General features: G+C 41.5%; 1 protein-coding gene across 1 annotated transcript; it reads right to left on the bottom strand.

The window, feature by feature from the left end:
• Positions 1 to 25,564: 25,564 nt before the first annotated feature.
• Positions 25,565 to 52,254, bottom strand: ERI1 (exoribonuclease 1). The gene is made up of 7 exons (XM_055135781.1): positions 51,985 to 52,254; positions 45,022 to 45,200; positions 40,703 to 40,913; positions 36,694 to 36,777; positions 34,737 to 34,846; positions 34,219 to 34,333; positions 25,565 to 26,597 (listed from the first exon to the last, which is right to left on the bottom strand). The coding sequence occupies exons 1-7, from the start codon at positions 52,090 to 52,092 to the stop codon at positions 26,355 to 26,357; spliced, it is 1,050 nt and encodes a 349-aa protein (XP_054991756.1). The 5' UTR covers positions 52,093 to 52,254; the 3' UTR covers positions 25,565 to 26,354.
• Between the last annotated feature and the right edge of the window lie 19,835 nt (positions 52,255 to 72,089).

Raw genomic sequence — 72,089 nt, 5'->3', positions numbered from 1 at the left:
CATGCAGTGCCGGGGATGGCTTGAACAACTGCTAGGCATGAGCCTTACCCCTGGTACCATGTCTTCACTCAAGATATTTGGCTTTTGCTCTCTCCACTTACTCTGGAGATAACAATTTATCTCTTGTTTGAAGGAATCCTGCTAAGGCATCTAAGTCAGACTTGCCCTGCTGGTGTACCTGTGACTGCAGCATGCATGCACCCACGTACAGTCCATGAGACATCCGTATTGCCAGATATGAATTCATTCTATAAATGAATGATTAGCCTGATGAGGAAATGCTACAAAGAGCTGGTGAGAGACTCCAAGATCCCTCTCTTTTTCTTCTTTTAAACCACACCCACCAATGCTTACTTCTGGCTCTTCATTCAGAAATCACTCTTAGAGGGATCTGGGGAGGCTGTATGTGGTGCTGGTGAACCAACCTGGGTCGACTGCATGTAAGGAAAGCATCCTATCCACTGTACTACTGCCCCCTCCTTATCCCTGCTGCTCCTTTTCTAGGATGCATTACAGACACCTTATAAATCTGGGTAAGAATGTGAAGAGCACCAGTCTGGAACAGAATGGGTCATGGTCTTGCCCTTTTCTGTCTCAGAACTAGAACCCATTTCTAGTTTCTCTAGTCCAAGCAGTGGGCTTGCTGCATTCAGGGCTACTCTACTGCTAGGGAGTTTAAGTACAGAGTTAGAGGTAATTGACTGAGCTCAGCAATCTCCCAAAGGCACCGCTGGGAACTGCCGATCCTGGGCTGCACAAATATCTGGATTTTAGTGCATGTGGTAGTGGCAAGGAAGCCTGAATGTTTTTCCTGCTAGAAGCTTAAGTGCCTTGTGCAGAAAGACCTCAGGCTTAGTTGATTAGTCCTTTTGGAAAGAGCAACTTGCTCTAACCCCTTCTGAAAACATCTGGGGTCTCTGTTTTTTGGATGGACCCAACTGATCCAAAATCCCGGCACAGTCCAGAGACCCCCTAATAGCTTCAGATTGAATTGGATAGGAATTGGCATGTCTGAAGTTGACTCTGTCTCAGAAATCTTGGGTATCCCTGAACAGACGTTATTTCCCTTGAATGAGAGCCATTAGGCTCTGCTTTTCTGCTGTGTGTGTGTGTGTGTGTGTGTGTGTGTGTGTGTGTGTTCCATCGTCTCTCAGTACTTCCAATTTGTGCAGTGGCTCACTCCTTCCTTCTTTCATCCAGCTTGTCCCAAGTTCATAACTTAAGAAAATACTTAATAGCCACAGTGTTCTCTCTTTCTGTCCCTAGAATCCAGATATTTCCTGCCACCTAGTGTATGAGGTGAAACTGTTGTTAGACTTCTCACCATTGGCCTCTTCCAGAGTCATGGACATAAACTTCTGCCGGTGAGACTTATCAAGGGGGGCATTGGGGGAGTGGGGGTATGGTTATGACAAGGATCAAAGTGCACCTTGTGGAAGCAAAGACAGGAGCATGGCTGGGCTGCAGGGAGGCACTGGGAAATTCCCCAGGTCTACAGGCCCCTCTGCTAGGGCTCGTCTCTGATGCTTTGGGAGTCCTACTTTATTCTCTGCTAACTTGCTTCACATATCAGCAGCTATGTCACTCTCATTGAGTCACACTCCTCAGTCCCTCATATGTGCTCAGGATGAAGTGCATCTTTCAGCATCAACTCTCTGGCCAGCTGGCAATCATCTCCCATTGGTCATGACTGCTCTCAGCTCATGCTCCCTGATTGATCGAGCTGATGATCAGAGTCACGTGGGAGAGGTTTTCTGGCCTGGGACTCTGCATCAATTCTGCAAGTGATTCTAATGATAAATTAGATTTGAGAGTCACTGCAGCACAGGACCCTGGTATCCATTAATCTTGCTACTAAGTCTAACAAGAGACTGCCTTTTAAGCTGTCTCCTATTGTGGAGGCTATTACTGGAGGGCTAGAGAGTGCAATTCATTTCAGTGCAAACAGAAGTGAGTGCCATGGGGAAATCCCTGCCCTCCGGGGTACTTTGTTGTAGAACCAGTCCAGTGGAAATCTGAGAAGCCAGCTCAGAAGTGGAGCTAATGCCACTATTCTTCAAGGTTTCTTGGTCTGAACTTTAAGACAGGATTTCAAAAACAGTTCTTAAAAGGTAAGATCTGGCACAGCGTTAGCCAAGTAGATGGTATAACTATTTTTGATCAACATGAGAATCAAGAACAAATTTAAAGGGCCCAAGGTAAGTATAGGTGATAAGACCTTGCACGAGGTCAACCATGGGTCAATCCCTGGTACACATATGACCCCCTAAGTATTGCTAGGTATGGCTCTTGGATATCACTGGGTGTGAATGCCCCCCCACCAACATACACACACACACACACACACACACACACTAATTAAAAGAAAACAACAACAAAATTAAAGGAGCTGAGGAGTAAGCTCAAAGGACCAGACTGCATGGTTTGCCTGTATGAACTCTGAGTTTGATCCCTAGAACACAATTCCAAGCACTGAGCAGGTGAAGCCCCTGATCACTACTAGGTATAGCCCCAAATCAAAACAAAAAAGAAACAGGAAAAAAAATTAAAATGTAGGTCTTCATACTGAGGAAAATAAAGCTCCATTGGAAATACCATCCTAGAGACTCAGGCTGTGCCTTATGTTTATGATGAAATATTACCATTTCTTTCTAAGGTCCGTCAGTCTGTTCTTCAAGACTTGACTTGAAAGCTGGAGAGGTAAGACAGTACAGGGTTTAACGCACTCCCCTTGCACGCAACCTCTCCTGTTCTTCTCCAGCACCACATATGGTCCCCTCAACAATAGCAGGAGCACAGAACCAGGGGTAATCCCTGCAGACTGCGATATATGGCCCCAAACCAAAACCAAAATAAAACTTGTTTGCACTGAAAGGAGGCCATTGTTGAGTCCCTAGTGCATTCATCTTCATTTCCGGTCCTACAAGAGCCTCTGCGTAACTTGACCATGTCCTGGATTGTGACTATTTTACTCCTACATCATCTTCACTTGAATGATTGTGAGCAGTTCATCAACTGGATCTACTCTTATGGGGATTCATGTTAACTGTCTACTGACTTGATGGTAGGGTGAGTCTGCTAACCTGTCCCCCAACCCCCCTTCCTCCCCTTTATTACCCTTTATCCCCGCAGCCAAAGTCACTCTGCTTTGATTAATAATCTCAGAGTCACTCCAGTTTCCAGGGTCACTCATCACCCATCATGGAAAAATCTGAGGAGCTTTAGAATTGAACTCCCCATTCAGTATTAGCACCATTTAGCACCATGATGAATTCTGAAGCTGTTTCATTTGTGTTTTATGCTGTGAGACTCCAACTCTATGTCATAATTCACTGGGGATCATTCACGTATTACCTCATTTAACTCCCACAACAAATGCAAAAGAAAGCTTTATAGGGTGCAATGGAGTTAGGGAAGTTAAGGAATCAGCCCATGCCACACCATCAGCAAGTGTCAGAACAAGAGACCCAGTCCTGACTCCAAAGTCTTCTGCTCTTCTACATCAGGCTGCATGTCAGTGCCTCTCAAAATCTCCTTTATGTAGTTAGTGCCCTTCCCCAGGGCAGGCCTTTCTCAATTAGAATGAACAATAAATGTTCGTCCAATTCAAATAACATAAATCAGATGGCATGTCTCTGGTATGAATGTAAAGCATATATGATCTCTTATCCATGAACAAATACAAAAAAGATTTTCTCCAAGTATTTGTCTACTTGAAAGCAGCCAAAAGAACATGTGCCAGACCCTTGCTGCCTCTCATCAACTCAGCATGACTGGGGAAAAGATTTCTCCATGACTGCCCCACCCCCTGCCTGCCCCCAAATCCCCCCCCACTCCCTCTGTTTCCATAAAAGTCACTCCTGACCTGGGCCAGGATGTGGCTCAACACAAGAACATGCCTCGCAAGTGGTCTGCCCTCGGTTGGATTCTTGCTGTTCCTGAACTCGAAGGAAGCCTTCCTCATCCCACTCTGTTGCAGGTTCACATGCTTGGGATATGTGCAAGGAATGTGGTAGGCCAGCCATGGCCCAGAGCTTGTGCAGCTGAGTCCCAAGTGACAAGAGCAGTTAGGGGAGGGCACAGTCTACCTAGACTTCCCAAATGCTTCTACGTATCTTACAGCTAAGGCCAAAAGACACTTTTCACTTGTTCTAAAACAGAGATGGAGTGGTGAAGGGAGTGGCAGAGTGGCTGCAGAGGCAGTTATTAGGGTCAGAGGATACTTTTCACTTGTTTGAGAGATCTGAGGGACTGGAGAGATAGTATAGGGATTAGAGCATTTGCTTTCCATGTGCCCAACCCTGGTACAGCCCCCGGCAGACCTGAGAGTTGATGATCTTCAAGCACTGTCAAGTTTGGCCCTAAAGCTACCCCCTAGACCCCCACCCCAATACCACTATCTGTGGCCCTGTAGGACCCTGAGCATTGCTAGGTGGCCAGACCTGCTGCTCTCTGGTATAGCAATAGATCTTTGGCCTTAGGATTGACAGTCTGGTTTGCTGAGCACTTCTAGAAACAGCCCCCAGACTATAAACCCTCCTTGGGAGCCTCCCACCCCCAATTTTTAAAACTAAACAAAGTTTTTAAATAATTTTTTTCTGTTTTTTTGGGGTCATACCCAGTCGTATTCAGGGCATACTCCTGGCTCTGTGCTCCTCGTAGGCTCAGGGAATCATATGGGATGCTGGGGATGGAACCTGGGTTAGCCACATGCAAGGCAAGTGCCCTACCCACTCATTTTGGCCCCCTAAAATTTATTCTTAAATGTATGACAGGTTCCAAAACATATTATTCTAGCTGCTTTTGGCAACAATGGTTAAGCAGGGAATCCAGATGTTTAACCAGGATTAGAATTAAGGCTCCCCATTGGCTTGGGCACTGGGACAACTTACTGTTATGCCAGAATTCTTAATTCCAGGTGTTCAGGGGGGTCATTCCCTGTGGCCTTGAAGAGACTTCTTCTGCTACTGTTTCTGTTCTGGCTTCACTGCCTTGTTTTCCTGATCTATCTCCTTGGCTGGCTTCTGGGGCTGCTGCTTGCTATCTCTGAGGGTGGATGTGACCCCTGTCACCCCTGACCAGGTCCTGTCACTGGAAGCAGAGACTGATTTCTTGTATTTGGTCATACCTGGTGGTGCTCAGGTGGGTTCTTCCTGGCTGTGCTCAGGAGTAACCACTTGGGAGTACTTGGGAGACCATAGGTGAAGCTAGAATTTGAACCAGGGTTAGTAGAATGCAAAGCAAGTGATTTATCTCCTGTATAATGGACTGTTTCTCTGGCCCCTACATGAAGGAATTTTTAAAGATACAACAGTCACAGGGTATATCAGAAATGGTTTGGCCCAATTAGAAGTATGGGGAATAGCAAGAAAATTTAAAAGGTACATCAGAATTAGGCACTTCCCACCCTTTCCCCACCTAAACATGGTTCAAAGGCTAGAAAGCTGTGAGGCTGCTGACAGACCCCATGGATTGCAAGAGGAAATGAAACTAGTCAGCCAGGAAGCAGTGGCTAGACCTTTGCTCTCTAATGAACATCAAACTAGTCCTGGGTCTTGCAGACACAACATGTGTCCTGCGCAAACTGGAGCCCTTCCACTGGGGAGCAGTAGAGGGAATTCAAAAAGGCTCTGAAAGCACCTCCTGAGGGCTTTCAGCTTCATCAGCCAACTTCTCCCAGGTAAGGGTTTTCTCACCAAGGTTCCTCGGAGAGCAGAGCCACCGCAAGCTTGGAATGGGGTGAACAGGAGGCTCCCTTACAGGACATTTAGCCTTCCAAAGATTGAGCATGTGCTGTGAGCAGGTGACAGGTATGGGCTGGAGTGAGCACCTTGGCAGAAATATTTTCTGAATTTACTACTTCTGAGGTAGGCTTGCATGCGTAAGTACATGCATGCATGGTGTGTGTACAGGGTATGGGTCCCTGGCAACAAGTTTCAGAAAGTTATCAAACCCAGATAGGATCTAAAGAAAAGAAGTTAGTTTGCCTCAGTCCAAAGGCCCCACAGCATGAAGGTTGGACCCCCTTTGAAGATGCAGGACTTGAAGCCTGTTAAGACTTGGACACTGTAAGCCCCGTGACAGAAAGCTGGGTCTCCCAGAAGAGAAGCTTCTGTAATAACACTCAAAGTCCTTCCCTTATTTACACCAAGAAGTCCAGGACAACGCAACTTGGGAGAAAAGTCCCCGCAGCCTTTTCTCTCTGGAGAAGCTCTTGATGGGGCTTCCTTTTCTCTCTCACCATACCCAGTGGTGCTCAGGGCTAATTTCTGGCAGGGCTCAGAGAAATATATGGGGTACCAGGAATTGAACAAGGGTCAGCCTCATGTAAAGCAACAGCCTTACCTGCTAAAATATCTCTATGACCCCTCTCTCTCCTCTTAAAACAATTTTTGTTTTGAAGGCCATACGCTGCAATATAAAGGGGTTACTCCTGGCTCTGCATTCATAAATCTTTCCTGGTGGTGCTCAGGGCCCACAAAGGATGCCAGGGATCAAACCCAGATGAGCAGCGTACAAGGCAAGCATCTTAGCCACTGTACAATCTCTTCAGTCCCTCTGTCCTCTTTTAATAAAACTTCTTCACTCTTTATCTCCTCCTGAATTCTTTCTGTGAGAGGATGCAATAAGCCTGGAAGAATGTTTGAAACCAAACTGAAATTTGACTATTTTTTTTAAAGCACCTTCCTCCTCTCCTCCCTCAACACTAATTGGCAGGACACACGGAAGTTGCTTGTGTAAGGAATGTGGTACTTAATGTGAGTTTTATGACTATGGGTTTATACACTAGCTTTTACCTGTCTTTCCTGCTTTTCCTGAATCATCAGTAAGTGATTGTTTGGCGTTCCCACATTTTTCTCCCTAGACACACAGAATGAACAAAAGCCATGGCTCCCCACAGTGTTCTTTACACAATTTCAGCAAGTCTGCAGAAGTGCGATGTAATCGCTTAAACACTCAGCAGAGCTGGTGACCGGGTTCAGCTGTCTGCACTGAGAACTGTTTCCTAACATTTGCCGAGTGTGTCTGCACTTTCATCGGCTCGGGACTGAGCAAGCACTAGACTGAGGGGGTGAGAATGCTAACGCAGGTGTTCCTGACATTATCAGATAAAGGCAGTTCAAAAGGCCTGGTGTTGGCTGCTTGCTGGATAAGCTTTTTGACAGTAATGAGGCAGGGGCAGGTTGATGTGTTTTGCACTTTCCCACAAACCATTAACCCCATTTTCTCAGGGCTCACTGAGGAAACCTTAACTAAGGATTTGAATCAGCTATGAAAAAGAGCACCATGCTACTGAGGGCCGCATTTTACCAACATAGAGCAATAAGGCGAGGAAGCCGCAACTCTCTGGGTCCAGAGGTCCTGGTTCACACTTTAGATGAGGTCCCTGAGCAAAGACAATTTTATTACTAATTTGTTTTTTGCTTTTGGGGGGAAGGGGGATGATATCTGGTGGTGCATGTGGGGCTGGGGAGACAGAAGTCAGGGTTCCTGCATATAAAGTAAGTGACAGGGGTACTAGTGAAAGGGATATTCCTCCACATTCTCACCTTTCATCCAAACATTCAAACTGAGTAATCTGAAGACAATGGCCACTGTTTTCTTCTACTCTACAAACCAAAGGCTCACCACCCACCTACAAAGGTGGGTGCCTTGAGGTATATTTTGGATTTGGAGGTGGGATTTTTGGGGGGGGTCGGGGCACACCCTGGTGGCCCCCAGGGCTTACTCCTGGCTCTGTGCTTAGGAATCACTCCGGGCAGACTCAGGGAACCATACAGGATGCTAGGGATAGAACTCAGGTCAAGCATCCTGCCCGCTTATACTATCACTGGTATGAACGTCTACAGGAAAACATATGTTCGTCCTTGGGGCATCCCAACTTGACTTACCCTATGTTGACTTTGTGTTTAGAAAGATTCAGAGATGAGGTATTTAGAGAATTGTTAAGAAGCTCGAAGTCAGATATGTGGGAAAGTAAGGTGCAGCAGAAGTAATGATGATCTTTATTGAACAAATCTGTCACTTGTATCTCTAGGTTTCTGCCAAGGAAAGAAATGGATCATTCCTCATGGATCACCCACCAGTAAAGCAGTCAAGTATCTGTTTTGTTTTACTGCTACAGTTTACCTGTTTTGTAGTACTGCTAGTTTTCCCATAAGGGATCTTTTACATTCTTAAAAATGGTCATCCTTAGCACAATCACTAGAAAGAAAGTACTTTACTTTCTAGTGATCGGTGCAACAAAAATTAAGCTAGTAATTATACTTAAATTCTAATTGGGGATTTTTTTGGACACCAAGATTTTCATGGTGTGTTGAACAAAATCAACACACAAAACTTTTCACGATCACACTGTGGAATATTTACCAAAGACAGTGAAATTAGTTATTTCAACAGTCATTCCTCAATTTCTGTAATCAGGAGTATTTTCTCCCACCTATTAAAGAAAAATAGACTAAATTCTAATTTTGATACATCATTTAATTTTTAGTCACCTGTAACACTTTATACAAATCTGATCTTACTAAAATTGATGTCTTTATATTGCTTCCTAATCCTCTCAAAAGCCAAATGCTCTAGTGCAATATATGCACATATCGTTACTGGCAAAGGATCTTACCCATTAGCAACCCACTAGCTTACTAAATAACATATAATCTTAGCCACAGATAACTTGTTATAAAATAGATTGGCATGAAAAATTGCATGCATGTTGATCTATCTTGATTTTAAAATTATGTTCAATCTATGTGGAGAGGGGCCTTGAACATGGTTGTGGCTGGGTTCCGGAGCTCTTCGGCTGCCAAGGGCTCTGTGTGGGGTGGGGAGGAAAACTCGAAACTCAACCCACCCCCTCTGAGGGGCCCTGGTGAAGACAGCCAGGCGCAGGGGCAAGAGATGAGTCTCACACGTGAAGGAACCGGCAGAGGAACCCAGGTGTGCGGAACCCGGGCTGAGATCTCCAAGGCTACTCAGATCGGGACTGGGCCTCTTCCGCCCAGATCCCCCATTTTCCAGTAGCTAGGCAGTCACACCCAGAAAATGCCCCCAGCACCAAGTAATCCCATTAACGGCCAACATCCAGAGACCATAAAACCAAGCTCCTGGAAGAGAGCAATGCAGTCTCCTGCACCAGTACCTGGCTGTCTTCACTGGGGCCCCTAAGAGGGGGTGGGTTGAGTTTCCATCCCCACCCCGAGCAGAGCCCTGGCAGCCAAAGACCTCCAGAAGGAATCCAGCCACAGCCATGCTCAAGACCCCTCTCCACACATTCAGACAAGCCTAACACAATGAAGGAACCAGCAGAGGAACCCAGGTGTGCGGGACCCGGGGCTGAGATCTCCAAGCCTGCTTGGATCAGGACTGGGCCTCTTCTGCCCAGATTGCCGGTTTTCCAGTAGCTAGGCAGTCACACCCAGAAACTGCCCCCCGCCCCCCCAAGTAATCCCATCAAAGGTCAACATGCAGAGACTATAGAACCAAGCTCCTGGAAGTGACATCTTATAGTCTAGTTCTCCCCGAAGAACCTGGGAAGCTACCTAGAGTTTCCTGCCCGCATGGGAGAGCCTGGCAAGCTCCCTGTGGCATATTCATATGCCAAAAACATTAACAATGATGGGTCTCATTCCCCTGACCCTGAAAGAGCCTCCAATGCAGCACCATTGGGAAGGATGAGCTAAGCGAGGTTTCTAAAATCTCAGGGGTAGGACGAATGGAGACATTACTGAGACCACTCGAGAAAATTGACAATCAACGAGATGATAATAATGTTAAATCTATATTGTTTTACTTGATGGGGGAGGGGTTGGGGACCACACCTGGTGGTTCTCAGGACTTACTAATATATGAGCTCAGGAGAAACCCTGACAATGCTTGGGTGACTCTATGTGGCCCCAAGATTGGGCATGTGCAAGCCTTAATTTCCATACTATCTCTCCAACCCCCATATCATTTTCAACACTAACTGCATGTAGTACAAAAAAAGCATTCTGAAATGTCCTTAGTTATTTTTATAGCATTATTAAAAATTAGATAACACAACATTTAAATTTTTAAATCGTACTTCTGACAGAAAGCAAATGTAATTTGATTTAATGATGAGAGAGCATATGTTCGACTTGATCCTTAGGTGGCACTTATAAATTAAACCTAAGACAACTAAGGCTTACTAAAAATATATTTAATTAATGATAAAAATAATTGTATCACAATATATTTAAAAAGATGTTCTAAAAGCAATAGGTTGGATTTTCCAACTAGATGAAATATACTGGAATTAGGAGCTAGGAGATGCTTCACACCCTTTCCTTAGCTCCCTGGCACCACACGGTCCCACTGGCACATTTGAGCACCACCAAATGTGGCACCAAAACAAAAGAAAAAAAAGAAGAAATCATGCAGTTTGCTGCTACATGGATGAATCTGGAGAGTAACATGCTGAGTGAAGCTGTCAGTAGAAGGACAAATACCGAGTAACCTTTCATGTGTGGGACATAAAGAGGCACAGTATGGGAATAACAAATGGCCAAAGGCAACAGAACCTGAGAACTGGTCTCCAGAACTGAGCTTAGCACAGCAGGGATGTGGGGGTGGGGAGGGACTCTGTGACAAGGATGGTGGAAAGCAGACACTCTGGTGGTGGGCACCCTGTGCATATGAAACCTTACCAGGAACAATATTGTAAATTTCTACCTTTTCTTTTTTATTGAATCACCATGAGATAGTTACAAAGCTTTCATGTTTGAGTTTTAGTCATACGATGATCAAAAACCCATCCCTCCACCAGTGCCCATTTTCCATCACCAATGTCCCCAGTATCTACCCTTATCTTCTCCTCCCCGCCCCCACCTCTATGGTAGATAATCTTCCCCCATACTCTCTTTTGTATTGCTTGTTATGAACAGCGTAAGATGCTCCTGGAATTCTAAAATTTTAGATAATTAGGGTCTGGAGAAAACTCTGCAGCGAGCTGCTTGGTTCTAAGATTCTTCTGTGTCTCAGGATCATGGCCATTGAGGAGTTTAACTAGCAGCCAGAAGCAGCTTGTGGGCGTGACCTCCAGGGTCCTATAGGAGGGAGGAGATGAGTAGGACCATCTCATCCCCTATCCCTTGAGGCCCAGAGTTTGCAGTCACTGAACCTGAGCACCTGCACTTGTCATTGGGTTCTGCAAGTTGGCAGCCGCCATGATTCTTACGGGGCAGGTGGAAGGATGATGCCTCCTCCCATGTGAGGCACCACGGTTAAATCGGACTGGCTTGAAGTCCAGAGACATCTCTGCAGCAAGCTGCTCGGTACTGAGACTCTTTTGTGTGTCTCATAGTGTAAACATATAAAAAGTTCACTTTGAATGTATTTGAAAACATTCTCATAAAAAATAGTTTTTCTTAGAGTAATAAGTATAGCTAACAATAACCATTTGATATATTGGCAAAGCCATTTGGACTTACATCCTCAAGTTTGAAAATGAATAATTAGGTTGCTAACAAAATCTTTAAGTTATTCAACTACCAATCTTCTGTTTTCAAGAACTATAGCAAAATGAACAACAGATTAATCATATTGTCAGCTGAATCATCATAATGTAACACAGGGCTTGAGAGACAACTTAGTGGTAGTAGCAAGTGCCTGATGTGCAAAGACCTGAGTTCATGCCCGGCACTATATGCACCCCAGCACTACAAGTGTGTCCCTATTTTAAAAATTAAGGAAAAAAAAAACAAACCCCAAACTTTGTAAACAAACACAAAAAATCTGACCGTGTGGTATCTGGCATGAAACTGAGTAATTTTTTTTTTTCCCGATCTGAGGGGCACAAATTGATCTCCACTCAGGGATCACTCACAGCAATACTTGGGGAACCATACAGGGTGCAAGGGGTCAAGTCTGGGTTGGTTTGCCATATGTGAGGCCAAGGCATCATGTGTTGCACTATTTCTTGAGTAAAGCTGTTTTTGAAAAAGTGTTTCTGGGGTCAGGGGCAGCTCAGTGGCAGAGTGCCTGCCTTGAGGTTGAGGGCACGTTAATGCCACTGACCCACATGCCCGTGTACAATCACAGATGTGAGTCCTGGATGAAACAAGGGGAGGGAAGACTGAAGAAAAGGTTAGCTACTTCTGCTCATCTCTTTATTTAGAGGGCGCTTTCAGCATTTAGATAGAAATGAAAAGCAGAAGTAGAACTGATGAACCCTCTTTTACCCTAGACAAATTTACCCAAGGATACACAAACTAGTCAGAAATCTTAACTATCAAGAGGACTTCCAGAAATATGACATATCATTTACATCTCTTTAGGAAGCTATATAAAATAATGTTATATTTAGCTCAGCCTTGAGGTGATCATTTATTTTTTAAAATGTAATGTGTACTTTTGGCACAAATATGTATGATGGCAATCAATGTGACTTTCATATGTATTGTAAAATTCTATGGATAATCAATGCCAAGAATACGAAAATTTGACCTAATGGAACTGAACCCGTCCTCCATCCCACCTTACGACCCCACCTTCCCACCATTCAAGTACCTTGGAAGAAGGCCACTGAGAGTGATGGATAGAAAATGATTGTCTTGAGAGCAATTGGGATTTTCTGAGCTTTGTACAAAATATGCCCATTGTACAGTGATTTCTCTTACCTGTACTTTTGTCTTTGTGCAGCAATATAGACTAGAGTAACCTTCTCAATTATTACTGCAATAATACAATGTCACATTCCCATAACTACATTTTGGATACCATATAGGTATTATGGTGGTTTGGTTTGGTTTTTGCTGTCTTACATTAAGGTAGGGCAACAGCGAGTAGGGCATTTGCCTTGCACACGGCCGACCCCGGTTCAATTCCTCCATCCCTCTTGGAGAGTCCGGCAAGCTACCGAGAGTATCCCGCCCGCACAGCAATAACAAGTATCACAATGGAGACATTACTGGTGCCCACTCGAGCAAATCAATGAAGAATGGGACAGTGCTATATTAAGGTAAAAATCTTCTGGGGCATTGCAATGAAAATATAAGTTCAAGACAAACATTTTATATACCTTTATTGTATTTTTAATACAATTTGTGGTACTACATTCCTATGATACTTAGGCTCATTTCATTTCACTCAAGGAATGTTCAATATTTTAAATGTCCGTATTTAGACTATGCTAGAAGTTTATCCCTTGGAGGTATTTAAATGTAGAAAACAGCTTTACATATACAAAAATAAGTTTCTTCTTAAAACTATTTTTTAAAAGATCTATTTGTACTTGTGCAAGACATTTTAAAAATAACTGAAGAGAGGTAAGAAAAGAAAGAACATTTTCAAAACCAAAGACAATAGAAGCAGACCAGCAGTGCACAGACTGAATAATCAGAAAGGAGAACTTAACATTTATTTGCTTTTCCTGACACCTATAGGGAAAACCAAGCATAGCCAGGGATTCAACATTTCTGCTCCTGTGTTAGTCTCCAAAGGTTGATTTATGATGCAGAGTAACAAAGAAAGGAATGGCTGCTATCTAACTCTGCCCAATCAGCAACTTCTTTATCAAAGCCTATTCAAGACACACTCAACCCTATATAATTTCAGGGAAAGGTACTGGCTGAGCTTATTAAATATTCTTTACCACCGCTAATTATTTTTAACTGATCACCCTTTACATGTTAAGTTCAAATATGTAAGAACCTGCCCAGCAAGAATTTGTACCCTGTTGAAGAAACAGTGAGATAAGTGATCTTGTGTAGCAAAACCAGGTGTCTATTGAGCACTACATTCATAATGAATGGTGTTACCAAAGGTTAAGGGAGTCTGGGAAGAAGGCCAGTCTTTAACAAAACGACATAGAATCAGAACCCGTCTGTTTCTCTATAACAGTCTTTCACCTTTTGCGTTAAGTTCCCACGCTGGATGTCAGCACCGCCGCAGGTGGGTGCTTTTTCCCCACGCTCTCCAGTCTCATTGCTTATACACAGAAATAAAATAGATTTTGTAACACAGCAGGTAGGATGTTTGCCTTGCATGCAGCCAACCCGGGTTCAATCCCTCTGTCCCACTCTGAGGGCCCAGCAAGCTACTGAGAGTATCCCACCTGCACGGCAGAGCCTGGCAAGCTACCCATGGCATATTCGATATGCCAAAAACAGTAACAAGTCTCACAATGGAGACATTACTGGTGCCCGCTCGAGCAAATCAATGAACAACAGGACAACAATGCTACAGTGCTACTTACAATCAAGAGAACAAAAGTGATGGGTTAATCTGCTGGGGACAAAAGCAGGGCCGGTGTGGTAAAGTCCAGGGACAAAGGGAAGAGTGATTCACCCAGAGCAGATGGCAGCTATGACTAGAAATGAGATCCTGGAGTCTCTTACATGCCAAAGGAAGCTGTCTTTTATCCTCGAAGAAATGCGAAGGTTTCTGATATCAATAAGCAATACTTTAAGATGCTTGGTTTCCGTCCTTCTTCCCTCCCTCCTTCCCTTTTTCCTTTCTTTCTTTCTGTGACAGGGATGTGACCCAGGTCTCATGCATGTGCTTCACCTGGAGAACATGGCAAAATTTAAAGCAGTTTCCTTCCCCAATGATCCCCATTTCCCAACAAACACACATATTACTACCTTCTGCACTCAACAATATTGCACTTTTTTTTTCCACTCAAAGACTCATCAACTTATTTTCTGGTATCTCCTGTACATTCAATACAGACACTGAACGCGTCCAGTTTTAATCTCATCGGGAAGAATTTCACAGCATGTAGAGAATCTCTTCTTAAAATAGCAAAAGAATAAATGTATAAAGACTCAATATAGGCTGCAGAACCTGGGCCTTCCACTAAACTTCAGCAAGATAACTTCTCAGTACCTGTTTTTTCATTCATAAAATGGAGACGATTATGCTTATTTTGAAAAATCTTTGTTAAAGATTAAACCCATCTTTTCCAAGGGTTTAATATTAGATTTGATTTTTGTTTGTTTTGGGGATACACCCAGCTGTACTCCGGGGTTATTGCTGGTTCTCTGCTTAGGGATCACTTGTGGAAGAGCTCTGGAGACCGTATGTAATGTTGGAGATCAAACCTGAGTCAGACACATGCAAGGCAAGTACCTTTCCCACTCTACTATTTCTCTAAGCCTACATTCAATTCCTATTGTACCTTAACATCCAGCTTTCGAGGCTATCACACTTGATTTCTAAAGGACAGAACACATACACTGCTCTGTATTAAGGAGGTAGAGGTAGGCAAGCATGAAACAGTTATTTTCAACCTGATGGTAAGATGGTCTCTATTGCATCACCTTAATTCTGCTATTGTAACACAAAAGCAGTCAGAAATAATAAACACAGATGAGCATCAGTGCCTTGCTTCAATAAAAAATAGTTTAATTTTACACAATTTTCATGTGATGAAATGTTTTTATTCTTAAAACCATTTAAAATATAAAATCTTTTATGTAAATTCTGTAGGTCACACAAAAATAGGCACTGGGAAAAATTTGGCTCCTGGCTGGTAATTTGCTGGCTCTTATCCTAGATTAATAAACTGAGCTGATTTGACATATATATTGACAAAAGTAAGGGCTCTGGAAACTGCGGAGAATGGGAGATTTGAAATATAGGTTCAGGGAGAGAAAAAAAGAAGAAAATTTCAAGATTTTAAAAAAAAGATTTGGGGGCTGGAGCGATAGCACAGCAGATAGGGTGTTTGCCTTACACTCAGCCGACCAGGGTTCAATTCCCAGCATCCCATATGGTCCCCTGAGCACCGCCAGGAGTAATTCCTGAGTGCAGAGCCAGGAATAACCCTTGTGTATCACCAGGTATGACCCAAAAAGCAAAAAAAAAAAGAAAAAAAAGAAGATGTTATCATTCATTTCACACTGAATTCAACTAGGGAAGCACAGATTTATTATTATACACATTGGAATCAAAGATGTAGAAATTACAGGCACTGCTTTCAAAGAGCTTATATGCCAGTAGCTTAGAAGCTGAAATCACACCTTAAAATACAATACAGTCCATCAAGCCTTTCCAGTGCAAACAGGCACACTTATATAGAAGAAATGAGTTTCTCTGGTGGCCCAGCTTATAGGCTAGGAAAGCACAGAACAAAAACTACAATAATTAAACTTTAAAATGTGTCTATATGGCCCAGAGAGCGGGTAAGGCAACTGCCTTACACATGGCCAACCCGGGTTCAATCCCCAGCACTGCATACGGTTCCTTCAAGAACTACAGGAGGAACTGAAGAAATAGCACAGTGGGTAGGGCACTTAGCTTGCATGCAACTGATCCAGGTTTGATCCCTAGCACCCTATATAGTCTCCTGAGCAAGTCAGATGTAACCCCGAATTAAGAGTCAAGAAGTAGCCATGAAGACCACTGGGTGTGGCCCCCAAACAACAAAACAACAATAAAGAATCATGAGTGATCCCTGAGCAGAGAACAAAGCCAGATGTAGTAAGCCCTGACCTCTGTGAGTGTAGCCCTAGACCTAAATAGTGCCTGTCAAGGACACAGGTTTGGGGTGGGAGGGAACCCAGCTTATTTGGTGGAGGGACACTGACACTGGTGATGGGGCTAGAAATGGAACACTGTGTGCTTGAAACTATTATTTTCAGTTTTTGTAAATTTTGTAAATCATGATAAACCCAAGAATCTCAATCAAAGAACAGAAAAAACAAAGGGATACCTTGATCTCTAATTAACTACCTGCTCTCTCCTCTCTCTTCTAATTTTACTACCAGCTTTTCCTCTCTCTTCCAAATTACTATTTTTCATGAACATTCTTATTCATAACATACCAGAGAAAATAAAACAAGTAAAATGGCCTTATCTTTAAAATCATGGCCAAGTGAACTTTAGACTTCAAAGACACCTTTTAATAGGTATGCCCCTGGTTTTTCATTTCAATGCAGGGAGAAACTTACCTCTTAGAAGGAAGGTTATTAACATCTCTCTGGAGGCAAAAAAAAAAGACAATTCAGAAAAATATTTTTCCACAAAAAAACATTTTGAAGATTTTTATCGAAAACCAACAAATGACATACAGACAAAATACAATGTGCTCCAGTACATAAATTCTCAATATTGTGGATATGAAACAATATGACACACACACAAGTCTATGTCATAACTAGTGAAAGGTAGAAAGGCAAAGAAATTAAACACCTAATGATTAAGAAACATTCATAATAAGTGTAAATTAGCATCAGTAACATCATGTATATATTACAGTATTGCTAATGAAAAGCAATACCAATAACAAAATGTTACTAAAATTTTTGGTTTTCTAGAACACTAAATATCATTTGTGTCTGAAGCATTTTCCTTGCACAACAATTTTAACATTGAATACTTGAAAGACAATAGAACACATTCAAAAGAGAAACAGAAGGAGAGGGAGGGAAAGAGGGGCGGAAGAGGAGAAAGAGAAAGGAAAGGGAGGAAGGGAGGGAGGGAGGGAGGGAAGGAAGGAAGGAAGGAAGGAAGGAAGGAAGGAAGGAAGGAAGGAAGGAAGGAAGGAAGGAAGGAAGGAAGGAAGGAAGGGAGGGAGGGAGGGAGGGAGGGAGGGAGGGAGGGAGGGAGGGAGGGAGGGAGGGAGGGAGGATTGATTTAGAAGGCAGTATCAGAGTGGTGTCAGCTGAGGGTAGGAAAGTCCAATGTTTACTGTCAAAAATAACAAAATAGGCTGGAGAGCTAGGCTAAACCCTAGAACCAAATATGGTCCCCCAGGAGTAAGAGTCCTGAGCACCACCATGTGTGGACCCCACCCCCAAAACAAAACAAAGGTACAGTAACAAAAACAAGTAGAATCCAGAAAAACTCAGGAAAGCTGTTTTCTAGGCAAGTGATGAAAACTCTACAAAGTGCGTGAGCCAGTGGAACTAAGTGCAGGAACCCTAATCTGTGCCATCTCTTTTCCAGTTTGGACAACCTCAAGACCAGAGAGATCCACTCAGAGAAAGTTTACCCTGTGCAGGGGGAGATCAGGAAACCCTCACATGGACCCCAGCAGCCTGGCACTGTGGTGCCAAAGGCTGGACCACAGGATCTCACTTCATGGCTTCTGAGCAATAGAATGCCAGCTCTTTGGAGGAGCTACTCCATTAGTACTTCCTCCCACAGGTGAAAAAAGCGGGACAGGAGCCTTTTCAGCAACCTTTGCGTCCAACCCCACCCCCCTCCCAGGCCCTGCCCTCTACAGGAGCAGCAGAACGAATACTAATGAATCCTACACCGGCTGCTACCCTCACAGCTGCCTGGCTTGAAGAGAGGAAGCAGGAGAGGTTCAGAGAGGCAGATTTGAATGCAGAGGCACCAGGTATACACTCAAAAACAAGGAAAAATGACATGATCCAGGAAGCACAATAATTTTCCAGTAATTAACCTCACTCACTCAAAGAAATGAAACAGCTGTGAGTTAAGGGAGAAATTACTCCAGGTGCAACTTTCGTTTCAAGGATGAGTGCTCAGAAGGCTTAGGGTCCCTCCCTAAGTCACCTAGGCTGAGAGCTCTAAGTCCAGGCTCAAGGATGAGGTGCCACTTGGCCCTGGCAGTGTCAGGGATCACAGGGCCAACATACCAAGTGGTGCTCAGGATCCTTCAGGATCCTCAGGATCATTCTCAATGACACTCAGGGGACCATGGGGATCAAACAAGATCAGCTGCATTCAAGACAGGTGCCTTAACCTCTGACCTCTCTGTATTCAGCCCTCTAGATAATTTTAAGGAGGCACAATGAGAGTCAAGACAATGCAGACAGCCCAGTGAGTTCTGAAATACAATGCATGGATAAGTTCAACAAAGACACAAAATCAGTAAAAGGAACTGAAAAGAAAATGAATGGAATGAAAAAATGCAACATCAGGCTCAATTAATGAAAAGATGTTGAACTGGAAGATGACTCTCCAGCTATCATCCAGAGAATAAAAATTAGAATATAAGTGAGAGAAGAAGGCCAAGGTGAATTATGACACCATCAAGTCAAATAGTATGCACATTATTCAGAGACCCAGAGAAAAAGAAGAAAAGGGAATGGTAGGAGACGCCAGCTAGATCAAAGTCCAGTTTCCACATTCAGTACAGTAGGGGGAACCTCCTTCCTCCTGGTGTGCCCCACACCCTCTTTCCCATGCTCAGTGGTAGAGCCTCAATTCTCAGCACCAACAGCGTGCAGTCTCCAGAGTGCTGCAACCCAACTATGGGTGTGGCCCTAGCGGGCACTGCAACTAAGTGTACGAAAACTGAGCATATGTGTAAACCCTTGCAAGCACACCCCAAAAAATGTGCAAAAACACAACCAAGAGTGCTGTCTCCAGTTATAGCAACAAGAGGCTATTTCCATATTGTTAAGATTAATTTATGAATAATTTTCTTTCCTGTTCTGTCAGTATATTTAACTTTTGGGACGTTTATTTTTTGTTTGTTTTTGCTTCCCTCCTCTCCCATCCCCAAAAGAGGGTGCTATGGCTTTTGGTTGAAGATGTGGTATTTTTCAGGACCTTGGGTTTGCAACTTGCTACCCAGAGTAGGGAGGACCAGCTGGAGTGTGAAATCCTTTTTTGGTTTGAACTGTGGTCCCAGATTCAAACATGATGGTAACCACAGAACAAAAACTGTAAGCAGAGACACTTAGAAGAAAAAGTAATGAAACTGTGAGAATCATCATGGAAAACAGAAGATAATCATCAAAGGAAAAAAGAGAAACTCATGAATAAACCAACATCAAAAATACCTAATAGAAAAGAAAATGGCAGTAAGTCCCATACATGTGTTCTAAAGTCACCAATTAAAAGACAGTATCTATACTGATGAAAAAGCATGATACAGTTATATTATACAAGAAACATGTGGTATTAAGACAAAAGTAGACTCAGAGTGAAAGACTGGGGGGAACAGGAGGGGAACAGTAAGTATCAATGCCAACAGCACAGAGGTAAATGGTGTGAACTGCCATACTTGAAAGAGACGCTGTGATAAATAAGTTGAGAATGGCCCATTTCAGAAAGTCTGGAAACAATCAGTACTGGTGAAGATGTGATGAAAAAGGAGCCCTCATCTCACTGCTGGTGAGCTTGTCTCTGATTAAGCCTCTACAGAAAACAGTATAGAAACATCTAATGAAAGCAGAACTTTTTAATATAAACACAGTGATTCTATTTCTTAGCACCTAATCTGTATTGGATTATATGTGCGTAATGGAAAACTACTCACCTGTCATAAACAATGAAATCTTGAACTCACTTACAACTTGAATGGAACTGATGGGCATAGTGCTAAGAGAGTGAACTGGAAGAACGGATCAGATGGTCTTACTAGTAAGTATAGAGACATAAAACAAGGGAAGACAATGTTCAATGAGGTTCTGCCTACAGAGCCAAGTTTGCCAAGCATCAAGTAGAGGAGTCAGATATGGGAGGGAAAGGGGTTGGCAGATAAAAAGGAACCTGGGATAGTCATTGGGGGAGGATACTGGCACTCTGGTGATGGATCTGGCACAATAATGTATACTTAAGATGTTAATACTATTTTATAGCACATCTTAAATGGTACAAAGGGGCTTGAGCAATAGTAAAGCAAGCCAGGTACTTGCCTTGTAAGCAGCAGACCCAGAGCTCGATCCTATGTACCATATAGCCCCCTGGGTAGGAAAGACTAGCTGGGAGGGAGTGCAGAGCCAGGGGTAAGCATTGAGCAATGCCAGGTTTGTGCCCCCCTCCACCCAATATACAAAAATTAAAATGGTTAAAAAGAATAAGCTGTGATATATGCACTCAATGGAATAACACGCAGATATTATAAAAAATATGAAGTCATGACTTTCTAAATAACAAGGATAGAACCTGGGGGAGGTGCTAATATTAAGCTAAGGAGTCAAGAAGTAAAATTACCGCTTTCACGTGGAATATAAAGAACCAAAGCAAACAAACATGCAAACAAAACTCAAGTAATTTTCAGACTCTCTGAAAATCATGTTAGTTAGTGAACAGAGGAAAAGAGGGCAAGAGGTAGAAAAAATGGGTGGGGGGATCAGTGTGCGTGTGTGCGCGCGCGCGAGTGTGTGTGTGTGTGTGTGTGTGTGTGTGTGTGTGTGTGGTGTGTGTGTGTGTGTGCCACACCAGCAAAGTTCAGGGGTAACTCCTGGCTTTGCACTCAGGAATTATTCCTGGTAGTATTTGGAGAACCATGTGGGATGCCAGGGATCAAATCCAGGATTGCCACATGCAAGGCCAACACCCTACTCACTGTACTCTCTCTCCAGCCCTGAGGGGTTGACGTTATAGTATGCAGCAATAGAACTTTTGCTAATGGGAGTAGTGAGACATTGTACGTAGATGCTGTACTCCCCTTATCTTACAGAACTGGAAACCAATAACCTTGATCTGAAAACGAAAATTAGTTAATAATGGCTGGAAACTTCCCAACACTGGGGAAATATGCTTATGCAGGTACATAAACCCCCAAACCCTCAGAATAAACTCAAAGGGATTTTCATCACAGCATATCATGATGTCAAAAATCAAAGTAAGAGAACTGTGAAAGGAGGCAAGAGGAAAAAAAGACTCATGCCACAAAAGGGAATCCTGATAAGGTCATCAACATACTTCACAAACCTTTGCAGACCAGGAGACAGTGGTAACAGACAAACACATTAAAAGTATTAGTTATAGGCTGAAGTGATAGTACAGCAGAAAGGGTGCTTCCTTTGCACGCAATGACTCAGGTTCAATCCTGGCACATCTGGTTCCCCCAAGCCCCACCAGGAGCGATCCCTGAGTACAAAGTCAGGAGTAATTCCTGAGTACTGCTGAGTGTGTCTCAAAAACAAAACATAGAACAAACAACATATAAATCCACCAGAAGATAAACATATATTTACATTCAGAATGTTCTAATACTTTAATGGTCACTGTCACTGTCATCCCGTTGCTCATCTATTTGCTCCAGTGGGCACCAGTAACGCCTCTATTGTGAGACTTGTTACTGTTTTTGGCATATCAAATACACCAAGGGGAGCTTACCAGGCTCTGCCACGTGAGCGAGGTATTTCAGTAGTTTACCAGGCTCTCTGAGAGGGGCGGAGGAATTGAACCCGGGTCAGCCACGTGCAAGGCAAACACCCTACCTGCTGTGCTATTGCTCCAGCCCAATACAATACTTTAATGGAGGCGTATGAAAATCACCCTGAACTCTAGCACTTCACATTAAAAGACAAAAAGTTTAAAATAAAGTAACAATTTTATTACTGATACAAAATACAAAACAATATAAAGTGTAACATCAGTAAGTTAAGATATGGGGCACAAGTACTTGCATGTAACTTTTTTAATGGAATGAAGTTATAATCAATATGTGTAAGTTGTACTGTGAATGCTGCTTTATGGAACTCACAAAGCAAAATCTGTGAAATAAAAATGAAAGGGAAAAAATTAAAATATAGTGCTATCAAAAATCATCAACTCACAAATAAAAGAAAAAAGGAACTACAAAACAATCAGAAAACAACTAAAATGGAGCTGTAAGTCCTTGGTAAGTGGCTTGTAAATCCCCAAAAGAAAAGACAGAGAGTAGCTAAGTGGCTATAAAAACAAGAGCCAACTATTAACGACCTACGAGAGATACTGCCTTGAGATTCATCTATGCTTTATGGACACTCATTGGCTGAAAGGAGGGAAAAAGATAGTCCATGCAAGCAGAGAAAGAGAAAATATGAAAAAAAGATATACACATTTTCCCCCTTTGTGGGGAGACCTTCCCAGCAGTGAATGTTTGGAGGCAATGCAAAGCCAGGGACCAGCCCCAGGCTTACACATGCAAGACACTACCAATAAAACCTTTACTAAATAAAATGGACTAACATTCACTGTAACAAGAAACATAAGAAAGTAATTACAGAAAGAGTGAGAAGCCAATTCAAGATGGCATGAGAATTCTAGATATATACATACCCAACACTAAAACAAATATATTAAACAATTATTTACCGATCTGGAGACAAGAATGAACAGCAACACAACAATAGTTCTAGGAAACTTCAATAGTACATTTTTAACAAAGAATGGTTCATCCAGACAGAAAATCAAGGATATAATGAACTCAGTAACACTACAGCAAATGACCTAGCAGAAATATATAAACATTCCACTCAACCAGAGCAGAAAACATTTCTCTTAACCACATACAACACTCCCTAAGCAAAGAGCATATGCTGGATCACAAAATAAATCCTAAAAAGTTTAAGACAGAATGCCAAATATTTCTCCCAACTATAATGGTATGAATCCCATCAACAGCCAACATCCAGAGAGACTTAAAAGCAAGCTCTCAGAAGAGAGTGATGCAGAGAGTCTCTTGCCCGCACGCCTGGCTGTCTTCCCCGGGGCCCCTTGGAGGGGATGGGCTCTAGCTTCCCTCCCCACACCGAGCAGAGCTCCCGGCAGCCGAAAACCACCGGAACCTAGCTACAGCCATGCTGGAGGCCCCTCTCCACATGTTCGGACAGGCCTCATGCATGAAGGTACTGGCAGAGGAACCCAGATGTGTGTAATCCCATCAACGGCCAACATCCAGAGAGACTTAAAAGCAAGCTCTCAGAAATGCGCAAAGCGGCCCCTGGATATCTTTAGCCTACTTCTCCCCCTGGGAGAAACTGGCAATCCTCTGAGTTTCCTGCCCTCATAGGACAGACTTGCAAGCTTCCCATGGTGTATTCATATGCAAAATCCAGTAACAAGCTGGATCTCATTCACCTGACCCTGAAGAGCCCCCAGTGCAACATCGTTGGGAGGGCCGAATCAAGATGGACTTCTGAGATCTCAGGGAAAGGATGAAATGAGATGTTACTGAGCCTACCCGAGAAATCGGTGATTAACGGGATATCGTGATCGTGATCATGGTATGAAACTACAATTTACAGCAGAAGCTGGAAAGTTCACAAATATATGGAAGTTGAAACAAACAAATAAAAAACTGTCAGCAAGCAACATGTCTAAGAAATCAAAAGGGGAATAAAAAAATACACTGAAACAAAAATCACACACACATACACACACCCACAAACACACACTTTCAGCCATAAAAAAGGAAAGTCTTTTATGTGCAACAATGTGGATGAACCTGGAGTCCTAAATTATGGAATTTAAATAAATACTGTATGACATCATTCATAGGTTGAATCTTAAGTTTACACACACACACAAAAGACACTTTTATAATAAAAGAACAGAAAGCAGATTGTCAAAAGATGAGGATGTGAGAAATAGGGTGATAGGATGCAGGTCAAAAAAGCAGATTTTAGTTTAAGTTCTGAGGCACTAATATACAGCATGGTAACTAAAGTTAATATACACAACTGTCGACTTGGAAGCATTTTATCACACACACATACATAAGTTGTGTGAAGTGACATATTAATCACCTTAAACTTGGCAATCATTCCCCAGTATGTATATTATCACCTTTACACTTAAATATATACAATAATTTGTGCATTATTAATCAATTTTTTAAATGAATTAAGACAATAAAAGATCACTAGATAATCTAGTTGAATTAGTAAGGTACTGATGAGAGCTTTTAATTTTTAATGTCTCAAAAAGAAATCCAAAATAAGTCTGCTGGTACTCAGGTAATATGCAATGTTACAAGAAATAAGCAGCCACACAGAAAAAAGGAAAAAGAGAGCAATGTAGTAATTTCTTTTCCACTCATATGTCCCAAATGTTGCTTCAGCTCTCAGAGGTAAGTATGGCATTTCAAAGGCATGAGCTTCAATTCAACAACAAAGCAGACAGTTGGAAAATTCACCCAAGGAGTTGCATAAGTTCAGGAGTTTCCAACTGTAGGTCCACAGGTGCAAAAAGGTTGAAAACCACTGGGTTAGTGGGAACCCAGCATCCACATCTCAAGAATTTTTGATGTCTCAACCATTATCCTGGTACAATATCTCAGAAAGGATATGCAGGGAATTCTTTCAAATTTTAGAATTAATTTAAGGCATATTACCTGGTACTATATGGGGTTACAAAAATCTTAGCAAAATTCCATTTCACCCCTTTGAACACTTTACTGTATTAAAGTTTAACATTACTATTCTTGTTTTACTATAATCATATAATCATACCAGGTTGTCTAAGGATTTACCATAACCTAGAGTCTTCTATTATTCTTTATAATGCTCTTATATTTACTGCTCAAGGCAGAAATTCAGCCCTTCAAGTGAAAAAAAAAAAAAACAGAACTATGTAGAGAATTCTCCTATGAGAAAAATGCTTACCTGCCTCCTTTGAATCAAGATAGGGAGACCTTCATATTATTCATCTTATTATACTACATAATGAAAATAGAAGAGCATCATAATTATTATTTAAAAAATAAAATCCCATCAATGGAGTGTTCTAAAGAAAGTGATATAGGGTAGTTCAATTCTGAAATAGGTACCTTTAGCTTCTAAATAAGATATATGTAATCAGTGTATCTGTGATCACAATTTTTGGTTCCAGAAGCAGTTAAAAAATTAGTTTAACATAGTCTGGGCACTATCTAAAATCAGTCTTTAGTAATAAAAACGTAAGATTTGGGAGAAAGCAGTATTTGATTTTATTAACCTAATCCGTTGGATACAAATGTAAAATGAAGTGGTGATCTTTAATTTTAAGTTTACCTCAAAGCATGGTCACTAATAATAAGGAGGTAACCACCCGCTCACCATTGATTTATCTATGTATTACGAAGTGGAAAGTATAGCCTTCTATTTCTTTAAACTGTATTTTCTTCTGATTTTCCACTAATTGTCATCGATAACTGAAGCTGAACCAGGCTTTACATTCTATCACAAGTCTTCCAATTGAAAATGAATGTAGGCAGCTATGTGTGCCAAGTACTTCATAAAAAATTATCATACATAGTTAAATCTCAAACTTAAAAACTCTTAAGATAGTTTTAAAATCCAAAGGCTAGATAAGCCACCCCTCACAATTACTTTTATATTTTAAGAAAAGATGTAAATGTAGAAATAATCAAGCACTATAAAAGTCAATGAGATGATGTTCAAGGGAGAGCTAACAAACCTTTCATTTTAAAACCATAGGAATCTCAGACACCTTGAATTATAAAATTCAGTTCTAAGCAGGAAGTGTTTCTGGGTAACAAACACTGTTTGTATAAAAGTGCTGGTGACAAGAAATTAATTATGCCCTCCCCCTGGAGTCTGCTCCCACACATGTATAGCTACAACTGTAGTTAAGATTGTAGACGTTTAAGGTGCTGAAATCCTGCACTGCTGAACAATTTCCGTAAATATTCCTCTGCTACCTCTTTGGAAAAACTCCAGTTATGGTGAACAATCCAGGAGCAAACACTGCTGTTATTTTCTAGAATGGGGCATTTGTGGAGCTGGAGTGCCCTCTATTGGACACGAGGAGGACACACTCATTAGCTGTCCTGCATGGATTTTCTCGTTGACTCGGAGCTCACAACCATCCTGGAGCATTCGAACTGCTATTCGAGCAATGTTCTTAGAGTCATCGAGGCCACTGTGGGGCCGTCCATCATAATCCATACCCAGTTTTTCAAGCATTATTGTTAACTTTGTTTGACTTCTAGGAACCTGAAAAAATAAACAAACAGCTAAGTAAATCATTCTTTAGTATTGAATATGTCAACAGAAAGTTTAAAAATAAGAAATTAAAAAGTTATAGCAAAAAAACAGGTTAAAGAGCAGACAAATTCTACCAGTCAAATGAAGAAAAACTAAGCAAACTTTAATATTTTCTTTCACAAAATGATTTTAAGCTGGAAAAATACTAAAGGGATTAAGGTACATGTCTTGAACACACAGACCCTGGTTTGATCCCCAGCACCACATATGATCCCCTGAACACCACAAGGAGTGACTAGAGTACAGAGCCAGAAAGAGCCCCTGGGCAATACTAGATGCCATCCCAGGCCAAAAAATTAAAATGATATTGTAAAAGTACATTGTCAAGGGGAGCCAGAATGATATAGTTCAAAAGGGCTGCAAAGCATGCTTTGCTTGCAGGAGCCCCAGGATTGCACATAAGCATCACAAGGTCCTCTAAGCAACACCAGAACCTCAACCACAAACATGTGACCTAATTCCTTTCCCTGACCCCCATCATAAAAACCAACATATAAAAAAAACAGAGTCCTCAAGATACCTAAAAATTTCAACGAACACTTGTGAAATAATATTGACTGGGGTATCTAAGTTGAAGTTCTTTACCTTTTTAACCCAAACTCATTCCTCTGCTTGGTACTTTTTTAAACGCATTATTTAACTTGACTAACTTTTTAGATATAGCAAAAATTATTTAGCCTTTCTTAACTGAAGGTAATAAAGAAGACAATGTTGTGTGGCATTATACAAATACCAAAACTTATACACTCTTTATTTAAACATCCCTTCCACTCCACTATGAAGAATCACTGTTCTATTTTCTGTATATCCATATTAGAAAGATCAGTTAAGCTTTAGTTTATATAGCTGTCCCATGTAAGTCTTTGAGTCACAGCTTCTTTATCTGAAATTTGAAAATATTTATCTATTGGATTGTTGGAAGAATCACAAAACAAATTATACAAAAGTACTACAATAAACATCATAGTGTATCCTAAGCCATAATTATCACAGTGCATTTCACATAGTGAAACATCCACTAAATATCACTTTTGAAAATAACTTTCTCAACACATTCCAAAAACGTAGGTGAAAAATACTATTTCTAGAAGCAGACAACCTACAACACTGAATAATGAAAACAGAAAATCTGAAGAACGCTAGTATGATTTTAATGAAATCATAAGAGATGAATAACCTCCCAACAACAACCAAAAAAAAAAGCTCAGAACTAGATGTTGAGTTTTAATGGTAAATTTTTCCAAATATTTAAATAAGAATTTATAACAATTCAAGCAAAAAAACCTGAAGAAGAGAGACAAAGAGTTCAATGAAGCAGCTTTAAATGAATACCAAGCCCAAACCAAAAACACTGGGCAGGGGAGATAGTACAGAGTTTAAGGTGCTTGCCTTACATGTAAACCTCATTTCAATTTCTAGTGAGACACATGAACCCCTAGAGTGAACTCTGAGTGCAGAACCAGAATAAGCCCTGACATGGTCAGGTATGGCCCATACATCGAAACACAACAGTAACAAAACAATTATAGACTACTATTTCTTAACAAGTATTACTGAAAAAAATCCTCAAGAATGCCAGTCTATTTAAATCATTCGCTTTTGCACTATGACCAAAATGCATTGATTACTAAAAAACTAACTTGATGTTTCTCTTCAGGTCATATCAATCTTTCACCTTTTAATTACTAAGATGCCAGAATGCTGCAAAATATTACAACAATGTTACATACCATATTATTAGAATAAAAAAACCGACATGATTATTTTAACTGATGCAAAGAAGCTCTTTACGAAAGCAAAAACTCTTCATAACAAAAAAACAATTCAAAACTAGGAATAGAATAACTATTACTTTACAAATAATAAAAGACTATGTACGTACAAACCAAAATAACATATGGTGACTATGGTAAACCATGAAAGGAAAGCTTTTCATTCTGTATCAGGAACAAGGTGGATGCTACTTTCACCACTTCTATTACCATCCAACATACTTTTCTGAAGTTTTTAACAAGAGGAAGTAATCAAGAAAAAAGAAAAAGGCATCAGAATTGGGGAAATTTTTTTTTCTTTGCAGTTAACATTATCTCACATGTATAAAAGCTTGAATGAATAAGCTAGCACACAACAGGGACAAATGGAGACGTTACTGGTGCTTGCTCGAGCAAATCAATAAACAATGGGACGACAGTACTACAGTGCAGTATAAAAGCTTAAGCAGTACATGAAAACCCTATTTGAACTAGTACATAAATACAAGTCACACAGTACAAAAAAAAAAAAAAATCAAGACACAAAATTGTGCTTTTCCTTTTCTTTTTTGGTTTTGGGGCCATACCCGGAGGTGTGCAGTGTTTATTTTTGGCTCTAAGCTCAGGGGACCATATATAGAATCAGGATTGAATCTGAGTTGGCCGCATGCAAGCCAAGTGCCCCATCCACTGTACTGATTATCACTCTGGCCCTGTAGTCCTAAACCCTGAACTATCAAAAAAGAGTTAAGAAATTACTCTAATACAAAGAAGTCAAAAATAAAATAGAATTAACAGTCAGAGAGGCAAGAGTTAGACACTAAAGTATTGGGGCAGGGGGTGGGGTACCTGCCACAGAGGCAGGTGTGGGAGGTAGTGGGAGGGAAACTAGGGACATCGGTGGTGGAAATGTACACTGGTGAAGAGATGGGTGTTGGAACATTGCATGCCTGAAACCCAATCATGATCGACTTTGTAACTAAAAAAAAATAAATAAAGATAACTGGAACTTAAAAAAAAAAAGGACAACTCAGTTCACAGCTAATACTGCAATTACTCTTATGTTGTACAAAATACAATCATTGACAAAATCTCTATGAGCTTTTTACAGAAAAACAAAATTACATCCTAAAATTTATACAAAATTTAAAGGAACCTCAAATAACCAAAGCAATTTTGAAAAAAAAAATTTTTTTTTCACTATTCCTGACTTTAAAACTTACAAAACTGAGATAAGATCCGGAGCTGCCGCACTCGAAACGGACCCTCTGCTCCTAAAGACTATGATCCAAGAGGTCTTCTAACCCATTTTGGCACCCAGAGCGGCTTTCTTACAGAAATGCATCTAGACTGTGAACTGTGCTACAGACCCCTGCCGCCCGGGGAGGGATTTTCCCTCTCTACTCTGTTTTTCTGCTCGGAAAATGGCGGTTGCGGCAACACCCACGTGGCGAGAGCCACCTCCTAAGACTCCCAACCCAGAGGTATGAGTTTGCAGTGACGTGGCTTGTAGGAGGGGGGGCGTTACCGGCACGCTCCCCGCCCAGGTAAGATCCGGAGCTGCCTCGCACTGAACAGACCCTCTGCTACTAAAGACTATGATCCGAGAGGTCTTCTAGACTGTGGTATCTAGACTGTGAACTAAGCTAAAATATCAGAAATCCAAAACCGCGAGCTCATAGTCTTTATTCTCAGCAATGAAAAGAAATTATTAAATGATGCCTTTTCAGCAGGCCTGATTGTTGGGGAAAATTCCAAACAATAATAGTGAGTTCTCTATTGAAATATCAAATGTATTCAAAGTATAGAGAAAATAAAGTGAAGATCATTAACTACTTAGGTGAGGGGTGGGTGGGAGGGGGGTATATTTGTGTTCTTGGTGGTGGAACATGGCACTGGTGAAGGGATGGGGGTTTAATCATTATATGACTGAGACTTAAACCTGAAAGCTTTGCATTTTTTTTACAGTGATTCAATAAAATAAAAATTAAAAAAAAACTTACAAAACTACAGTAATCAAGAGGTACAAACAAAAAGATAGACATAAAGACCAATCAAAAGAAAAACAGTGACTTCATAAATGTTTAATGATTTTCAACAATGGGACTGAGAACATTTTAATAGGAATGAATAGTTTTTTAACAAATGTGCTAGGAAAACTGGGTATCTACATGCAAAAATGAATGAAGCTGGATCTCAATCTTCTACTCCATTTAAATGTACTCAAAATGAATGAAAAGTCTAATTTACACCAAGCTAAAAGCACCAAAAACTCAGAAGAAAACACAGTTTATAAAGGTCACGGAGCTGGATTTGTCTGCTGTGACTGCAAAAGCACAAACAACAAAATTAAAACTTCTGTACCAAAGGCCACGTATCAACTGAGAGAAAATAATCTGCAAATCATATATTCGAAAAAAAAGGATTAATATTCAGAATATACCACATTTCACTGTACAATCTATTATGCTAAATTTTGGGCAAAATTTGAGTTGTAACCATTATGTAAAGCTTTTGTTTTATTTCATTTTGACGTGGTTCGGGGGGCTGGAGAGATAGCACAGCGGGTAGGTCTGCCTTGTACACGGCCGCCTCAGGTTCAATTCCTCCGTCCCTCTCGGAGAGCCCGGCAAGCTGAGAGTATCCCTTCCACATGGCAGAGCCCGGCAAGCTACCCGTGGTATATTCGATATGCCATAAACAGTAACAAGGTTCACGATGGAGATGTTACTGGTGCTCGCTCGAACAAATCTATGAGCAACGGGATGACAGTGACAGTGGTTTGGGGGTCACATCCAGGCAATGCTCAAGGCTTACTTGCTCTATGCTAAGGGATCACTTCTGGCCAGCTTAGGGGACCATATGTGGAGTCAGGAACTGAACCCAGGTCAGCCATGTGCAAGACAAGACAACCATACTACCCACTACACTATGGCTCCAGCCCCTATGTAAAGCTTTGGGAGAAAAAAATTGTGCCAGGTGTCAGAGACAGTAAGGCATACTTGTCTTGCTCGTGGAGTAAGCCCTGAACACAGCCAGGTCGGCCCAAACCCTCCCCTTATCCCCCAAATGGTGTTAGTATCACTTAAAAGCAGAGTATAATAATTATGCAGTGGTGACTATTATTCAATAAAATATACTATAGTAAATTTCTAAACCTCAATAACAAAACTGATTAAGAAGGTAAAACCTTTCTCAAAGAAAATACAAATGGACAAGCACATGGAAAGATGATCCAACATCACTAATCCTGAAGAAATACAAATCACAACCACAGGAGATGCCATTTCATCCCTATTAGATTGCCATTGTTTTTATTTTTATTTATTTTCCCTGCATGGCCACTATTATTATCATTTCTTTTCTTTTTTGGGGGGCTTTTGGGCTACACACAGCAGTGTTCAAGGTTTCATTCCTGGCTCTGTGCTCAGAGCTCAGAGCTAACTCCAGGTAATGCTCAGGAGACCATAAGTGGTACTAGAGAGTGAAATAGGGTTGGCTGCATGCCTTACTCCTGTACCATCTCTCTGACCCTCAATGGTCATTATTAACTTTTAAAAATTTAAGTCACTTTTATTGAGGTATCAGGATTTACAATATTGTTAATCATACTTCTAATGCATACTTGGCCACTATTTTTAGAGAGAGAGAAAATAAAACAATAGATGTTGGTAAAGATGCAGAGAATCTGGAACCATTGTGCCCTGCTGATGAGAATGTAACATTTTAACCACCGTGGGAAACAGTATGAAAATACCTCAAAAGCGTAAGCCCAAAATTACTATATGGTCCAGCAATTCTACATACACCTATAGAACTGAAAGCAGAGACTCATCAAGTATTTTGGAACACTATTATAATCAAAAGGTAGAAATAGGGGCTGGAACGATAGTACAGTGGGTAGGGTATTTGCCTTACACAAAGCCAACCCAGGTTTGATTCCCAGTATCCCATATGGTCCCCTGAGCACCGTCTGGAATAATTCCTGAATGCAGAGCCAGGAGTAACCCCTGTGCATCGCCAAGTGTGACCCAAAAAGCAAAAAAAACAAAAAAACAAAACAAAACAAAGGGTAGAAATAACCCATGTCCCTCAACAGATGAACAAAATCTGTTATATACATAATCGAATATTCATGCAGTCCTTAAAGAAAAATTTCTAACAATGGATTACTAATCCTTACAAAGGAAGGAAATTGTTTTAAAACAGGCAAATCAAGTTTAAAACAGGCAAAGCTAATACAGAATAGAGAACACATAACAACAAAACTATAAGGAAAAACAAGAGAGCCAGAGAGATACTAGAGCAAGTAAGACTTTTTTTTTTTTTGTGGGGGGGGAAACGTCACACCTGGTGATTCTCAGGGGTTACTCCTGGCTCTGCAATCAGGAATTACTCCTGGAGGTGCGCAGGGGACCATATGGAATGCTGGGGATTGAACCTAGGCTGGCTGCATGCAAGGCAAACGCCCTATCCACTGTACTATCTCTTGGGCCCCCCAAGCAGGTAGGACTCTTGCCTTGCATATAGCTGACCAGGGTTCTGTTCCCATACTCATGGTCTCCTATATACAGCAGGGAATAATCCCTGAGCACAGAGCCAGGAATGAGCCCTTTGCACAGCTATATGTGGTCCAAAAACAGAGGAAATAGACTCCAAGAAAATTATTCTCATGGAAGTATACATTAAGGCAGTTCTAGGATTAAGTGGGTGATTAAGTGGGTAGAAGATGTATGTTTTTAAGGAAAATCATCTTTTCTCATGATACTACACCAGGATGTGTTATCAAAATGAAGTTATCAGGGAAAAGAGCAGATGATTCAAGATCTAACACATAGCAGAGAAGTAAAGAAAATTTAGGATAATTTTAAAAGAATCCCAAAGAACAAAGAATTTAAAGGATGTTTAAATTGGATGTTCCCAGGAGGGTAACAACCAAGGAAAAAAAGAAAACTAAAAAAGGGCAGACTATCCGATTGTTTTAACAAAGAAATGATTCAATTTGATCGTAAAGTTCTGGATTAGAAAGTAACTACAAAAGTAAACTATCAAATCTAAGGAAAAGTTATGACTACACTGCATTGTCATGCAACTATTAACAATGCTTAAGGATTTGATTATAAAGACAAAATAACCATGTTAGAAAGATGCAGGAAGGGGTAGGACACCAGGGAATGGTGCATTTTTAACAGTTAAAAATCTTTATCTTCCATTTAACAACTCAAACTGAAAATTCAAAAAGTAGCACAAATGTATAATTTAGAAACATGAAAAGTTTAGTAAATGAAAATCAACAAGTACTTCAGAGCATCCCCCACCCTGCAACAAAATGCTCAATCAAAACCAAAGATGCTCCCCTGGCCTTAAGGTGCAGAAGCTTCCTGGCCACCTTGCAGGGCCTTCAGGGCTGCACCCTGCAATGCCTGGGGAACCATTTGGTGCCAGGGATTGAACTAGGTTCAGCTGCATTCAAGACATGTGCTGTAACACCTGTACAATCTCTCCAATCAGCCATATTATTTTTAAAATGTACAATATATTAAGAATCAATAAAATGAAAATTTAGAGGGTACATTTGTTCTAGTCTACATATTGATTATGCCCCTACAGTTTCAAATGTCACTGAATATCAAGTATATATAATCTATTTCAATAACAAGTGAGAAAATTTTCTCTAAGCATATATAATTATTCACTAATTTGGAATATGGAATCTAACAACTAAATTACATTACCATTCTCTATGAAAAGACCTTATAAGTCACAACTTAATTAAGTGAAATAAATTTATCAAGAATGGTATAATACAGAAATTTTACCTTATAAAAGTTTCCATATGACTTCCGAATATTGATCCATTTTTTAGCGAAAGATGGATATTTGAGCCTGCTTAACTGGCACTGAATATTCAGAAACTTACTCATATCCCATGACCTTATGAATAAAAAACAAGAGAAACAGAATAGGATAAATACTAAGCTATTCTTTTTTTTTTTTTCTTTTTGGGTCACACCCGGTGATGCACAGGGGTTACTCCTAGCTCTGCACTCAGGAATTACTCCTGGCAGTGCTCAGGGGACCATGTGGGATGCTAGGAATCGAACCCGGGTTGGCCACGTGCAAGGCAAACGCCCTACCTGCTGTGCTATTGCTCCTGCCCCAATACTAGGCTATTCTTACAAATAAAGAGTTTAAGTCTTCTTAGGCTTTTTATTAACATACATCACATTCCTTTCTCAAAGCAATATATAACATCAAGCTTAGTAATGTCTTTCTGTATTCTAAGCACATCTTTAATCTTTAATATTAAAAAATAACAAGATTCCAAAATACTCACCCATCTGTTAAGATGCAATATTTGTATTTTGTTCCTAACTCTTTCAATTTCATCCAGTCAATAACTTTTTTTAGTACTTGAGGGAAAGTATCAGCCTTGTCCACCTGATCCTGAGGATAAGCAAACAAAAATATAAAAATCAGGGTCATTATATATTGTACTACAAAAAACTCAGGTATTTTACATGGAAAGGAACAGAAAAAGTGTTATCTTCTAAACTCTTCTTGATTTCCTTGGCTAAGGTCCTATATTTTATGTTTAAGGTAATTAAAATTATAGCCAAGTATTAAGGATAGCTTTCAAGTAAAGTTATAATACCCCCCAAATTAATAACTGAAATCATTCCCAAGGGTCTCTTGTTTTAAGGCCTCAAGTTAGAGGCTGATTCTCTGGCATGAAGTAAGGAAAATTTCCTCTCAGTTCAAAATCACCAAGTTTCTCCTTGGGCTGGAGAGAGAATACAAGGGTTATGGGGCTTGCCTTGTATGCACTGACCTGTTGTAATTTCAATCCTGGAAATTGCAAGATTTAAACTGCCTCCCCACACCCACGCCCGCAAGAAAACCCCACAAAATAATTAAAATAGTCTTGCTATCTCAAAGCTCACATTTCTTTATTTTTTGGTTTTGGGGGCATACCCAGCAGAGCTCAAGGATCACTACTAGCAGGGTTTGGGGGACAATATGGGGTACCAGGGTTTGAACCCAGGTCAATCGCAGGCAAGTGCCAACCCTAAGTGCTATTTCTCCAGCCCCTCGAAGTTCACATTTATTTCAAGAATAACATACTACACATAGGTAATCTTCCTGAAATATAAATCTGATTCACTCTATCAATGCTTCCAACACTCCCCAACATTCAAAATAGACAGACTCTCAAGACTCTCCATGATCTGGTTTGCTTCCTCCTTCACTTTAACGTTATGTAGAGCCACTTCTGTTAAGCAGGTAATGGATATATGAACCATCCTGCACACTAGAAATGCCCAGCCACTTTACTAAAACCTGTTTCTCTACTATAACTCAGCCTAAGTTCACCAAGTCAACTGAGGTTATTTTTTCTAGGAGAGCCCTCCCATTCCTTCTGTCACGGGAAGTTCCTTTTTTTTTTTTTTTTTTTTTGCTTTTTGGGTCACACCCGGCGATGCACAGGGGTTACTCCTGGTTCTACACTCAGGAATTACTCCTGGTGGTGCTCAGGGGACCATATGGGATGCTGGGATTCGAACCCGGGTTGGCCGTGTACAAGGCAAACGCCCTACCCCCGTGCTATCGCTCCAGCCCCAGGAAGTTCCTTTTATAGATGCTCATAATACCCTTTGATAAAGCACAGACATGCACTAACTTATCAGTCACCATCTTATGATCACCAGTTTATTCTAGCTGTCCTCCTGACTTATTCTGTCAAGTCAGAACAAACAGAGATTCTGATGACAGAGATTCACCTGACCATCTTTGTATCCCTCATACCCTGTCAAACACAGCATACACTAAAAATCTTCCAGTTGTATCAATAACTAACTAAAGAAACTGAGGAAATGAACAAAGGGGTCTCTCATACTGTAAATACAACCAAATATTAAAAACCTAAAAAAAATTAAATTATACAGGTTATAAGCAGCTCTAAAAGGAAAGGCTGAGAAAAATTATACTGGAACTAAGTTTTGTTTATTTTCATATATACCTATAAAGCCATCTCCACAATCATGACATTAAAAAAAATTGACCAACCCAAAAATGTCCTTCTGCCCCTTGGGTAATACATTACATCCCATCCCCAGAAAACCACTGCCTTGCTTTATTATGAGAAATTCATCTGTTTGTAAATTTTTTTCCCCTAAGTCATAATTCAAAATATATTTAACCAGACAAAACTGCTAACAAACTTTTTAAAGTAGAAAATAAATCCCTATTTTCAAATATTTCACATTCTAGAATAAGGAATACAGAATTATAACCTGAGTAATTCCAGTTAGATTTATGCAGAAATCTGAAAGCTGTGCGTTCATTTCTGGCCTCACATACTGTTGAAACGTATCTTCCTACAAGAAAGGACAACAGATTAAAGTACTTTCTTTGACTTCAGTTGCAGAACACATAATACATGACCAAAGCAGCAACCTGAGATTACATTTTATAGGCAATTATGTTTCTCAAGTTTTACCATTTTAAGGATAATTCTCCCCTCCCAGAGCACTCTAATTTTTAGCTAAAAAATTTAATTTTGTAATTAAAAATATTTTTAAGATAAAAACAAGTGTCTAAAAGCACTTGTTTAAACCTTTCAAACTGCAATTTAAGTAAACATTTCCCTGATGAGCAGAATGTTGCTAATACTGACCATAATATTTTAGAACTGAAGTCTACTCACATCTGTTCTACTTCAACATAGTAAGCTTTCTAAATAGCAGTAATGTCTTTGGAGTAATAGCAAATATTCCAACAACCTTTAGAATAAAATTCCATCAAACTGCACTAAATAGTGAAAAACTGACTATATGATATGTAGTAATCACAAGGTTACTGGTATATTTTTATAATCACTTTTAGCCTCTTCGGGCAGCTTTCATACTTACCTTATTACCTTCCATTCACAACTTTGTGAACTGAGTAAAGCATCTTATTAGATTCAGATTGCTAAGGGTTTATTTCTTCCTCTGGTCCTATATTGTCTCCCTAAACTGAATCACATTATTTGTTAAAAATTAAGGATCATTTCAAAGTCCAAAGATTTAAGGTTAGCAATTCTTAATACTAGGAAGGAGGAAAAAAATTTTTCAAATACTCTTTGTGATTGAAAAATGTGTAATTAAGATAAAAAGTGAATGTTTATACTTCCTAAGAATTCTTTCTTACAAACAAGCTATTAAGTTGATGACATAAATCATAAATTACTGTAGTAATGTTACCTGAACATTTGCACTTCAAAGTTAGGCAAAGAATGCCTAACTCTACTGGAGAAAGAAAATTCTGCTTAGCTGAATTTCACAAATAAAATCTACTGGGAGGAGGAGGGCTACATCCAAGTATATAGTCTTTTAATGATCAATGTTGTACTTTATAATTTTAAGGAAAAATATTTTAAACATATGCTGCAATTTTCCTTACCAGTAAAACTTTTAAATAAAAATGAACAATGTTGCAGTACAGATGTTTTATGAGTGACTAAATGTTTAACAATCATTTAAATAAGTAACATGGCAAATTAATAGGATATGAGCATTTTTGGAAAAAAGTCAAGGGCCAGGAAGATGGCTCATAGGGCTAGAATTCCTGCTTTGCAAGGAGGTCCAAGTTTGATCCTTGGTACCATGTGGTCCCCAGGGACTTCAGAGAGTGTACCATAAGTTCTACCATGTATGGCTCCTACCAATGAAATACAGCATCTAAGACACTGTTTAAGGAACACCATTTAAACAGATAATCAGGTAAGGTTATTCAGAAAGTGAGGTTTAGAAAAGGACCAAGGAGGAGAGAAAAGAGAGTCAAAGGAAGGTGGGAACAAGCAGCAAGACCTATAAGGAAAGGAATTAAGTCAAAACCCAAGTAAGTGAGGAGGTGGAGCATGCCTGGCATTTCTGAAAACAGCACACACATCAACGACAGCACAATTCAAGGTAACAAGAAGCCAGATCTAAAATATGGCTTATTTAGTCTGGGCTAACTGAGAGCCACTGATGCATCTGAAGCAGAGGAGAGAAATGAGCTTATATTTTTGTTGCTGTTTAGTTTAGGGGCCAAACCTGGTTCTGTGCTAAGGGGCTGCCTGGCAGTACCGGGAAACGATATGCAGGTTTGAGGAACACCATAATGGCTTGACCTTTATAACATTTCTCTCTGGCCTCTTTTATTTTCTAAGAACCAATTTTGCTTAAAGAATTGGCTTCTTATATGGAGACAAGGCTAGAAACAGAGAGACCAGTCATATGATAAATCCAGAGAAAAAAATGATTTGAACTCAGGACTAGTCATAGTGCAGTTAAGTGGCTGGGTTTTTTGAGTTTTTGTTTTTTTTTTTTAAGTTTTTGGGTTGACACCCAAAGATACTCAGGGGATACTCCTGGCTCTACAGTCAGGAATTACTCCTAGAGGTGCTCAGGGGACAATACGGGATGCTGGGAATTAACCCTGGTTGACCTGGTAAATGGCAAGTGTCCTAACCACTTCACTACCTCTCCAGCCCCAAAGGGTTCAGATATACTTTAAAGACAAAGGAAGGAAGCAGTGACACGGTTGGTCTGGGTATGCGATGTAGAGAAAAAGCAATCCTGGATGACGCCAGGGCTTCTAAACTGAACAATTAATAGTTATCATCACTGAAAACAGGTAAAATCAAAGATGAAACAGGTCAGGAATAGGTACAACCAGGAATGTGTTTAAATGTTTAAGCAGAGCTATCAAAGCAGTAGTCTGGATTCAGGTCCAGGTGGTGTCTATAAGCTATCAGCACACAGAGACTAAAAGTTATGCAACCAGATGAGCACTCTGAGGGAGAGGATCTATACAGAGAACGGGAGAGGGATTAAGTCTTTTCTTTCACTTTAAGAAAGTGTTTCAAGTATGTAACAACCAATTCTACCAAAATTAATGAGCAATTAATTTTGTAATGATGTGACTGAATATATAATTTAAACCAATAATTGTGTGGATTAGTGAGAATGGTAGGAAGCAAAGACTACTTTTTCAAGGTACTTTTTGCCATAAAGGAACAAATAAATGGCACAGCTGACAGGAAGTGGAATGAAGCAGTCTTTTTACAGTATGTAAACACGTTTATCTGTGATGGGAACAAAATAGGCAACAAGTCATTAGATTGAAAACAAGAGAGAATTATTACTACAACAATGTTCTTGAATAAGAGCTAGGTAGTGATGTCTATTGGATCATGCCAGTTTATCTGCATTCACAGCTGTAATTTTTCTTTTCAATTTATTAACCTCTTACCTACTTTGGGCAGGGAAATCAAATTGGCAGGTTAGGAATATAACTAAAAGAGACTCTAAAAAAAAAGTTAAAAATAAAAGAGACTCTAAACAAGCCTGGCCTTAAAAAATTTACCTATTTTAATACATAAAGTCTTTATATTGATTCCCAGCAAGCTGGTGACATGAGATATACCACAAAATTAACTTTGGGACAAATAATATATTCTTCCTCAAGTTATCTCAGATAATCTAAGATTCTTCCTCAGATTTTTATATGGCAAACTGTACGTTTGAGGCATTCTGCTGATTTGCTGAATTAATAAATCACTGACAACAACAGCCAAAGCACATATATATAAGTTTAGCAGCCAAGGTTATGAGTCACTTCCCCCATAAACTTTTCATCAGGATGATAACCAGTTCTAAATTGAAGATGATCCTGTAAACAATCGTTGTCAGATTATATACTAGTCTACAGTAATGATTCTCAAACCTGACTGACATCAAGCCCCATCAACCATGCCCCCTCCCCCGCCCACCAAATTAAACCAGAATTTCTGGGAGCAGAGTGGGATTATTTTTTTTTAATCCCTGGGAAATTATGATGTTCAGCCAGATATATAATCAAAATGAAAGGCAGGGATGGGGGGTGGGAACCTATTATAATCCAGCTCCTGGAAATGAAGAGTCATATTCTCCAGAAACTGGTTTTTTTTCTTTTCCGCTTTTTGGTTCACACCTGGAGATGCACAGGGAATAATCCTGGGTCTGCACTCAGGAATTACTCCTGACGGTGCTCAGGGGACCATATGGGATGCTGGGAATCGAACCCAGGTCAGCCGCGTGCAAGGCAAATGCCCTACCCGCTGTGCTATCCCTCCAGCCCGCTGAATCAGTTTTATTCCAGTTTTCTATCTCATTGAAGCTAAAACAGGTATATAGAAAGAGCAAAACACCACTTCAGTTTAAACAGTAATCAAGCTCCTCTGCCTTAGCAGTGAACCTTAGAAAAGTTGCTGCCAAATTTAAAAATGGAACTTACAATCTCTAAGGTATGGGTATTTAGTAAAACGACAGGAAATTCAATGATCTCATGTATGAATTCAGGTGGGTTGCCTTCTTCACAAGTGGCTTCAAAGTCAATAATACAAATGTAGTCATAGTAACTGTCCACGTAACCACTCTCCTTTAACATCAGTTTCTGCTTCTTGTAATAGTTTTTTAGTCTCTTCTTCAGGACATCTTTCACTCCTCTGAGAAAAAATAAGAATTAAATTAATCTTTGGTGCATTTCTCAGTTAAGAATCTGAATTCTTACCCAACACTAGGCAGAAGAGTAACAGTTACGGCATGATTTTCAGACAGGTAGTTAAATTAGGGGCAGAGAAAGCAAAGACTCCGAGTTAGCAAAAAACTAATTTCACTAAGTCATAAATATTTCCTTTAACAAATAAATTTTCATTTTTGTAGGTACCTAAGAAAAGCACATTCTCCAATATAGATTATACTTCAAACTATAAGCCTTGACAACATATATTAGGGGTAGGGAACATCCAGTCTACAAGTCACACAAGCCCCATAAAATCATGCGGTCTGGTCTTGGTACATGAAGAGACAACTTTGGGTGCTTCTCCTCAGCCATTCACAACTGTCTGTCTCAACTGTATAGTTATGGATGATTTTATAAACAACCCAAAGGCCCTTTGCAGAAAAAAGGTTTTCCGCTCCTCACATAGTTATACTGCCTTATATAAGATAGCATACGTCACATGAAAAATATAATTAATACTGAATTATTCCATTGGACAAATACCAGTGTTTTTTAATTTTCTTAACCCTGTTAACTGGTGTTAAGTAACAAAGAAATTTTTGTGAATTGACTGGTCTGCAGATGAACAGCTGATAAATCACTGAGTTAGGCAACTAAAAAAAATCCAAATAAATATGAAGGCATTGTAAACTGAACATTTAAAGTTTAATGTTTGCTATCTACTTAACTAGGAATACTCATTTAGAAGATACTCTATCCAAAGTAAGCCATATGCAGAACAATGTCAGTAAGGTCTTAAATGAGAAGTGGGTTTCTTTATATTCCACTAATAGTATATGACTTGAGAAATAACATGTACTTTCAACTTTTATTTGCTAAAGAGTTTCCAGTTGCTTTGGTGAGAAACTTGTCAGTCTTTAACATCTCCCTTGTCCCTCCATATCCTAATTATTACTAGTTTTGCCAATTTCAATTCAGAAAAGTATTCAAAATCTGGTCATGCATAATTCTTGGTGGTGTGACTGCCATTAGCCTCTTGGACTATGGCAAACTCCTCCATCCTAGAAGCCCTCCTCCTCCATTACTTTGCTTAAAAACTAAGCACTAATACCACTTTCTTGCTGAAAAAACAAACCAACCTTCAGTGACTCCCTTCTGCTTACAAGGTAAGCAGGTATCAGCACTGAGTTCCACCGTATCTGGCAACTACCATCTCAGTATCATTTCCAATGCTCCTACTCCCCATGGTAGGCATATTGCACATAAAACATACTACAAGGCATTGCCTAATCACAGTTTCATGTTCTGTAACACTGTGCAGTAACAAGTAAGATCATGTGGCAGAAAACAGGCACACAGAAATGTAAAGTGCTCTCTCTCTCTCTCTCTCTCTCTCTCTCTCTCTCTCTCTCTCTCTCTCTCTCTCTCTCCCCCCCCTCCCCCCCCAACTTGGCTCATCAATTCAACTGTCACCCCTCCGTTCCTGAAACAGGCTGCTTGGTACAGTCTCAAACTCTACTTGCTCTTATATAGCACTGGCAAGATGTGATATTCTGAATGTGTGCTTTCTCAAAAACACTGAGTTTTCCATCTATAACTTTAAAGTCCAGAGTAGCACATAAAAATTTATTACATTTTGAAATTCTATGTTTTTCAGTAAACATATAAACATACACCTAGCTCTCTATATGCCATGACAGTCAGTAAGAGTGAGCAATAGATCTTCACTCACACCTAAAAAGGGCAAAAATCTTGCTCAGAAAGATCTTCTGTAAGCTACAGATTATACATGCTTAATATAATGTGGCAGCAAAAAATTAGGTAAATTTTTCACGCACTATGACAGACAATATAGAAGTGAAAAGTAACACATGCTCTTTTGAAAAATAGGAATGCTTCATCTAGATAAAAAGGGAAGGAACACTGCTTGTAAAAAATAAAAATTCAGGGGTTTCCAGAATCATGAAACAATTTCCATTACACACAATCTTCATGATACCTAGTTCACTATCAAAAATCTTTATGCATTTTGGATTCCAAACGTGATTAATGCTCAATGGCTCAAACAAAACTAAAAATTATTCAAAATGGCATGTATACATCTCATTGACACATATACACAGAGACAGAGCTGCACTTATTCCACTCAAAAGCTAATCAAACAAAATGTTTACTAATATTTCTCTGATCAATTTATTTATTTTCCCACTTATTTAAACATCATCATTTACAAAGTTGTTCCTGATGTTACAGACAGTCACCATTCCAATACCAATCCCACCAATGTTACCTTCCTTCCACCACTGTATTTTCCAACTAGCCTTCAAGCCTGCCCCTGTAGCAGGTCTACAATTTATTTTATATTGTTTGTTATCACTAAATGGCTAATGGAATGATCAAAAAATATTTCAGTGAAAGAAAACTTGTGAAAATCGTTGTATCTCGCCATGGGGACATTAAGTCCTTGTCTTCGGGTTTACAAAACTGTTGTTGCAAGTTAAGCCTTCTGTGTAAATGTTTTTGTTAGTCAAGATTAATTGGCTTCTACACTACATTCCCATTCAATCTGGGTGCTCCTATTAAGATATTGGTTTAAGATATCACATCAAATAATTTTGTTAATAAAAACAAAGTATAACTGGACAGCCCAGTCATAGGCATGGTAACAACTGTTAGGACGTGAATGTGGCTGATGGAGCTTTGGTAGGGTGGGAAACTGGCCTGCCCCACTCCTGAGGTTGCCCGAGAGGTCTCAGCCAGGAAGAGGTATCTGAGAAATTTTTGTGGCTAGCTGATGTCTTTCAAGACTTATTTATGAGTCTCTTGAACTCATAACTTTTTAAAAAGCCAGTAGAGGAGCAGTGGGACATGGGTGTGGCTGCCTGGACATTCAAAGTATAGGGACGTGGGGGGGAAGGGGGTGATGAAATCAACAATCAAGTCCAAGAAGGCCCCAAGATTTCAGCCCAAAAAAAAAAAAACCCTTGGTACCTGAAGTGTGGGGCAGGTTAGCATCTCTGTGTAGCTCAATCATGAGTCAGTTCTAAGGCATGGAGCATAGCCAGAGGCACGATAGCAGCTGTTGGGATGTGAGTGTGGCAGCCAAGACTTTCACAGACCAGAAATTTGGCCAAAATCCCCCTCCCAAGATCACCCCAGGGAAAATGTATACTATTATTCTGTTTTTATTTATATTTTAAAACAAAAAAATTTAAAACGAAGAGTCAGATTTGGTTTCTTTGCTGTTTTGTTTTTTGTTTTGCTTTTGTTTTGAAGCCACATCTGGCTGTGCTTAGGGTTTACTCTAGGCTCTGTGCTCAGGGATCACTCCACGGGACCAATGTGGGTGCTGAGGATTGAATTCGGTTGGCTACATACAAGCCTACCTGCTCTACTATCTCTTCGGCCTCAGGAAGTCAATTTTGTTAATAAAATAAAATATAAGTATTAACTGAACAACTAAAAATGATTGGAAACCCTTGATATGGTATGGTCCATACACCTATATATTGCTGATAGATTTTAAAAAGGCTTAGCCTTTGACTAAATAATTCTGCTTTGTGATCTAAAGTAAGGCCGGAGAGAGAACTCAACAGGCTAGAGCACATCCTTTGCATCCAGGACATTGGGATCAATCTGATCCCCTCACCACATGGTCCTCTGAGTACTGCAAGTAGAGTCTCTGAGCACAGTCAGGTGTGGACCCACAACAAAAACAAAAGACTGATAGAGGGGCTGGAGCAATAGCACAGCAGGTAGGGCATTTGCCTGGCACGCAGCCGACCCAGGTCAATTCCCAGCATCCCATATGGTCCCCTGAGCACCACCAGAGGTGATTCCTAAGTGCAGAGCCAGGAGTAACCCCTGTGCATCACCAGGTGGTGACCCAAAAAGAAAAAAAAAAAGACTGATAGAAATAATCAAGAGTTGCACACACAGATTCAAAGAATGTAAATTACAGCTGCTGTCTAAACTATTATCATTAATACTTTATGATAGGATTCTGAGTGATTTTTAAATTTTCAGTGTTTACAATAGCTTTGAGGATGCACATGCACTACTCTTAATTTGAAAGGGTTATTTTTAATTACCTGGTTTCAAGCTTGAATTCTGAAAGTTTAGCTCTGAGTTCTTCCTTACTCATTCTATTAATGCAACCATTTGTAATAGCGATCTCCTTGTAGACTGGGTCACTGAAATCACTTGAATTGGAGGTAATGAATTTAGATCCTTTTGTTTCTTGGCCATCATATCTACATTTTTGCTTTTTCTAACAAATTTAGAGGAAAAAAAGAATAGTTATAGTTAACAAAACATCTTAAAAATTAAATCCCTTAGACCTCTTTACTCCACATGCACAATGAAGAGTGCCATTTGCAGCTAGCCAGTGAGTACAGCACAGGAAAATGATGTATTTTCAATACAAGTTACCCTCTTTTCTTAGTAACAAGATGTTTCTTTTTAATTTTATTGAATCACCTTAAGATAGTTACAAATTTATTAGTGACTGTACTTCAGTCATACCATATTCCAACATCCATCCCTTCACCAGTCTACCATCCCCACAACCAATGTCCCAATTTTCCTCCCCCACCCAGTCTGCTCCTATGACACCTCATCCTCTCTCCCCTACCTCCCCCACAGCCCCCCAATCTTCAGCACTCGGTTCTTGTCCAGAATGATCATTTCCAACTATCATTAACATTTTTTTTAAAGGCAAGGAAGTTTTGTAAAAAGTGAGCTGGTACTAGAAATCACAGCCACCTCAGTACAGAGCCCAGAACCCCATTTACTAGCTTCCTAACCTGGAAGAGTTACTTATTAGCCTCTGATCTTCAGTTTCCTTATCTATAAAGTATAATAATATCTCAAATGGCATTTGGCAATGGTAAACAGTATTTGGGCAAGATTATTATAAGGATTAAATAAGAATGCATAGCAGGGCTACTAATACTACACCCATTATACACCTTTTTACAAAGATTCTAAAATTACCAATGAACCAACTTTTCAATTAACTTTCACAACATTATACATGTATAAATCAATGAATTCCTGAGAATTTTTAAGCCTGATTCTAGAAATTAACAGAAACTGCCTGATTGAAAAATAAAATTGGGGCGGAAGGGTGGGGAAATTAGGGCAGAGAGATAGCTCAAAGGATTGAAGCACATGCTTTGCCCACTTGAGGGCCCAGGCTGGATCCTTGGCACTGTAATATACCCTCAGCACAGAGCAGGGAGTAGCCCCGTCCTTGCCAGCACAACCAAGTATGAGTCCAAAACAAAAATAAAACAAACAAAAAAATCAAGTCCAAAATATTCTCGGAAGCAAGGAAAAGGAAATGCATTCAGTTGAAAGTGACAGGGAAACCCATAACTCAGGATTTCTATAGTTACTATAAACTTTTTTCCTTAAATCAAAATCAGAGTTTGAAAAAATGCAAATCTCATTGGCAGTCCCAAATTTCTACGATGTTAACATAACTTTAACACAACATAACAAGTAGCAATGATGGGGCTCATTCCCCTGACCCTGAAAGAGCCTCCAACGCGGCACCATTGGGAAGGACGAGGAAAGAGAAGCTTCTTAAGTCTCATGACTAGGACGAATGGAGATGTTACTGAGACCACTCGAGAAAATCGACAATCAACGGGATGATGATGACAGCAGCATAGGCCAGATTAGTACATGGGATTCATAGTACATCAGGTGATACAACTTTTGGAAAAATTCCACATTTGAATGGATTAACTCAATGGGATTCTTCTTTTCATTGCTGTCACCCCATGTGCTTTGATGACTTCTGGTTCTACTTTCAAATTATGTCTGAATCTGCCTATTCCTTGTTGGTTTTTATTTTTTTGGAGGGAGGCACATCCAACAGTGCTCAACAGTTACACCTGGATCTGTGCTTAGGCATCACTCCCAGTGTGGCTTGGAGGACCACAAGGGATGCTGGGGATCAAACTCATGTCAGCTGCATGCAAGGCAAGCGCCCGGTCTACTGTACTATCTCTCTGGCCACTACTCCCTTACAATTTTTGCTTCCACATTTTGGTTCAGTTCTAGGACAACTGCAAACATTTTTATTTTTAGTTCTTTTGAATATCTTGACATAGTGCATAGTATCTCCCCATTCCTACTTGGTGTTATTTTCTCCTTGATGCTTTTTTTTAGTTATATGGAATTTTCACTCCCTTTGTGTCCACACCTTTCGTGCCTCAGCATCTTTGCACATGTAAGTCTGTTTTTCTGAAAAGGCCATCTCATCCTTGTTACATCCCCCCACACTCTTCATGTTTCAGCCTTTAAATTTTGTGACCTCAGGGAGAACCTTTCCTTATTTCTCTACCTCATACACATTCTACAGTGTTCTCTTTTTTTTTTCCTTCTTAGCTCTTTTTCCCTTCAGGTACATATTTCAGCACACCAGCTGAGTTTTGTGAACTTACAGTTTCATTTTATGCTGCTACTTTAGAAAGCTGTGACCTTTCTGTTTTGGGGTCATACCCAGCAGTGTCTAGGGCTTTTTCCTGGCTTTGTGCTCAAGGATCACTCCTGGCAGTGCCAGTAACCCAGGTATGGTACTGGGGATTGAACCAGGTTCACCAATGGCAAGACAGATGCCTTATTGTGCTGGCATGGGAGAGCCTGGCAAGCTCCCTGTGGCGTATTCATATGCCAAAACCAGTAACAATGATGGGTCTCATTCCCCTGACCCTGAAAGAGCCTCCAATGGCACCATTGGGAAGGAAGAGGAAAGAGAGGCTTCTAAAATCTCAGAGCTAGGAAGAATGTAGACGTTACTGACACCGCTCGAGAAAATCGACAATCAACGGGATGATGATGATGATGATTGTTAACCATAAAAGTTCATTTATAATTTATTTTCCACATGCAATGTTACAATTAGGTATGCACAGAATTTTTAAAAATAATTTGTACTTAATATTAGTTCACCTTAGCCCTATTCTTCCTCTCTGTCCCCAAATGAACTGTAAATACAGAGTAAGAGAAAAACCATAAATATGCCTAAGTCCCTGACTTTTTTAAATCAACCTGATACTTCAGGGGTCATCTTCCATTTAAGAGCTCAATTTAAAGCAAGACACGTTTACTGGAGATGTAATGCTAAGTACTGGACAAGAATTAGTTATTCCTATCTTTGTGAAAGACATTGAAAGTCCTATATGTGAACTACCCATAAATAACTATAAATAACTATATTGAAGTCTGTTGATGACAAACATTCAAAAGAACAAATTTTAGTGCACTGATCTTAAATAAGAAAATAATTGTCTTCTGCAATATATTAAATATAGGACACTTGGATACTTAATTATTAGATTTTGGGCCATACCCAGTTAGGCTCAGGCCTTACTCCTAGTTCTGTGCTGCGGGATCACACCAGCAGGGCTTGAGGGAACAGACTTTATGGGGTGCCTGGGATGGAACCTGGGTCAGCTGCATGCAACACAAGTGCCCCACACACTGTATTATCTACTATTTCTCCGACCCCTATTAATATATTTTAATCAAGTTAACCTTTGTCATTAAGCTTTCATTAAATTTTAAATTCCAGTTTCATTCACATTAAAATTTAAGTACACTGAGTAACATTTATTACCAAAACCACAATCTTGATTAATTTAATCAGATGTTCTCTTTGACTAACTTCTCTCTCCAATTCACTTAATTCTTATCAAAAACTATAGGTACAAAAATTATCCACAAGCTACAAAAATTACCCACAGTAATGTCTAACTAATTCACAAGGTCTCTTCTAGATATGCTAGCATGATTTCTACAAAGAAATCCATGAACCTGGGGCCAGAGCTACAGTACAGCAAGTAGAGCATTTGCCTTGCACATAGCTGACCTGGGTCCAATCCTTAACACCCCATATGGTCCCCCAAGCCCTGCCAAGAGTGATTCCCTGAGAGGAGAGCCAGGAGCAAGTTCTGAGCACCGCGGGGGTGACACTGAAACAAAAAAAAGTAAAAATCATAAAATCTTTAAACTCTCCTCTGTCCAACTCTAAACTGCTTTCAGTAAAGCTCAAGTCAGGAGTCAGTTCTCAGGGGCTGGAGAGAGTACAGCAGGTAGAGCACTTGCCTTGCATGGAGCATGTCCGAGTTTAATCCCTGGCACCACCTATGATTCTCTGGGCACTGTCAGAAGTGATCCCCGAGTACAGAGACAGGAGTAACCCATGAACATCACTGGATGTAGGCAAAACCATACCACACCCAGGCAAAAAAAAAAAAAAAAAAATCAACCGAAAGATAGATGCTCAAGTAAATTCACTAAGAAGCACAAAAAAAATTCTAAAACCTACATTAATTTACAAAAACATAGCTTACTATATAATACACAGTGACAATGATATCCTCCCCAATTTCTATGTTCATCTATCACATTACATACAGTACTGGCCATATATGCATATGTAAGTATATATAACCATATACATACTCTTATGTTTTATATACCTACTTGTTTTAGAGATATGTCTCCATAATTTTATTGTCCAAAAACTATGCATTACCCATAAAAACACAAAAACCTCCATTATCTGTTCACAAAAAATGAACAACTTAGAAACAGAATTTAAGCTAAAATTCTTTCAAGAATTCTGATTTTTTACTGCAATGTATTTTACTTTTATTAATTTTTAAAAGAAAAAACTTTTAATTGAATCCTCTTGAGACACACAGTTAAAAAGTTATTAATGTTCCAACACCCATCCATTCACCAGTGTACATTGCCCACTGCCAATGTTCCCAGTTTCCCTTCCTCCCTTCCGCCTCCACTCTTCACCCCTGCCTGCTCTAAAGCAGGCAGTTTTCATCTCACTCTTCTTTCCCACCCCTTCACCCTCCCCTCTCCCCTTTTGGACATTATGGTTTGCAAGGCAGATACTGAAAGGTTATCAGGCATATCCCTTTACCTACTTTCAACACTCAGTTCTTGTCCAGAGTGATTACTTTCAACTATTACTGGCATAATGGTCCCTTCTCTATCCTAACTGCCCTCCGCGCACCCCTCCCTCCCCACACGTTTGTGGCAAGCTCACAACTTGTGGGAATTTATTATTTTAATGTAACATTATTCAACATTATTTAATGCAGCATTTTTCATCAGTCAAAAAAAAAACATTAGATATAATAGAAATTTAGCTAATTCCTAGGGGAAGGAATAACAATCTGAGATTAAAAACAAAACAAACCTGCATTATCATTAAGATCATGGAGGCAGTGTTTTAGTACATGTGAAGGGAGCACCCAGCAGCAGTTTTTAATGTAACACTCGCTAAAGAAAATTTGGAACAAGTTCAGCTTTAAATTGTACATCTCTAAGTTTTAAGACTATCCAATATAATGAAGTGGGCAGGAGCGCACATATTGGTCAGGCACCCACCACGCACGCAGTGAAATGCATTAGATCCCCAGCACTACATATGATGATCCCCTGCCCACCCCGTTAATGCCAGGAGTGATCCCTGAGCACAGAGTCAAGAGTAGCAGCCAGCTGTAACCCCAACCAAAACAAATATAATGAAGTATCTTTAACAAATAATACTCAACTAAAAACAAACCTTAAGAACTCTGAAACTGCCCTACATAAATGACGTCTTGACAGGACTTCAGGTGGAGGAGGGTGGGGGTGGGGTGGAGAGTGGCTTGTTTGGTTCGGTTTGGGGCCATACTCGGGCAGTGCTCAGAGATCACTCCTGGCCGGCTTGGGGGACCATACGGGGTGCTCGAGATTGAACCCAGGAGGGCTGTGTGCACGCTAAGCACCCAACCTACTAACTCTTCAGGTCCTAGAATCTGGGGGACTGAGATAACTGCCAGACTCCGAAGTACAGCAGGCAGGGCAAAGGGAGCATTCCCAGAACCGGACGCTCACATAAGGGCCATCCACCACAGAACGGCCCAAAGTCACGGAAACCGAGAGCCCAAGAGCTGTGTAAAATGCAGGGTGTGAGAAGAGCAGGAACCAGATCCCGTGGGCAGCCAATCGCCCACCAAGGAGAGAGAGGAACCCCACGTAGATCTCGTGTTAAAAGGTCCTCCTCTACAGCTGCGACCACCCTGCAAGCAGGAAACCCCACTTCAGTCCCTGAAATCCACCAGCGCCCCGGGGACATCCTGGAGCACCGAGGAGCCGTCCCTAAGCACCTTGCAAGGCGAGCTCCCCGTGTCCAACAGAAACAAGATCATTCCATTTCTGCGTGACCAGAGAGCTGGCCGTTTAATATTAAGACTACCTACAATCAACTGTAGTCATCAATTAAGTATAGTCGTCAAATAGATGAATGAATTTCTTTGACTTCCAATTATTTTGGAGGGGCGGGGCACGTTCAGTGGTGCTGGGGGGGGCTGGGGGGGGCGTTACCGTGACTCACTGCTCAGGGAGATGCTCTGGGGACCACACGCTGGGCCGGGGGTGGAACAGGGGGTCCTCTGAGGGCGCCTTACCACCATAGTCTCGCCAGCCTTTCATTTAAAAACAATTCTGCTTCTGGGTCGGAGCGGCAGTGCAGCAAGTGGCACGAGGACAGGGGTTCGATCTCCCGCATCCCATTCGGACCCCGGAGTGACTCCGGGGGACCACCGACTGTGCTTACCGCCACCCCCCCCCCCCACGGCCCACAAAAACAAAAACAAAAACCACCAAGCCATTTGCTTACGTAACCTGTCAGCAGTAACCAACACCTAAAAAAAAACAAAAAAAAAGAGTCAATCTGCCCCCCACGGCGTGTCTCTCTGAGTCCGTCAAGACAGGGCCAAAAATGAATAAATAACTAAAAAAATCCGGGCTGACACTGCAGCTGGGGACACTCGCATCCTCACGGGGGGGAGGGCTCCGCGACTGACAGAGCCCAGGGCAGCGTCGGGCGCGATTTTGGAACAATCCAGAAGCGTCCAGGGGTGCCGAGGCGCGCGGGTCTCCGGCCGCCGCGCGCTCCGTGACGCGCGCCCGGGAGCCGGGGCCCCGAGGCGCGGGCGCGCGTGGGGGCCCCGCGGGGCGCGCGGGCTCCTCACCTCTGGGCTCCCGCGCCGAGGCGCCTCCTCACGCTCCGAGCGCGGCGCCTCCGGCCGCGCGGGGGCCGCGGCCCCGCCGCCCGGCGGCGCGCTCGGCTTCTCCTCCATGCCGGGGGGCGCGTCGGAAGACAGCAGCGGGGAGCGCGACACTCGCCCACACGAACGCGCGACGCCGCCCCCCAGTCCGAACACCTTTTCCTTTCTCCGTTGAAAAATAAATGACCGCGCTCGCTATTCCCGCGGCGGCGGCCACACAAACTCGGGCCGACACCGCCCACTTCCGGGAGCGTGCGGCGTCCGCACGCCGCGCAGGCGCAGGAGGGCGGCGCGCGCCACACGCCCGCGCTCCCGGAGCCTCGCAGGGCGGAGGCAGCGGAAAGGGGCGGGAGGAGCGCGCGGGAGCCAATGGGATTGGACGGGCCGGCTCCTCCGCGCTGGGCAAGGGCTTAAAGAACAGGGTTGCGCTCCGGTTTCACCCAATGGTTCCAGAGACAGGGATCTTAACTAGAAAGAGCGTGGAAGAGTTTACATTTTTCGGAAGTAGTATAATTAAGCTGTGTGCTTTCAGGATTTATCCGTGCAGAAATGACGAAGATTTCTAAGACCCAGTTCCTGAAATGATCTCTCTCTGTCTGTCTCTCTCTCTGTCAGTCTCTGTCTCTGTCTCTCTCTCTGTCAGTCTCTGTCTCTGTCTCTCTCTCTGTCTCTGTCTCTCTGTCTCTGTCTCTCTGTCTCTCTGTCTCTCTGTCTCTGTCTCTGTCTCTGTCTCTCTCTCTCTGTCTCTCTCTCTCTCTCTCTCTCTCTCTCTCTCTCTCTCCTCCCCACCCCTTCTCTCCTCTCCACTCCCAGCCCTTCTCCCTCCCCCTCACCGCCCCCCCCCCCCCGCCCTCTCAGAACCTCCTTCTGGATCTGCTCTCAGGATCACTTCTGATGGGGTTTAAGCGCACCATATGGGTGATGGAAATAGGTCCCAGGTTGCCCGTATGCAATGCAAGTGCTTTACTTGCAGTACTATCTCGCAGGCCCTAAAACTTTAAGTTCTTAAGCACCCGTTTTTTACAGAAGAAACTTTTATACCGATCTCAAGAACCTACAAGCTCAGAAATAAGCCCACTTTTGTGATAACATGAATGTTGACATTCTTCTTGTTTTATTTTTGGGCCACAACTGTCTGTATTCAGGACTTACTCCTGGCCCTGTACTACAGGATCACTCCTGGAGGGCCCTGGGAACCATGTGATGCAGGAGATCAAACTGGGGGGTTGCTGCATGTAAGGCAAGTGCCCAACCCACTGGTACTGTCTTTCCAGATCCGCATTATTCTTCTGCTTCCCTACTCTTATCTCTCCTTCTACTTATTTCAAATATTTACTTTCTTTTCCTGATTCCTCCTGGGAAAGAGCATAATTTTGATTTTTACAATCTTCTAATTTATCCTTTAGCTATATATCCAGCCTGCCTTCCTCCCTCTTTATTGTATATTCCCTCTATTTTAAATCTTTTATTTTTCTTTTGGGGTCACACCCAGCGATGCACAGGGGTTTGCACTCAGGAATTCCTCAGGAATTACTCCTGGTGGTTCTTGGGGAACCATATGGGATGCTGGAAATTGAACCCAGATCGGCTGTGTGCAAGGTAAACACCCTACCCGCTGTACTATCGCTCCAGCCCCTTAAATCTTTTTTTATTGAGATTCTGTGAGTTACAATACTATTAATAATGGTTTTTCATGCACATAATCCCAACACCATACCCACCACCACTGTACCCATTTTCCTCTCTCAAGGACCCCAATACCCTTCCCTTTTAACCCCCTCCCCAAAGACTCAGTTTGTGGGTGAGTTCTCCCATTGCCTTTGGCCTTTGTTGCTACCTTGCTGTGTTTAAGTCTCACATATCGGAGAGATCATTCTATATTTGTTCCCATCCTTCTGACTTCACCCAGCATGCTAGCCTCTAGTTCCATCCATATTGCTGCAAATTGCATGATTTTGTTCTTTCTTGAACTGTATTCCATTGTGTATATATGCCACATCTTCTTGATCCATTCATTCATAGTTGGGCATTTGGGTTGTTTCCTTATCTCAGCTATTGTGCTAAGCACTGCAATGAATATAGAGGCACATATCTTTTCGAATAAGTATTTATGTTTTTTGGGAATCCATATCAAGAATTTGTGTCGCTGGGTTATATGGGAGTTCTAGGGTTTTTTTTAATAGATCTCCATATTTCTTTCCATAAAGATAAACCAGACTACATTCCCACCAACAGGGGTGAAAGTTCCTTTCTCATCATGATCCTGCTGGCACTATTTCCAGATTTTTTGAGTTTGGAGCCCCCCAGCAGTGGCCTTACTCCTGGTGGCCTCACGGAACCACATATGGTGCCAGGGATTGAACCCAGGTCAACCACATGCAAGGAAAGTGCCCCGCCTGCTGTAATATTGCTTCAATTCCAATTTCCAGACTTTTTGATATGTGCCATTGTCACTGGGGTGAGGTGATGTCTCACTATTTAGATTTGCATTTCCCTAAAAATGAGTGAAGATGAATACTTTTATATATACCTATTGTATATCTTACCTGGGTCACAGTCACTGTCATCCTGTTGTTCATCGATTTGCTCGAGCGGGCACCAGTAATGTCTCCATGTTGTGAGACTTGTTGTTACTGTTTTTGGCATATGGAATACGCCACAGGTAGCTTGCCAGGCTTGCTGTGCGGGCTATATACTCTCGGTAGCTTGCCGGGCTCTCCGAGAGGGGAGGAGGAATCGAACCCAGGTAGGCTGCGTGCAAGGCAAATGCCCTACCTGCTATGCTATCTCTCCAGTCCCATCTTTCCTGGGTATACCCTCTATTTTATTCAATCCAAGGACAACTTGGAGACCTTAATTTCATTTGCTTCAAAAATTTCACCACAGGAGAAAGACAGACTTGTTAAAGAACAAAGGCAAAAAACACCCTTTAAAAAACTGAGGAGATGGGCCGGAGCGATAGCACAGCGGGTAGGGCATTTGCCTTGCACGCGGCTGACCCGGGTTCGATCCCCGGCATCCCATATGGTCCCCCAAGCACCGCCAGGAGTAATTCCTGAGTGCAAAGCCAGGAGTAACCCCTGAGCATCGCTGGGTGTGACCCAAAAAGAAAAAAAAAACTGAGGAGATTCTGGGAAAATGTAGTACATAATAGCTTAATTTGTGTGGGATCCTGAGTTTGATCCCTAAAACCAGTATATATATATATATATATATATATATATGTGTGTGTGTGTGTGTGTGTGTGTATATATACATATATATGTGTGTGTGCGCTTGTGTGTATGTATATATACATATATACATATAAATGTATTAAATTTCATCATTCAAAGCCAGAGAGATATAGTACAGAGGTTAAGGGACTTGCTTTCTTGCATCCAAGCTGGTCTGATCCGCAGCACTGCATATGATTCCCTGAGCATCACCAGGGCTCCCTTTTGAGCACAGAGTCAGTAACAGTCCCTGAGCACTTAGTGAGTTCCAACCCTCCCCACCCACAAATTTAGAGTTCAGTTACTAAGTGGCTGAAAGTGCCTGCCTTATAATGTTGAGATCATTACTTGAATCATAGTAATATCCACAGGTACTACCATCTTTGCAGATACAGGAAACAATCTCTACTTCTCTATTGAGGTCACCAATTATTTCCATCTGGTTAAACCCAGGAGACTCTGATCAGAGCTCTTCCTGTGTACGTGACCTTCCAACAGCATCCAACATCACTGGCCATTCTTTATCTATTGAAACATGATTGTGCTTGATTTCCATGGCAACACATTTGCCTGGCTTCCTTCCTTCCTTCTCACTATTCTTTCTCAATCTCCCTGGTCATTTCCCCTCATATTCAATCTTTTCATGTAGGAACTCTTTCAGTGCGGGATCTTAGATCTTCTTTTCTCTCATCTTACCTATTCTTCTGGCTGAATTTTCCACAGTATTACAAGAGTCTCCAAAACTTTTATTTCTGAAGCTGGAAATAGTATAGTAGGTAAGGGCACTTGCCTTTCATAGGGATGGCCTGAGTTTGATCTCTGGCATCCCTTATAGTCCTCCAAACCTGTCAAGAGTAATTCCTGTGTGCAGAGTCAGAAGTAATCTCTGACTACAGCTGGTGTGGCCCCCAAACAAACATATAAAACCCCAAACTTGTACTTCTACCATCATCTTAATTTGAGGACTATATTCACATTTACCAATCAGCTGTTCACAAATACCTCAAGCTCAATATAACTAATAGTGAAGTCATTATTTTCTCACCAAAATCTACCCCTGGTCTGTGATTTCACTGCTCAGATAAAATGGTCTGCCATCACACAGCTAATCAGGCCATAATTTTGGTCTTTCATTTTCTTTAATTGCCACCTGACTTGTGCTTCTCTCTCTCTCTCTCTCTCTCTCTCTCTCTCTCTCTCTCTCTCTCTCTCTCTCTCTCTCTCTCTCCAGGTTCCACTCGAAATACCTTTGTCTTCCTTTCCTTCTATGCCTCTTTCAGTAACTCACCATTCTTTGCTATTTCCTTCCTACGACTTCCTAAGTAATTTCTCATTATTTAGATCAGATATGAAATATCTGCCAGCAGTGAGCCACATCTATTTAAACTTGTCCGATTCGGCTTGTTAGGCATTCGAATGAATCATTGCTCATGGCCAAGTTCGTGTTGACAAAGAACCAACACCACCAACTCCTCTATTGTCACATGTTCTGAGGAACAGCTCTTCTCCAGTGTTGAAAATGGCGTGATGGGATTGATGCCTTCTTGTCTCAGTCAGAACAATGATGTCACAATTGATCTTCTGCACTTGCACCATCAGGTCCTCGATGGATGCTTCCAATGCCAGTGTACGTGCATTGAAAGTACAGACATTTTAGTCCTTCTTTGTTTTGGCAGTCTAGTTCATCCTTGAGATCTAATCAGCCTCTCCTTGCTCATCCTTCTTAACGATGCTGCACTAGGGGCTATTTCAGTGTCAGGGGAATGAGGCACATTGGTGTTACTGTTTTTGGCATATTGGATATGCCACAGGTAGCTTGCCAGGCTCTGCCGTGCAAGCAGGATACTCTCGGTAGCTTGCCAGGCTCATCTGAGAAGGATGGAGGCTTTTACGGTGGCCTCTAATTGCCCTTACAGGTGTTCCCATGGTTCATACCATATTTGAACCCTATCAAATATGGTACGGTAATGATGGAAAATGGGTATTAAGTGTCTTATGATGTGTCCAGAAAGCAGCCTGGAGCATGGAAGTGGCTGGGTAGTGGAGGTAGTGGAGGTTGACGATGAGGTATTTATCTGGGGCCGGTAGGGTGGGTCATCTGGGTGTGATCCCTGCGGTGCCAGAGATTAGGGGAAGCAGGCTAAGGATCTCTGTTTTGGATCCCATTGAGCCTAGAGTCCAATATCACAGAGTTCTGCTTTACCTGGTTCTGTGGTGCTTCTCTCATGCATGAGGCTGGGCCCGAGTATCCAGAAAGCAGCTTGGAGCATGACGGTGGCTGGGTAGAGGTCTGCACAAGCTAACATCCAAGCTCACAAAGCTGTGCAGAGAAGCGATAAATGAAGACCTCAAAGAGAGAAGAGCAGCAGTGGTGGCTGATGGGGCAGAAGCTGGGAAAAGTATTCGCAACAACCACCTGTCCTTTGCCAACTGTAAGACCAAGATGACTGCCCTCTGACATCCTGAAGGATCTATCACATCTTCCAGAAGGGCAGTGGAGAGGATTATTCACAACTTCTAATCAGATCCCTTCAATAGCCACATCCACCTGCCCAAATACCAAATTCCGCAGGATGGATATGTTGTTCCCAACATTCTCCCTTCTGAAATCCTACACACCATTCTGTTGGTAAAAATATGTACAGCACCTTGTCCAGACAAGGTCAGACCCGAACACTTGAAGAATCTGCCACCAGTATTTGTCAATACACTGGCTCAAATCTTCACACGCTACCTGTTGGAATGCAAGGTTCAGTCCCAATGGAAAACCAGCAGGACCATTCTGTTGTACAAGAAGAGAGACATCCACAACATTGGCAACTATCGCCCAATCTTCCTGTTGTCTGTCGTCTACAAGTTGCTCCTTCGAATCATCCTGAATAGAATAGGCAGAACACTAGACGAAGGACAACCACTCGAGCAAGTGAGGTTCCGAAAAGGATTCAGCACAATCGACCATATCCACCTGGTGACCAAGCTCACTGAAGTTTCACAAGAGTTCAAGATGACGTTCTGTCTAACGTTCATCGATTTAAAGAAGGCCTTTGATTCTGTTGAGACTGAAGTGATCATTGAAGCTCTAGCCAAACAGGGTGTTCAAATTCCATTACATCAGGATCCTCCATGAGCTGTATTATGGATTCACCACCAGAATCTCACTATTCTACAAGGAAGTGATCATGATGGAAAGAGAAGGGTTCAGCAGGGTGATACCATTTCACCGAAACTCTTCATTGCCACACTCAAAAACATCATGTGACAACTGAAATGGGAAGAAATGGGAGTGAAGGTAGATGGTCGGCAACTACACCACCTCTGCTTCGCTGATGACATTGTTCTAATAACACCAAACATTAGCCAAGCGGCACAGATGATGGCCAACTTCGACCGTGAGTGTGGAAAGGTTGGACTGCAGGCGAATCTCACCAAGACAATGTTCATGAAAAACAAACTAGTCCCTGACATTCCATTTGCTCTCAATGGAATGAACATCTCAGAATGCAGCAGTCATACCTGGGTCGAGAACTCAACATGAGGAGCGACTTGGCACCAGAACTGTGCAGAAGGAAGAGAGCAGCATGGAATGCCTTCAAGAGCGTCAAAGAAGTGGTTAAGAGGACGAAGAACCCTCAGCTCTGGGCACATCTTTTTGACTCCACCATTCTTCCTGCACTAACATATGCCTCAGAGACCTGGGCCCTACAAAAACAGGACGAGAACGCTATTCGTGTATCCCAAAGAGGAATCAAAAGAGCTACGCTTGGAATGTTACATTTCACTCAAGTGAGAGAAGCAATCTGGAGTTCCGACCTCCATCGATGATCAAGACTCAGATCGCTGTCTCATTTGCCAAGGTGTTGAAAATCAGATGGGCCAGACACTGTAATGCTCTTTAGAGACGACCGCTGGACTAGAGATGTTACCGACTGGATTCCACAGGAAGTCAAAAGATCACGTGGCCGCCCAACTATGAGATGGTCAGACTTCGTCGTCAAAACCCTGAACGAACAGTTTGAGACTCTTGTGTTTTTGGAGTGAGCAGGTACCATTGGGCTACATTAGCATGCAACAGGGACTAGTGAAGACTTTACTGGTGCCCACTCGAGCAAATCAAAGATCAATGGGATGACAAGTCATACAAGTGATGAAATATCACCACTCTAGAATGTTTCCACAGATGTTAGATTCTGCCCTTTAAGACATCTGCACCTATCATTTGGCATGTTTTGTTTTGCAACAAACATTTGAGTGTATGTAGACGACTTTAAAAAGCAGCAGCTTGAATGACATAAACTTTCTTTCCCTAGAAATTAATGCTTGGTTCTGAAGTGTAGAGAAGTCAAGGGCACAGATATGCCCATCTTGTTGCTTCCTCATTTCCAGCTTCTTTGACTCATCCCCAAATTCCATACGGCTTGCTGTCTCTGTGCTTTACAGTCAATGGGAGGAAGGTGAAATTTGAGGTGTGTGCATTTTCCTTTAATATCACACCTGAAAGTGTGATATTATCTCTCCCATCTATTGAAACTTTAACATATTACTACATACTAATAGCAGAAGCAGCTGAAGAAAAGTCTTGTGAACATACCCATGCCCTCAAAGCACTCATCCTTTCCATGATAGACAACCTCTAAAGAGCTCACATTCCTAAAGAGCACAATACTGAACCAGAGTGCCCCCAAACAGATGACTGGTTAAAGAAACTCTGGTACATCTACACAATGGAATACTATGTAGCTGTCAGAAAACATGAAGTCATGAAATTTGCATATAAATGGATCAACATGGAAAGTATCATGTTGAGTGAAATGAGTCAGAAAGAAAGAGACAGACATAGAAAGATTGCACTCATATGTGGAATATAATGTAACTGAGAAGTACAAGTTGGCAACGATGCAACTTCTGGCAGATATCTCTCTGGACTTAGTTACTAAAAAACTAAATTACAGAAACCCAAAACTGAGAGGCTGCTAAGTGTGGTCACTCGACCTCATACCTCTTCATCCTCAGCAATGGAAAACAAATTATCTAATGCTTCCTTTTCAGCAGGTCTGACTTTCGGGGAGAGACTCTCCAAACAATAATATTGAGTTTTGTTGAAATATTGTATACAATCAAAGTGAAAGTAAAGTGAAATTTATTAGTTACACAGGCGGGGGGGGGCCTTAGGGTGGGGGGGTTAGGGGCGTGGGGGGGTTAGGGGTGTGAGGGGGTGGGGTGGAGCTATACTGGGATTCTTGGTGGTGGAATATGAGCACTGGTGAAGGGATGAGTATTCGAGCATTGTATAACTGAGATTTAAACCTGAAAACTTTGTAACTTTCCACATGGTGACTCAATAAAAAATTAAAAAAAAAACAATCAAAAAAAAAATACTGACCCCTGGGCGGGCGCTGGGACAATAAGGGAGTGCAACTGAGGAGGTGCTTTCTGTTTATCCAGTTAAAGAATGCAGCTGGATTTCCAGAAAGATGCTGAGTGAATTTTTGTTTCTCTGAAAAAAGGGTGGTATTGGGAACATATAAGGTGAGATAAGTTTGGGCACCTCTGAACTAATGCATCCTTTCTCACCCAGTCTGTTCTCTGATGTGCAATTTCCCCATCAGGTTTGGCCCACTATGGAATAACAGATTAGCTGCTCTGTCCCTCCTAGATAAAACAGCAGGCGCAGAACTGCAATAAGAACGATCATTGGGGGCTGGGGTATGAATGGAATATATAGGCAGACTCTAGTTCATGACTGATTCCCACTGGGCAGAAACTGAAGACCATGGGCCCACATGGGCTAAATACACACAGAACACTGTTTCTGCACTGGGGAGCATGGGAAGCAGGGGGGAGTGTCTCTCCCATCATCTGTTGTTCCCATAGGATAATAATTATTTCTCTTCTGTGTACTCAAAAATAAATAGGTAAAACATTTGAAAGTTTAAGGTTTTTTGGTTTTATTTATTTGTTTTTACTTTAGTATTTTAGGTATTATTTCAGTATACTTATGTGATCTCAGGAGTCACTCCTGATTGGGTTCAAGGGATCATTTTAAGTATTACTTAAGTAAAACTTTTGGCTTTTCATCTTCTGTAATCAAGATTCAAGGCTCATTGCCACCTTACTTGTGCTTCTCTCTCACTCCAGGTTCCACCCGAAGTACCTTTGTCCTCCTTTCCTTCTTTAGTTAACTCACCATTCTTTGCTAGTTTCTACCTCAGGGTTTTCCCTAAGTCATTTCTCATTATTTAGAGCAGATATGAAATATCACATTTAAGTAATACTTAAAATGATCTACTAAATATTGTTTTAGTATTTTAAGTATTTTTTATTTTATTTTTAAATATTTGTAAAACCTGATACAAACTGTGTCCTATCTCATCTTGAACTCAAAACAGAGTCCTCTCCCTCCTACCACACAAACGTGCACAGCAAGAGACCCAAAACAAGGGGGATGAATTCAGATTTGACCTTTTCGTTAGCTACATCACCTAAGAAACTTTATTCTGCATATTTATATATCTTTGTTTAAATGCACTCATAAACCAGCACACTAAAGACTTCAAATTAATTTTTGTCACTGAGCAGAAAAATTTTAATTTGGGATTTTGATACATGAAAAAAAAGTCTATTGTCAAGAATTTGAGATGTTTCTTTGCTATTTTGAATTATAGATGATTTATTTACTATTTTGAATTACAGGTGGTTTGATTTAACTGAATCAAATTGAGAAATAAGAATAAGAAATAATTACAAATAACCTATATTTAACAACCACATAGTTTTTTGATTTGGGGGGTCACACCCAGTGGTGTTTAGGGCTTACTCCTGCACCTGCTCTTGGGAATCACTCCTGATAGGGTTTAGGGGACCATGTGTGGTGCTGGATATTGAATTAGGGTCCACCACAGGGAGGGCAAGCTCCTTACCTGCAGCATTATCACAGACCTGTCTGGTCTACTTTTGTATACATAGCCTCCTAATGTCCTTATATTGTATGAGAAACTCACCAAATTATTTTGAAAATTATAGATACTTTTTCTAATTACAGCAGTCGTGCATGTTTAAGTGGAGAGTTAAGAGAATTAGGGTGGTGCATTCCATTGTGCTTTTGAAAGCAGGAACAAATGGTTTCTTTCATCAGGGCTCACAAACTGTACAAAAACATAGTTTCTAAAAGTGCCACCAGAGGGCACTACTCTCAAAATCGTTCTGTCTGCTATAGAAACAGCTTTCTATATTAAGTGTGGTAGTGCTAACGGATTTTTCCTTGCAGCTTAGGAAGACAAGAGAGAGGAATTAAAACTGGTTTGTCTGAGTCTGGAGAAAGAGAGAATATTGTTTAGGCGCTTGCCTTGCATGGGGCCACTGTATATGGTGCCTGAAGCACTGGCAGGACTGATCCTAAACACAGCAGCAGGAAGCTTCAAACACAACTCCCCCTCCCCTCAGCTCCTGTTTAGTCAGTAGGAAATGGATCTGAATTATTTTTCCATTTGTTTTAATTTGGTTTTGGGGGCCACACTCAGTGGGGCTCAAGGGACCATATGTGGTGATGGGGATCAAACCAGTGTTGGCCACATCCAAGGCAAGTGCCTTACCTACTGTACTCTCTCTCTGCGCCCATTTTAAATGTTTTAAAGGCCTCATTATCATTACCCTTTCGGGAATCTAATTGAACATATCTTAATATGGAAAACATTAAGTGTCTCCTGTGTGCCATGATAGGTTTATCATGGACAAATCAAATTCTGAAAATTTAGGATTAATATTTTCTTTGGGGGGAGACAGACAAAAGCAACAGTTTAGGATATAATTGGTTATGTACCACAGCAGACATCTGTGAATGCAGTGAAGGACTGCAGTAATATTGCTAAAGGCAAGTGAGTCCATGAATACTTTTCAGAAGAGTTTACAGAATGGGCGGATACTTTTGAATTTTCAGGTTCAAATGTTGAACTGAACATGTGCATTTAATTTTCCTCTCTCTTGAAAAATATGAATACACAAAGTGTTTTTGTTTTGTTTCTTTTAAGATCTAACCCCACAGAATCGGAGAAGACAAGATAAGAAATTACGATACAATTTTGCAATCAAAAAAAGAAAGGGGGCTGGAGCGATAGCACAGCGGGTAAGGCATTTGCCTTGCACGTGGCCGACCCGGGTTCGATTCCCAGCATCCCATATGGTCCCCTGAGCACCGCCAGGAGTAATTCCTGAGTGCAGAGCCAGGAATAACCCCTGTGCATCGCCGGGTGTGACCCAAAGAGCAAAAAAAAAAAAAAAAAAAAGAAGAAGAAGGATGGGTTGAGATCAAACCATCAAACAGCAGAAAAATTAAAACTGAAAGCTTGTGGGTGGACTGATCATATCGTGGGTTCAATACTTGCCTTGCACATAGCTGACCGAGGTTCCATCCTGTACCACATATGGTCCCCCAAGCCTTTCCAGGAATACCCCTTAGCACAGAGCCAGGAATAAGCCCTGAGCACTCTAGGGGACCTTGTAGTGGCAGTAATGAAACCTGGGCCTCTTTTATGCAAAGCAACTACTCAGACCAGTGAACTGTCTCTCTGGCCTCATATCTTTTTCTCTATTGCGTGGGCTTGCATCTAGCACATGAAAAACTGAAACTGATTTATTATGACTTCCATGTTTTATTTCTTTTTTTTATTATTGTTAAGTATTTTTTTAAATTTATTTTATTGAATCACCAAGTGGAAAGTTACAAAGTTCTCAGGCTTATATCTCAGTTACACAATGCTCAAACACCCATCCCTTCACCAGTGCCCATATTCCACCACCAATAAAAACAAAAACAAAAGCAAAAACAAAACAAACAAACAAACAAAAAGTATACATCCCACCCCTCACCCCCCAACCCACCCCGTACGTGAGTGATAATTTCACTTCCTTTTCTCTTTACCTTGATTACATTCCAGATTTCAACACATAGCTCACTATTGTTGTTAGAGTTTCAAAACAGACTCACTATTTTTGTTGGAATTTATCCCCTAAGAATACAACTCTATTAACAGGGAAATATTTGATAATAAGTTTTCCACTGATGAGAATGAAGAGATAAAATGTCACGTGGCCGCGGTAGCGGCTGCGCGGTTTACAATTTCTGTATTATAGTAATTAAGTCCGCGAAGATTTAAGTTTGAAAATGAATCATTTCCCTTCCTGGAACAGCATGTAGCCAAAGTTAGTTCACAGTCTCCATACATGGGTGCAAGCACTTGCTGGAACCCCAATTCCTAAAACTGTCTCTGGTTCCCGCTCGTTCCACATCCACCGGCTCTGCAGAGACATGGGCACCCGGGCCGAAAACCCGGCCGGCCAGAGCCGAGCAGCCGGCCCCGGCTGGGGCTGGCCCTGTATCCCGCGGCTGTTTCAAGTTCAAAGCACACATTTTTTTTTTTTTCGCGCCATCCATGTTTTATTTCTAAGAAGTGAATTAAAAATTAAGTAATTCAAACTTCTACACATAATTATTTCTGTACAAATACATTTTAGGTATGAATGGGGCTTACTCTCAATAAAAACATTAAAATAGATTAAATAACTTCTACACACATCCTTTTTATGTCAGCTCAAAATACTTGAGGTATTTTGTTAACCATACAGTATTTTTTTTAGAGGGACATACCAACTGTTCCCAGGTCCTACTCCTCACCCTGTACTCAGTGCTGAGGATTGAGTCCAAGTCAATCACATGCAAGAAAAGCATCTTACCCACCAGTCTCTCTTTCTGGCCCCTATATACTATTTAAAAAAAAAATGCTATCCAAAGCCTTCAAGATCTCTTTAAGGTTAATTTGCATAATTTGTCATTTTAATGGTCTTTAAATAATTTGTTGTCTTTTAACATATTCTTCTTACTTTCTTTTTTCTTTTTTAGTTTATCTTTTTAGTGAATAGAATTGCAAGTTGTCATGTTAAATAAAGTAAGCCAGAAGAAAAAGAGCCCATGATGATCCTTTGTCAAAAGTATCCTGTGATGATCTCACTTATATGTGGTATGTGGAATAATCAGATGACAGAATGCAAGGTTTGAAAAGGGGCATGCCCAGATCATCCTCGGCCCCAGAGTGTAGGGAGGAAAAAGACAGATAAGGAAACAAATCTAGGAGAAAGAAGAGATAGGCGAGGAGCAACAGGGAGCAGGGGCTAAGGGGATCTGGGTACAGCAGTGCTATAAAGCTAAATATCCAAAACCTAGAGTCAGCAACACAAAACGGGAGATCGAACTTCAACAACCAAATTTTCAAAGTGTGCTGTCAAGTAAACAAGCTGGGGTTGGCAGCATGGGGTAATGGGAGGGAACCTGGGAATCTTGGTGAAGGAGAAATGACAATGGTGGGGGGATCTGTGCTGGAATATGGTATGTCTAAAACTCAGCTATGAGTAACTTTATAAACATGGCTCTTTACTAAAATTTAAAAAAATAAATGTCTCAACAATCCTGTCACCAGTGTCGACTTCTCTCCACCGGTGTCCCAGGTTCCCTCCCACCCCCCATTCTGTCTCCTTGAAAGGCACTTTTTATTTTTATTTTTTTGGCTTTTTGGGTTATACCCGGCAATGCATAGGGTTTACTCCTGGCTTTGTACTCAAAAATTACTCTTCGAGGTCCTCGGAGTCCATATGGGATGCTGGGAATCGAACTGGGCCAGCCGCCCTAGCTCCAGTCCCAACAGGCACATTTTTAAGTTTGGTTGTAGTAGTTTGGATCTCATACTTGAAGTATTTAATGAATAGCATTAATATAGATGAAATAATAAAATAAGTTTAAATGATATGTATGTTTCCAGTATTACTTAAGCTACCACAACAAGGGCTGGAGCGATAGCACAGTTATAGGGCATTTGCCTTGCATGTGGCTGACCCGGGTTTGATTCCTCTGTCCCTCTCAGAGAGCACAGCAAGCTACCGAGAGTATCCCGCCCGCACAGCAAAGCCTGGCAAGCTACCCATGACATATTTGATATGCCAAAAACAGTAACAACAGGTCTCACAATGGAGACATTCCTGGTGCCCACTCGAGCAAATCAATGAACAATGAGAAGACAGTGCAGTGCAGTGCTACAGTGATACCATAACAAGATACCATAGGAAATAAGATTTAAAGATCACAGTTTATTTTCCTCTCAGATGATGCTCTCTAGATGACTGGTTCCATTTGGGTTGAGGTTCTGCTCTGTCTGCTATCTGAAACCCAGTTTTTTTCTGGTTGCTCTGGCATCTCCACAGGGAGAGTTCTTAGACTCCATTTTATGACAACACAGCATTTGACAGTCTTGAGAATCTAATGATAAGAATAGGTACCTTCCCAGAATAATGCTTCTAAATGCGCGAAAGGATTTGCTCGAGTGGGCATCAGTAATGTCTCCATTGTGAGACTTGTTGTTACTGTTTTTGGCATATTGAATACGCCACGGGTAGCTTGCCAGGCTCTGCCGTGCGGACGGGATACTCTTGGTAGCTTGCCAGGCTCTCCAAGAGGGGCAGAGGAATCGAACCCGGGTCGGCCATGTGCAAGGCAAATGCCTTACCCACTGTGCTATCACTCCAGCCCGCATGAAAGGAAATACCCCAAATTACAAGATACCAATTATAATGAAACACAGTCATCAAAAAAGCTTAAAAGCACAATTGTGCTACCTGAATATTCTTCTTTATGTGTGTGTTATATAAGATCTAGTAGGATCAGATAACACTCAGATAATCAATCACAAATCATTCAAAGTACTGCAGAATTTATATGATATTTTGAGTTCTTTTCAGCAACTGAAATGTATTATGAAAATATCTGTGTTCTGGGGGCCGGAGAGATAGTACAGAGGGCAAGACACTTGCCTTGCATGTGGATGATCAGATTTGATCTCTAGCACCCCTTGTGGCTCCTGAGTCTTCCAGGAATGATTCCTGAGTGCAGGACCAGGAATAATCCCTGAGCATCATTAGGTGTGGTCCAAGAACAAAACAAAAGAGAAAATATCTGCTATCTATTGGTCAGAAAGTTGCAGGTACTGTTAACAAACACTGAGGTTACTTTCCAACTTCTATAACTAAGAAAATGCTATATTGTGTGTTACAAATGAATAAAAATGAAGAAACATTTTCTTCATTCAATTTATGAACCACTCTGCATTATACCAAATAAATATCCTTTGAGTAGTCAAAAACCCTGATTAAGAAGTCTTGATCCAGATCCAGGATCCAGTGATCCAAGTTACCAGCAGATCTGCCAGTTTCTGACTGAAGTGGGCCAGGGACTGGCTCAGTGATAGAGCCCATACATTTACCTTGCAGGCAGTAGGCCACAAATTTGACGCCCTGACAACCTGACAGGCTCCACATCAAAGTGTGACCCCTAATACTACCATTGTGATCCCCACACCACAAATTTACCACCTCTGCAGTGCCACAAACAAGTGTGAGTACAGTAAACACGTGTGCAACCCCAGGGCACTGTACTCTCACCCCTAGACAATAAGTAAAAAGAAGAAAAGGAAGGGGAGACAGGGTTGAAAATCTGGGGTGATCTCACTTTCCTTAAAGAAAGTGAGAATGAAATTTTCTAGCAATGTTATCCCAATGATGGTACCAGATATAACCCCCACCCCAAACCCCACTGATGGACCACTGTTATGGAAAAGAAAGGAAGTTGGGGAAGAAGGGGATGTGGGGAATAACACATTGTTAGCTAGCTTGCCATTTCCCCAGGAAGTAAAGGAAAATGGACTGCGTGACCCCATTTATTCTAGTCACAAACAACATGGAGGCTTGTTGTACCTAAATAACACAGGCTCCATGCAGAATGAGTCAATTATACTCACTGCTGATCTTCCCTACTGGCCCCAGGTGCTCAACTGGTATGAGTTTGCAGTTCTCCAATTAGGCAGAGCACAACAGTGTGAGGTATGTCTGAGTCCTCTTAAAACTCTACTGTCTACAAACCTCATGCAGATAAACACTGAACTTAGCCAACAAAGCAAAGGTGACAATATGGGTCTGACCTTTAGGGGGCACACCATGTTCTTGCCTTCCGGTTTCCAACTTCAGCTCTAGCTGTCTTTTCCTGTTAATGGAACTCTGATGCGCTCAGGTCAGTGGAACCAGTGTTCACATTCACTGTCATTGTGTCTCGGTTTTGGGTTTTTTTTTTTTTTTTGGCTTTTTGGGTCACACCCGGAGATGCTTAGGGGTCACTCCTGACTCTGCACACTCAGGAATTACTCCTGGCAGTGCTCAGGGACCATATGGGATGCTGGGAATCGAACCCTGGGTCAACCACATGCAAGGCAAATGCACTGTGCTATCGCTCCAGTCCAGAGTCTCGGTTTTTAAGGTAAAGCCGTTTGGGGAATTGCATTCTTTTCCTCCAAGTTGGTCTAGTATGGTGGATGTGGGAACCAGTGAGCACTGGCAAGTTTCCCAAAGAAGTGTTAGTGAGGCCTGGGGCAGCCCCACTGGTTCCTCCCAGCCTCAGTGGCAAGTGAACTGGGGAGCTTTGTGCTCAGTGGCAGCTGTGGGGCTTTCTTTGCTGAATTGGTTTGTGATTCCACCTGTTGTCTGAGCGTCTTTTGACCCTGTCTCCAAGTCTGCTTGCTTCTCCAGCATTCTGGCATGCATGAAAGCTCACAAGTTCCTGCTAATAATGTTCTTCTCTCAATGTTGGTAGTATTGGTTTCTTTTACTTGCAAAGAAGATCCTTGCTGATTCCAACTGAAGGAGATCAGAGGCCCTCTGACGAAACTCTCAGTAGGAGCACTTTCCCCCTTTTTAACTTGGGTTTGTCTCATCACCCCTGACTACTCTGGAGGCTGAGACTATGACTAGGTTTGGAGGAAAAGAGATGCTCCAGTGTGAGAATGCATCCACTTGGACCTGTCTCTAGCCTGAGTCAAATGAGTCTCTCACATCACTTCATCACTTAGCCCAACTCAAACCTGGCCCTCATTTCCCAGCCGGCTCTTTCAACCTCTATTCTACAGACCACCTAATCCCCTTACACCAACCCAGGAGACAATACATTATATATGAAGGTCTTTGTCTCTGTGGAGATTGCAGCGCCAGAAAAGTGCTGGTAATGCAAGTCTGCAATTAGTATTTATAGAGCATAAATGAATAGAAATAACATATATTTGGAGAGAAAAGGTAGTCTAACATGGGCTTTTAACAAAGTTCTAACAAAGGCCAATGAACCAGACAGAAATCAGACCAAGAATATAAAAACTGAACAATAACAGATTCAACTATGAACATTGAAATCTATTCAGTAGTGTCCTGCTTCTACGTCAAAGAAAAAACTCTATGTATGAAATTCTTTTAAAATAATATTTCTATTCTAGAAGATCGGGCAATCTGGGTTGTCACAGCCAATCATCTCCCTGTAGGACACCTGGTGGCACAGGCAGTAGGTGGGCTCCTTGGGGTCCACAGGCATGTTCAGCATGACCAAGGGGTGCACATAGAGGAGAGTGTCAGAGAACTCGGACCCCCCTTTGTGCTTCTTCTTCTTCGGGGTGTTTTCTTCCAAGGTTCTCCAGCCACGACCCTGTGAGCCTCTTTTTTCTTTCTGACCATGAACTTTTTTTAGGAGGGTCTCCTGCCCGCACGCCTGGCTGTCTTCCCTGGGGCCCCTCAGAGGGGATGGACTCCAGCTTCCCTCACTGCCCCGAGCAGAGCTCCTGGCAGCTGTAGACCACCGGAACCTAGTCACAGCCATGCTCAAGGCCCCTCTCCACACGTTCGGACAGGCCTCACGCATGAAGGTACCAGCAGAGGAACCCAGGTGTGTGTAATCCCATCAACGGCCAGCATCCAGAGACTTAAAAGCAAGCTCCCAGAAGCAATATCTTATAACCTACTTCTCCCTCTGGGAGAAACTCACAAGCTACTCAGAGCTTCCTGCCCACATGGGACAGCCTCGCAAGCTTCCCATGGTGTATCTATATGCCAAAGCCAGTAACCAGCTGAATTTTATTCCCCTGACCCTGAAAGAGCCTCCAATACGGCATTGTTGGGAAGGCCAAGAAGAGAGAGGCTTCTAAAATCTCAGGGATAGGACGAATGGAGAGGTTACTGAGACTGCTCGAGCCACTCGACAATCAACGGGATTTTGTGATTGTGATTGTGATTCTAGAAGATGTACTATCATGGCGGGAAAATGTATGAGTCTCCAGTCATATTTTTATTTCATCAAGTAATAATGAGATGATGGTGATAAAATCGTTGTTCTAACCAACACTTTCCATCAAGCACAGTGCTAAGTGCCTTATACAGAGCTCTTCTGAGCCCCATACCTTACCGTAGGTGCTGCACTGCTGACATTGAGTTTCTGGAGAAACTTCCCAGCTAGCATTTACACTGATGGTCAGTATTCTGGGAGGAGTCCAATGTTGTGGCCTTCACAGACCCATCTGTTCTGTTCTTGGTACTCATATGGACTTAATAAAATTGCAAAGGCTTTGAACTAGCAAAGAGGATACAAGTTCACTCTTTTTGAAAGAGTGAGTGGAATGTTAATAGAGAAGATAATGGATAATAAAATGAGTGTAGTCACTGGTTTTATATTTCCTAACAAAACAGGTTATAAGCATTCAACCCTGAGGAAAATATTATGAGCTCTAAGTCATTCTCAAAAATAATTTCAATGGCCAATTATATATAAAAATAAGGGCAGGCCTGGGTGTGACCCCAAAACCCCAAATTAAATAAATAAAAGCAAGGACATAAAATGAATACAAATTTAATACCTGGGAGACAATTTAAAGAGCTAAGTATATGTTTTGCATGAAGGGGCCCAGGTTTCAATTTCTGAAACTCCTAGTCCCCCGATTATTACTTGAGTGACCCTTAATCACATCATAGCCCCTGAGCAAGCAGACCATGGCCCCAAATAACTAATAAACTCAGCTAAGAAGGAGGGAGAGGAGTAGGATTACTTAATACCTAGGCATTAATATTTTTTAAGCTTTCTAAGAAATCTTAATTCTTAGAATTGAGAATAATTGAGAATAATTCCCTTGACTTCTTCCTCTTAATCCTGAATCCCTTTTCTGTGTATTTTGCCCTCACTGTTTGGAATACAGCCTATGGACTCTGCCTGGGATTGATCTTTCCAGTCGAGCAAATGGCACATAGCCCCGAGGAAGGGATACTGTGCTCAAGTCAGCCTGTTGAGCTCTTACAGAAACAGCTGCTTGGAGACGGAGAGGACAGCTCCTGCGGCCCATTCTCCTCATTTATCCAGTTTGTCTCCGGCCTTGTGTTCACTGCACTGTTATTCCCCATGACTGACCTTCTAAGGCATCACCTGGTCTTGGGACCAGCTGCCCTTTTTAAATACTTAGAAAAGCTTTAGGAGAGTCAGCTCTTTTTGTTTATGAATAAGCTTGTCGTGTTAGGCCACTCCCTGAATCCCAAGGAACAGAAATGAAAGGTGTACATTGTTAATCATCACTTTGTCACTTTTTAAAAATTTATCTTTTACCACCATATCCCCAATATCTCTTCTGCTACCCCATCCCTCACCCCCAGCCTCTGCCTCTACTTTATGGCAGGCACATCTTCTCTCTCTCTCTCTCTCTCTCTCTCTCTCTCTCTCTCTCTCCTTTCTCTCTTTCTACTTTTGGGCATTATGGTTTGCAATACAGATACTTAGATGTCTATGATCAAGCTCTTAACTTATAGGTAAGAATTAGGCACTTTGGCCAGGCCCATCTCGATGCCAGGATAGCACATAACTCACCGCTTGCCCTGGATCCTTCCCGTCCCTCGTCAGGTCCCTGCTTTTGGGGTGCTAGGAACTGAGGGCAACTGAGGCTTAAGTGGAGAAAGCAGATGCCCGGGAGG

The sequence above is a fragment of the Sorex araneus genome, chromosome 1, assembly GCF_027595985.1.
Source record: "Sorex araneus isolate mSorAra2 chromosome 1, mSorAra2.pri, whole genome shotgun sequence".
Classification (NCBI taxonomy): Eukaryota; Metazoa; Chordata; class Mammalia; order Eulipotyphla; family Soricidae; genus Sorex; species Sorex araneus.
The sequence above is the reverse complement of the archived record's forward strand: the minus strand, read 5'-3'. Positions and strand labels throughout refer to the sequence as shown.

Excerpts from the sequence above, each read along its gene's own strand:
- ERI1 (XM_055135781.1), bottom strand. The coding sequence starts at position 52,092 with ATGGAGGAGAAGCCGAGCGCGCCGCCGGGCGGCGGGGCCGCGGCCCCC. Across the intron at positions 36,778-40,702 it reads ATACCCATACCTTAGAGATT|GAAGATACGTTTCAACAGTA; the intron begins GTAAGTTCCATT and ends CCTTTCTTGTAG. Across the intron at positions 34,847-36,693 it reads ATCTAACTGGAATTACTCAG|GATCAGGTGGACAAGGCTGA; the intron begins GTTATAATTCTG and ends GCTTATCCTCAG.